This window comes from Nicotiana tabacum, chromosome 6 (genome assembly GCF_000715075.1).
Source record: "Nicotiana tabacum cultivar K326 chromosome 6, ASM71507v2, whole genome shotgun sequence".
NCBI classification, from domain to species: Eukaryota; Viridiplantae; Streptophyta; class Magnoliopsida; order Solanales; family Solanaceae; genus Nicotiana; species Nicotiana tabacum.
The window spans coordinates 115,871,664-115,943,752 of NC_134085.1; the positions used below are offsets into that span (position 1 = coordinate 115,871,664).

The 72,089-nt window shown below is 40.2% G+C and overlaps 1 protein-coding gene across 1 annotated transcript; it reads left to right on the top strand.

Moving 5' to 3' along the window:
- The first annotated feature begins 43,666 nt into the window (after positions 1–43,666).
- Positions 43,667–45,098, top strand: LOC142182007 (uncharacterized). The gene is made up of 2 exons (XM_075255778.1): positions 43,667–44,085; positions 44,837–45,098. The coding sequence occupies exons 1-2, from the start codon at positions 43,667–43,669 to the stop codon at positions 45,096–45,098; spliced, it is 681 nt and encodes a 226-aa protein (XP_075111879.1).
- The last annotated feature ends 26,991 nt before the right edge of the window (positions 45,099–72,089 follow it).

A 72,089-nucleotide genomic window follows, 5' to 3' on the forward strand; every position in this document is an offset into this window, starting at 1 on the left:
TCACAGGTTGTGACAACCCGGCCGGTCATCTTAAGAATTAACGTCCCAATCAATTATTAGCTACTTTCCTTATGTTTATTTCTGCTATTTTGATTTGCCGGGATGTTCGGGTTTGAGTTTCGGAGAGTTTTGGGACACTTAGTCCCTAAATGAGAGCTTAAGTGTTGAAAATTTTACCGTAGTCGGAACAGTATGAAGACGAGATCGGAATGCAAATCTGATGGTTCCGTTAGCTCCGTTGGGTGTTTTCGGGCTTAGCGGCGTGTTCGGATTGTGTTTTGGAGGTCCATAGCTAATTTAGGCTTGAAATGCCGAAAGTCGAATTTTGAAGTTTCCGGTTCGATAGTGAGATTTTGATTCAAGGGCCGGAATGGAGTTCCGGAAATTGAAGTAGCTCCGTAGTGTTGAATGTGATGTGTATGCAAAGTTTCAGGTCATTCGGAGGAGGTTTGATAGACTTTTTGATCGAAAGCGTATTTTTAGAGTTTTGGAGTTCTTAGGCTTGAATTCGCGGTTGATTCATAGTTTCGATGTTGTTTTAGGTGTTTTGAGGATTGGTATAAGTTTGGGCAGTGGTATTTAGACTTGTTGGTGCCTTTGGTTGAGGTCTCAGGGGCCTCGGGATGGTTTCGGAAGAATTTGGAACTTGTTTTATCAGTTTCAGCTGCTGGTTTCCTATCATAACTGCACCTGCGAGTGTGGGACCGCAGGTGCGGCACCGCAGAAGTGGCTATGTGACCGCGGGAGCGATATTTGGCCCAAGCTCTAGGATTCACAGGTGCGGCTGGGTTTTCGCAGATGCGGCCAAGCGACCGCAGATGCAGACCCAGCCCGTTAAATGACTTTTCGCACTTGTGATGCATTCTTCTGCAAGTGCGGGACCGCAATTGCGCTCCCTTGACCACATATGCGGTAATCACTGGGCAGAAATATGAAATTTCGAGGGTTTGGTTCAGAACTTGGAAAAATCAAATTGGAGCTTGGAAGAGGGTGATTTTTGGAGGAAATTTAAGAGGAAATCATTGGGTAATAATTTTTTAACCCTTTCTAGTTATATTCCATCAATCTATACTTAGTTTCATCATTTAATTTCGGATGGGAGATAAAAATTGGGAGAAAGTTCTTAGGCCTACAATTTGAATTTTGATTGGGAAATTGACCTTAGATTTGGATAATTTTGGTATGCATGAACTCGTGAGAGTATGAGGATTCTAAAAATATAAATGTTACCCGATTTCGATACGTGGGTCCGAGGGGAATTTTTGTCATTTTACCTAATTTTGCGTATTAGCTTAGAATTTAATTGTAGAGTCAGTTACTTGAAGTGTTATTTACATTATGCAATTGGATTGAATAGATTTGGGCCATTTGGAGTCGAGTACTCGTGGTAAGAACGTGGTTTCGAGTTGATTTTGAGCCGGTTCGAGGTAAGTGGCTTGCCTAACCTTGTGTGTGCGACCTTCCCTTTAGGATTTGGTATTACTATTAATTGAAATGCCTTGTACGTGAGGTGACGAGTGCGTACTTGTGCTAATTATTGAAAATCCGGTTTTCATTAAGTAATTACTAGTATGTTTCTTTTCTTGTTTATATTACCTGCATTTAAAGCATGTTGTTAGCTTAGGAAAGCATGTCTAAGTGTTTTAATTGCCTTATTTGCTCAAACTGCTTTACCTGAATTCCGTGCAACATGCTATGCTAGAATTACTTGTTTGCCTTGTTATGAAATTGACATTTCTGAATATTTTCTTGATGCTGCTGTGTAATTACATTTGGGACTACGGATGTGGGATTTCGGTAGCTCCCCTTGTCTGTTTATTTGGGACTACGGATGTGGGATTCCATTAGATCCCCATGCACAGTTATATGGAACTACGGGACTACACCCGGTAGATTCCCCCAGTACTGGGTATTTACATTTGGGACTACGGAACGGGATTCTGGTAGATCCCCGCGCACTATGAGTTGGACTATGGGATGAGATCCCGGGAGATCCATTGGATATGTATATTTGGGACTACTGAGTACCGCTGTGGTGTACTCATGCCCTTTCTTCGCATGTTTTCATGTGCAGATCCAGGTACTTTGACTCAGTCCTATCACCCTTGAGGCGATGCGACTGCTCTAGATAATTTGAGGTATATCTGTTACGTCCGTAGACCGAGAAGTCCCTTTCCATTCTTTCTTGTAGTGATAGCCCTTCTATTTTCTTCTGTTGATGTAGACATTCCGGAGCTAGAGCTTTTTTATTATATTCGTAGCTTGTGATTCATGGGTTTCCAGGTTTTGGGAAAAATGTATTGGTTTTAAGAGTTAATATTGTGTATGCCGAGTGACACTTTTAAACGCTATTTTATTACTCCATTCCTATTTTAAATTGTTTTCTTCCGCAAATTTGGTTTATCTTCCGCATTTTAGGCTTACCTAGTCGTAGAGACTAGGTGTCGTCACGATGGTTCACGGAGGGAGAACCTGGGTCGTGACAAGTTGGTATTAGAGCTCTAGGTTCATAAAAGTCATGAATCACAAGCCGGTTTATTAGAGTCTCGCTTATCAGTACGGAGACGTCTGTACTTATCTATGAGAGGCTATGTAATAATTAGGAAAATTTTCACTTCATTTTATTTCCTTGTCGTGCGAGATTTTATGTCATAATTCTAAACTTCTATCTTCTATTCTATCACTGATGGTGAGGACACGCGCTACCCGAGATGATCAGGCACCCGCGTTCCCTACTACAGCCGTCAGAGGCCGGGGCCGGGGTAGAGGCTGAGGACGCGCACGTGGTGCAGCCAGAGCACCTGCACGAGCGGGCACCGAGGTACCACCAGTAGTTTTAGCCGAAGTCCAGGCACCTGATATGCCTACTGCTACTACTACTCTAGCACTTCAGGAGATTGGCACAGTTCATGAGTATGTACACCACTTTGGCTTAGGCATGGTTGCTTCCCATTGCTGCAGCTACGTCTTAGGCCGGGGGAGGAGCACAGACTCCCGCCTCCCGTACTCCTAAGCAGCGAGTGCATGTTGAGCAGGTCCCTGAGATTATTGCTGTACAGCGTGCAGTTCGAGATCATCTCGAGGACAATGATGCATGGCGCGTAGAGTTTGAGCATTTACGCAAAGGTGCTATGACTGTCTTAGAGTATGTTGTCCGTTACACTAGTTTGGCTAGACATGCACCAGCCTTGTTTTCTACTATTCGTGAGAGGGTTCGCTGGTTTATTGAGGGCCTTATTCCCAACATCAGGTCTAGCATGGCTCGTGAGTTGGAGATGGATATTTCTTATCAGCAGGTGGTGAGCATTGCTAGGAGGATTGAGGGTATGGATGCTAGGGAGAGAGAGGAGAGGACGACCAAGATGTCTCGAGAGTCTGGCCATTATTCTGGTGCTCGTGCCTCAGCTGCAGGACGTCATGGTAGTGGTTATATGAATCGCCCTGTTCATTCAGCTCTTCTAGCAACCAATGGTATTCTAGCTCCTCCTAGACCTCGGGAGCCTTATTATGCACCTATGGGTTCTAGCGCGCCTCCTAAGCTGGGTGCTTTTAGAGGTCAGTCCAGTAAACCTGGCCCGAGCCAGTCACAGTTGCCACATCCTCCCAGAGCTTGTTTTGAGTGTGGTGACACATGCCATATGGTAAGGGATTACCCCATACTTGGGAGGGGTGCACCTCCACAGACTTCTCAGCCACAATGTGTCCCGCAGAGTTCTCAGGCTATGATTACAGCTCCAGTTTCTACCCCACCTGCTCAGCCAGCTAGAGGTGGAGGTCAGGGAGGTAGAGGTCTCCCTAGAGGGAGAGGCCAGGCCAGATACTATGCCCTTCCTGCCCGTACCGAGGTTGTTGCCTCCGATTTTGTCATCAAATGTATTATACTGGTTTGTCACAAAGATGCATCGGTTCTATTCGATCCAGACTCCACTTACTCTTATCTATCTTCTTATTTTGCTCCGCATTTGGGTGTACCTCGGGATTCTTTGAGTTCCCCTGTTTATGTTTCTACTCCTGTGGGAGATTCTCTTGTTGTGGACCGAATTTATCAGTCGTGTTTGGTTGCTCTTAGTGGTTTTGAGACCAAAGCGTATTTATTGTTGCTCATCATAGTAGATTTTGATATTATATTAGGCATAGACTGGTTGTTGCCCCATTATGCTATTCTTGACTGTCACACCAAAATTGTGACAGTGGATATGCCAGGTGTACCGCTTGTTGAGTGGAGGGGTACTTTAGATCACACTTCCAGTAGAGTTATTTCTTTTCTTAAAGCTCAGCGTATGGTTGAGAAGGGGTGTAACGCATATTTAGCTCATGTGAGAGATGTCAGTGTTGATACCCCTTCAGTTGATTCAGTCACAGTAGTACGGGATTTTCCCGATGTGTTTCCAGTTGATCGTTCGGGCATGCTGCCTAATAGAGATATTGACTTTGGCATTGATCTGTTGTCGGGCACTCAGCCCATTTCTATTCCTCCGTATTGTATGGCTCCTCCTGAGTTGAAGGATCAGTTATAGGAATTGCTTAATAAGGGTTTTATTTGGCCCAGTGTATCACCTTGGGGGTGCTCCTGTCTTGTTTGTGAAGAAAAGGGATGGTTCTATGTGTATATGTATTGATTATCGCCAGTTGAACAAGGTTACAGTGAAGAACCATTATCCTTTGCCTCGTATTGATGATCTGTTTGACCAGCTTCAGGGCGCACAGGTATTTTTTAAGATTGACTTGCACTCAGGTTACCATCAGTTGAGATTCGGGAGCCAGATATCCCGAAGACTGCTTTCAGGACTTGGTATGGTCATTACGAGTTCCTTGTTATGTCATTTGGGCTTACCAATGCCCCAGCAACCTTTATGCATTTGATGCATATCTTGACTCGTTCGTCACTGTCTTTATTGATGATATTCTGATATATTCCCGGAGTCGGGAAGATTATGAGCAGCACCTAAGGACAGTGCTCCAGACCTTGCGAGAAAATAAGTTATATGCTATGTTCTCGAAATGTGAGTTTTGGTTGGATTCTGTGGCATTCTTAGGCCACGTGGTGTCGAGTGAGGGTATTCAGGTGGATCTAAAGAAAATAGAGGTCGTGCAGAGTAGACCTAGACTATCTTGAGCTACAGAGATCCACAAATTTCTTGGCTTGGCGGGTTATTACCATCGTTTTGTTGAGGGGTTTTCGTCGATTGCTGCCCCTATGACCAAACTGACCCAAAAGGGTGCTCCATTCAAGTGGACAGAATAGTGTGAGGCGATCTTTTAGAAGATCAAGACAGCTTTGACTACATCCCAGTTTTGATATTGCCTACAGGTTTGGGGTTTTACAATGTTTATTGTGATGCCTCGAGGATTGGCCTTGGAGCGGTTTTGATGCAGGACAGTATGGTGATTGCCTACGCGTCCAGACAGTTCAAGGTTCACGAAAAGAATTATCCTGTTCACGACCTTGAGTTGGCTTCCATTGTTCTTGCCTTGAAGGTCTGGCATCATTATTTGTACAGTGTTCCTTGTGAGATTTATACTGATCATCGAAGCTTGCAACACCTGTTCAAGCAAAAGGATCTAAATTTGCACTAGAGAAGGTGGTTAGAGTTGCTAAAGGACTATGATATCACTATTTTGTATCACCGGGCAAGGCCAATGTGGTAGCCGATGCCTTGAGTCGACGGGCAGAGAGTTTGGGGAGTTTGGCTTATTTACCAGCATCGAAGAGGCCTATGGTGATGGATGTTCAGGCCTTAGCCATCCAGTTTGTGAGATTGGATCTTTCAGAGCCTAGTGGGGTTCTAGCTTGCGTGGTTTCTCGGTCTTCCTTATTTGATCGTATCAGGGAGCGTCAGTATGATGACCCTCATTTGCTTGTCCTCAAGGACAAGGTCCAGCACGGTGATGCCAGAGATGTGACTATTGGTGATGACAATGTATTGAGGATGCAGGGTCGGATTTGTGTACCCAATATTGATGGGCTTCGGGAGTTGATTTTGGAAGAGGCCCACAGTTTGCGGTATTCCATTCATCTGGGTGCCGCGAAGATGTATTAAGATTAGAGGCAACATTATTGGTGGAGGTGGATGAAGAAGGATATAGTTGTATTTGTAGCTCGGTGGCTCAACTGTCAGCAGGTGAAGTATGAGCACCAGAGACTGGGTGGGTTGCTTCAGTAGATAGAGATTCCGGAGTGGAAGTGGGAGCGGATCACCATGGACTTTGTAGTTGGGCTCCCACGGACTTTGAGAAAATTTGATGCTATTTGGGTGATTGTGGATCGGCTGACCAAGTCCGCGCATTTCATTCCCATGTGTATTATCTATTCTTCGGAGCGCCTAACGGAGATTTATATCCAGGAGATTGTTCGTCTGCATGGTATTCCAGTGTCCATCATTTCAGATAGAGGTACTTGGTTCACATTGCGATTTTGGAGGGCCGTTCAACATGAGTTAGGTACTCGGGTGGAGCTGAGATAGCATTTCACCCTTAGACGAACGGACAGTCCGAGCGCACTATTCAGATTCTTAAGGATATGCTTCGTGTGTGTGTGATTGAGTTTGGAGGGTCTTGGGATCAGATCTTGCCATTGGCGGAGTTTGCCTACAATAACAACTATCAGTCCAGCATTCAGATGGCACTGTATGAGGCTTTATACGGTAGGCGGTGTAGATCCCCGGTGGGTTGGTTCGAGCCGGGCGAGGCTAGATTGTTGGGCATAAACTTGGTTCAGGATGCTTTGGAGAAGGTCAAGGTGATTCAGGATAGACTCCGTACAACCCAGTCCCGACAGAAGAGTTACGTGGACCGGAAGGTTCGATGTTTCCTATATGGTTGGGGAGCGGGTTCTACTTTGGGTTTCACCTATGAAGGGCATTATGAGATTCATGAAGAAAGGAAAGTTGAGTCCGAGGTTTATTGGTCCTTTTCAGATATTGTGACGTGTTGGGGAGGTTGCTTATGAGCTTGACTTACCTCCCAGCTTGGCAGGAGTTCATCCGGTATTTCATGTTTCGATGCTCCAAAAGTATCACGGCGATCCGTTTCACGTGTTATATTTCAGTTCAATCCAGTGGACAAGGATCTATCCTATGTTGAAGAGCCAGTGGCGATATTGGACATGCAGGTTTGAAAGCTGAGGTCAAAGAATATTGCATCATTAAAGGTTCAGTGGCGGGGTCAGCCGGTCGAGGAGGCGACCTGGGAGACCGACCAGGATATGCACAGCCGTTAACCTCATCTTTTCACTACTTCAGGTATGTCTCTATGCTCGTTCAAGGACGACCGAATGTTTAAGTGTAGGAGGATATGACGACCCGGCTAGTTGTCTTAAAAATTAATGCCTCGATCCACTATTAACTACTTTCCTCGTGTTTATTTCTTCTATTTTGATTTGTCGGGATGTTTGGTTTTGAGTTTCGGAGAGTTTTGGGACACTTAGTCCCTATTTAAGAACTTAAGTGTTGGAAATTTGACCGTAGTTAGAACAGTGTGAAGACGGGCTTGGAATGGAAATCCGATGGTTCCGTTAGCTCCGTTGGGTGATTTCGGGCTTAGGGGCGTGTTTGGATTATGTTTTGGAGGTCCGTAGCTAATTTAGGCTTGAAATGCCAAAAGTCGAATTTTGAAGTTTCCGGTTCGATAGTGATATTTTGATCCGAGGGTCGGAATGAAATTCCAGAAGTTGAAGTAGCTCTGTAGTGTTGAATGTGATGTGTGTGCAAAGTTTCAGGTCATTCGGATGAGGTTTGATAGACTTTTTTATCGAAAGCGTATTTTTTGAGTTTTGGAGTTCTTAGGCTTGAATTCGCAATTGGTTCGTAGTTTTGATGTTGTTTTTAGGTGTTTTAAGGATTGATACAAATTTGGGCAGTGGTATTAGACTTGTTGGTACCTTTGGTTGAGGTCCCGAGGGCCTCGGGATGGTTTCGGAAGGTTGTCGGAAGAATTTGGAACTTGTTTAAGCAGCTTCAGTTGCTGGTTTCCTGTCATAATCGCACCTGCGAGTGTGGGACCGCAGGTACAACGCCGCTTCGTTGACCGCAATGCGGTAATCACTGGGCAGAAATATGAAATTTCGAGGGTTTGTTTCAAAACTTGGAAAAATCAAATTGGAGCTTGGGAGAGGGCGACTTTGGGAGGAAATTGAAGAGGAAATCATTGGGTAACAATTCTTTAACCCTTTCTAGTTATATCCAATCAATCTATACTTAGTTTTATCATTTAATTTCGGATTGGAGATAAAAATTGGGAGAAAGTTCTTAAGCCTAGAATTTTGATTGGGAAATTGACCTTAGATTTGGATAATTTTGGTATGCATGAACTCGTGAGAGTATGAGGATTCTGAAAATATAAATGTTACCCGATTTCGAGACGTGGGCCCGAGGAGCATTTTGGTCATTTTATCTAATTTCACGTATTATCTTAGAGTTTAATTGTAGAGTCAGTTACTTGAAGTGTTATTTACATTATGCATTGGATTGAATAAATTTGGGCCATTTGGAGTCGAGTACTCGTGGCAAGAACGTGGTTTCGAGTTGATTTTGAGCCGGTTCGAGGTAAGTGACTTGCCTAACCTTGTGTGTGCGACCTTCCCCTTAGGATTTGGTATTACTGTTAATTGAAATGTCTTGTATGTGAGGTGACGAGTGTGTACTTGTGCTAATTGTTGAAAATTCGGTTTTCATTAAGTAATTACTAGTATGTTTCTTTTCCTATTTATATTACCTGCATTTAAAGCCTGTTGTTAGCTTAGGAAAGCATGTCTAAGTGTTTTAATTGCCTTATTTGCTCAAACTGCTTTACCTGAATTCCGTGCAGCATGCTAGGCTAGAATTACTTGTTTGCCTTGTTATGAAATTGATATTTCTAAATATTTTCCTGATGCTGCTGTGTAATTACATTTGGGACTACGGATGTGGGATTCCAGTAGCTCCCCTTGTCTGTTTATTTGGGACTACGGATGTGGGATTCCGGTAGATCCCCTTGTACAGGTATATGGAACTACGGGACTGCACCCGGTAGATTCCCCCAGTACTGGGTATTTACATTTGGGACTACGGAACGGGATTCTGGTAGATCCCCGCGCACTATGATTTGGACTACGGGACGGGATCCCAGGAGATCCATTGGATATATATATTTGGGACTACAGGTCGGTATCCTGGGAGATCCCCGATTGTTATTTTGGTGCTGAGCCGTATTTCTTTCTGTGTTTACCTTGCCTTTGTAATAGTTGTTGTTGCTCTTTTATATCTTGTGTTACTTTTACTACTGTACTTATTTATACTGTTCTTTTCTACACTGTCGAACTTTATATTTTATTTAACCTTAATAGCGCCCTGGCCTTCCTCATCACTTCCTGACCGAGGTTAGGCTTGGCACTCACTAAGTACCGTTGTGGTGTACTCATGCCCTTTCTGCGTATGTTTTTCATGTGGAGATCCAGGTACTTTGACTCAGTCCTATCAATCTTTAGGCGAGGCGACTGCTCCAGAGACTTCGAGGTATATCTGTCGCGTCCGCAGACCGAGGAGTCCCTTTCCATTCTATCTTGTAGTGATAACCTTCTATTTTCTTCTGTTGATATAGACATTCCAGAGTTAGAGCATTTTTATTATATTCGTAGCTTGTGATTCATGGGTTTCCGGTTTTTGGGATAAAATGTATTGGTTTTAAGAGTTAATATTGTGTATGTCGTACTTTTAAACATTGTTTTATTATTGTATTCCTGTTTTAAATTGTTTTCTTCTGCAAATTTGGTTTATCTTTCGCATTTTAGGCTTACCTAGTCGTAGAGACTAGGTGCTGTCACGATGGTTCACGGAGGGCGAACCGAGATCGTGACTCAGGTACTGTTTCAGTTTGTAGTAGAGATGCTTCAGTTCTATTTGATCCAGGGTCTACATACTCCTATGTGTCATCTTATTTTGCTACGTATTTGGTTGTGCCTCGTGATTGTCCACACCGGTGGGTAATTCTATTATTGTAGATCGTGTCTATCACTCGTGTGTAGTTATTATTGGGGGTCTTGAGACTCGTGTAGACCTCCTACTTCTCGATATGGTTGCCTTCGATGTTATTTTGGGGATAGATTGGCTGTCACCTTATCATGCTATATTGGAATGTCATGCTAAGACCGTGGCCTTAGACTTGCTAGGGTTGCCTCGATTGGAGTGGAGAGGGACTCCTGGTCATTCTACCATTAGGGTTATTTCTTATATGAAGGCCCGACGTATGGTCGAGAAAGGGTGTTTGGCTTATTTGGCTTATGTTCGTGTCTCTAGTGCGGAGGTTCTTTCCATGGATTCTGTACCAGTTGTTCGGGAGTTCCTAGAGGTTTTTCCTATAGACCTATCGGGGATGCCACCCGACAGGGATATCGACTTTTACATTGATTTGGCTCCAGGCACTCAACCCATTTCTATTCCGCCATACCATATGGCCCCGCAAGAGTTGAAATAATTGAAGGAACAGTTGCAAGATTTGCTTGATAAGGGCTTTATTAGACCTAGTGTCTCACCCTAGGGTGCGCTGGTATTGTTGTAAAGAAGAAGGATGGGTCGATGAGGATGTGCATAGACTATCGTCAGTTGAACAAAGTCACCATCAAGAACAAGTATCCATTACCGAGAATTGATGATTTATTTGATCAGCTTCAGGGTGACAAGGTGTTTTCGAAGATCGATTTGAGGTTTGGTTACCATCAGTTGAGGATTAGGGCATCTGATGTCCCTAAGACAGCTTTTCGGAATCGATATGGGTATTATGAGTTCCTAGTGATGTCATTTGGTTTGATAAATGCCCCAACAATATTTATGGATTTGATTAACCGGGTGTTCAAGCCCTATATGGATTCCTTTGTGATTGTTTTTATTGACGATATCTTGGTCTACTCCCACAGCCGAGAGGAGCATGAGCACCATCTTCGGATCGTTTTTCACACTTTGAGAGACAGCCAGCTATATGCTAAGTTTTTGAAATGTGAGTTTTGGTTGAGTTCAGTTGCTTTCTTGGGTCACGTTTTATCGGCAGATGGTATTCAGGTGGATCCTAAGAAGATTAAGGCAGTCAAGCACTGGCCTAGACCCACATTAGCTACCGAGATCTGAAGTTTCTTGGGATTTATGGGCTATTACCGCCGGTTTATGGAAGGGTTTTCATATATAGCAGCCCCGATGACCAGATTGACCCAAAAGGGTGCCCCGTTCAAATGGTCGGACGAGTGTGAGGCGAGCTTTCAGAAGCTTAAGTCAACTTTGACTACGACGCTGGTGTTGGTGTTTCCCACAGGTTCCGGGCCATATATAGTCTATTGTGACGCATCTCGTATTGGACTTGGTGCGGTATTGATGCAGGGTGGCAAGGTTATTGCATATGACTCGCGGTAGTTGAAGATTCACGAGAAGAATTATCCAGTTTATGACTTGGAGCTAGCAGCCATTGTTCACGCTAGGGGTGTTCATGGTTCGGTTTGGTCGGTTTTTTATTAAAACCAAAACCAAACCAATTTAATCGGTTTTTAAAATTTTAAAACAAAAACGAAACCAAATTAAATACAAACCATCGGTTTGATTGTTGTTGGTTTGGTTTGGTTTTTTGATTCTTATTAAGCTAATGATAAGTCGATAATAGTAAAACAACACTAGACAACAATCTGAAAATAATTTGCTAAATTTATGCTTTTTTATATATTTCTTTCAGAACTGAAAGTTTATTTTACCTATTTATATGAAAAGAATGAACAAAAAACAAAATAAAAGTTTGCTTTCTCAAGCTTTAGCCATTGTTGTCTTGCAATTTGAATTTGCTTTCTTTACTCTTGTGGTGGGTTTTTTTTAACTATTCTGTTAGGCAAAAGTATGTGCGGAGGGTTAGAGAATTAGAGTCTCTTAATGAAAAGAAAATTGGTCGAGTCCTATTGTTTTGGGCTTAGGCAATTTTTTTAGATATAAAAGGATAAACCAAAATTCAAAATAACAATTAAAATGCATAAAATATTTAAAATTATTTACAAAAAGATATTATATTGTATATACATAATTATTAAATTTTGTATATAATTAATCGGTTTGGTTTGGTTTATTTTTTGATTTTTTAAAATAGAACCAAAACCAAACCAAATATTATCGGTTTTTAAAATTTAAAACCAAAACCAATCCAAATCAAGAAAAATATCAGTTTACTTAATCGGTTTGGTTCGGTTTTCTGTTTGGATCGGTTTTCCATCAAACCGTGAACACCCCTAGTTCATGCGCTAAAGATTTGGAGGCATTATCTATATGGCGTGTCGTGTGAGGTGTTTATGGATCATAAAAGTTTGCAGTACTTGTTCAAGCAAATGGAGCTCAATTTGAGGTAGAGAAGGTGGTTGGAGCTATTGAAAGACTATGATATCACCATCTTGTATCATCCCGGGAAGGTCAATGTGGTGGCCGATGCTTTGAGTAGGAAGTCAGCTAGTATGGGCAGTCTTGCGTATATTCCAACCGATGAGAGACCGTTTGCTTTAGATGTTCCGACTTTGGCCAGTCAGTTCGTGAGGTTGAATGTTTCTGAGCCCAGCCGTGTTCTAGCATGTACAGTCTCTCGGTCTTCCTTATTTGAGCGATCAGGGAGCAGCAGTATGATGATCCCCATTTACTAGTCCTCACGGACAAAGTGCGGCACAGTGATGCCAAGCAGGTTACAATTGGAGATGATGGAGTTTTGAGGATGCAGGGTCATGTTTGTGTGCCTAATGTGGATGGACTTCGTGAGTTGATCCTAGAGGAGGCCCATAGTTCTCAGTATTTTATTCATCCGAGCGCCGCTAAAATGTATCAGGACTTGCAGCAGCATTATTAGTAGAGGAGGATAAAGAAGGATATTTTTGCATATGTAACTCGGTGTTTGAATTGTCAACAGTAAAGTACGAGCATCAGAGACCTGGTGGTTTGCTTCAGAATATTGAGATTCCTGAGTGAAAGTGAGAGTGTATCACTATGGATTTCGTTGTTGGACTCCCATGGACTCAGAGGAAGTTCGGCGCAGTATGGGTTATTATGGATAGGCTGACTAAGTTAGCACATTTCATTCCTGTGGCAGTTTCCTATTCTTCAGAGCGTTTGGCAGAGATCTATATCCGTGAGATCGTTCGTCTTCATGGTGTGCCCATGTCTATCATTTCTGATCAAGGTACACAGTTTATCTCGCATTTCTAGCGGGCTGTACAACATGAGTTGGGTACGCAAGTCGAGTTGAGCACGACATTTCATCCTGAGACGGACGAACAGTCCGAGCGTACTATTCAGATCTTGGAGGATATGCTCCGCACCTATGTTATTGACTTTGGAGGTTCTTGGGATCAGTTCTTGCCATTAGCGGAGTTTGCCTACAACAACAGTTATCAGTCGAGCATCTAGATTGCTCCCTATGAGGCGTTGTATACATGATTTGACCGAGCGCGTTTCCGACAACGCTTAGTCCGAGCGCGTTTCCGAAAAGCCTTTATGTGAAAATTTTGAGAAAATAATAAATTTTTGCCTTTAAAAGTGATTTTAGTTGACTTCGGTCAACATTTTGAGTGAACGGACCCAGACCCGTCTTTTTATGGTCTCGGAGGCTCCGTAGTAAAATATGAGACTTGAGCGTATACCCGGAATCGAATTCCGAGGTCCCTAGCCCAAGAAATGAATTTTTGACGAAAATTGTTAAACTGACAATATAATGATTTAAAGAAATTGATTAATGTATGATCTTGTTAGTATCGGGCCCGTATTTTGGTTTTGGAGCCTGGTACAGGTTTAATATGATATTGAAGTCATGTCTGTGAAGTTTGGTAAAAAACGGAGTTTATTTAACGTGATTCGGACCTTTAGTTGAGAAAATAGAAGTGTTGAAACTATCTTGAAAATTTCATGAGTTTTGCTGTGGAAACCGTAGTTCTAGGTGCTATTTTGGCGATTTGATCGTCCGAGCAAGTTCATATGATGTGTTAAGACTTGTGTGTGTGTTTGGTTTGGAACCCCGAGGGCTCGGGTAAGTTTCGGATAGGATACAAAATGTCTAGACTTAGGAAAAGAACTGATGTTGGATAGTTGCAGAGATTGCAGGTCTCAACTCTTAGGAGTACGGTCGTGGAGTGAAATTCACGGACCGCGATAGAAGAACGTGATCGCGGTGGAAACTTCACGAACCGCGAGTTGAAGAACGCGGCCACGGTGGGGGGTTTCATGGACGCGATAGGGTAAGGCTCAGTTTCACGGCCGCCCCCATAATTTTTGCGGACCACGGAGGATGTTTACGGCCACGCCCGAAAATTTGCTGACAGCGTAGTGAGGATCCGGGGGTACTATATAAATGGAACTTTTCATCTATTTTTCACCTTTTGAAAACCCTAAACATAAGAGACGATTTTCCAAACACTTCTTCTTCCCCAAGTCATAAGTAACTGATTCTTAACTCATTTTTTTCACTCTTTTACTTCTTTTTACAAGATTTCATCCTAGAATCTAGGGTTTTCATGGTGGAATTGGGGATTTTTTGGGTAGAACTTAGGAATTTCGAAATTTGGGAATTGATACCTCAAATTGAGGTCAGATTCCAAAACTAATTGTATAACTGGGCTCGGGAGTGAATGGGTAATCGGGTTTTGGTCCAAATTTCTGGTTTTGACCAAGCGGGCCTGGGGTTGGTTTTTGACTTTTTTGTGAAAAATATTGGAAAATCTATAATTATGCATTATAATTGATTTCTTTAGCAATAATTGATGTTACTGAGTTAACTATGACTAGACACGAGTAGTTCGGAGGTATAAACTAAGGGAAAAGAGGTGTTTGAGGCTTGAGTTCGGCCGTGGAATCGAGGTAAGTGTTGTGGCTAACCTTAGCTTGAGGGAATAGGTATCGTGTGATTATTTTCTACGTGTTTTGTTGTTGAATATGATGTATAGGTGAGGTGACGAGCACCTATGCATTGTGGTCAAGTCATAGCATGCAAGTGAAATTTCATTCTTGGAGGATTTGTAGTCTTAAATCTTATTATCCATGATTATTGTTGTTATTTCAAATGTGGGAAGACTTATATCCGATTTCAGCGAGGTTGATAATTTCTGAATATTGATTCAAGGTTGAAATGTCAAATTGTGAAAGTAATCATTGATGAAATACTGATTTCTTTGTGATACTTCTCTCTAGTCGTTGTTGTTAATTCTGTGATTTGTGAGAAGGAGTGAAAAGCACGAAGGGTAATACCGTACATGATTTATTTATATCGTGAGGAAGAGTATTAATGCATGAAGGGTGATGTCGTATCATGATATGAGAGCGATAAAGCACGAAGGGTGATGTCGTGTATATTATATGAGGTTTAATGCGCGAAGGGTGATGTCATGCCGTTCTATTTATATATTGGTGAGGTTGAGAGTAAAAGCACGAAGTGTGATGCCGTGTAGTTTTCCTTTATTGTCTAAATTGCTTAATTTATTTGAGGATTTCTGTTTAAAATTCTGCCTTTCTATTACTCTCTCACTCTTTATATTGTGATTCCCCATTGCATGTCCCTTTTCCATTATTTCTATTTTATTCCTTTGTTTACCGTTGTTGCCATTAGCATGATTATACTGTTCAAGTTTGTGTGGTGCCCCATCCTAGCCTCGTCACTACTTCGTCGAGGTTAGGCTCGGCACTTACCAGTACATGGGATCGGTTGTACTGATACTGCACTCTGCACTTTCTGTGCAGATTTCGGTACCGGACCTCGTTGATCAGGGTAGGGTTGCTGCCTTCAGTCCATCAGGAGACCCAAGGTAGATCTGCCAGTGTTCGCAGAGCCTGGAGTCCCCTCCCATTTATCTTAGTTTTCCTATTTTCTTTCATTTCGAGAACAAATGTATTTTTTTAAACCGATATTTATAGTAACTTTTAGAAGTTCGGGGATTGTGACACCAGATTTTGGATAGTCGTGTAATAGTGTATAGTCTATTATAAATTTTTGCACTTCTTATTTTGTTCTGGTTTGATTATTATTATTTACTGTTTTCAATAGTGATTAGCGTGTTAGATCTTTATCTGTTGGCTTGCTAGCATTCTAAGAGTTAGGCACCATCACGATCCCGAGGGTGGGAAATTCGGGTCGTGATACAAGATTAAGGAGGTCTAGAGTTATGATTTTCCCAAATGTCAGAATCTTTCCCGTTACGTCTCCTACAATTTGCCTAACTATTCTCTATTAATCATGAGCACTCGACTTATCGTAATTTTCTCTCGAGCAACTATAATAATGTACTAGTCATATTCTCTCTAATTACGCTAGCTCGCACTTTTTTACCGCCCATTATGATCACGTCAAAGCTTCGTTATCTCCAATCACACTTTTAAACCTGTCGTATTGATCTCTCATATACCTTAGGAGTGACGTTGTTAAACAACCACCTAAATATATATATTATTTCTCAAACAACACACACTAAATAGGCACCGTCAAATGATGGCCATTCAATCAACTGAAATAAGCACGTAATTGAACAAGTAGATAAATCCAAAGATTAAATTATATTAAAATATAAGAGGAATTCATCCTCCAAGAGGTTCCATTAAAAATCTAGATAATAAATTAGCTAATCATAATAGTATGTAAAACTACAATACTAAAATTCATAACCAACAATAAAAAATAGGAAGAAGAAAGGAAAAACTCGTGGTTGAATCTTCCTTCTTGCTACTAGCGTATTCTTGCCTCCTTGGGTGTTGTCTTACCCTAAAGTAGTGTCTCTCTCTTTAAAAGGGCGTTTTATGATTTATTTATATCAATTAGGATTGATGTGGAGCGTCCTTGATCTCTCCTAATTCGAAAAGGACACGCTAAGTCGCGTACTAGAGTTGGTGCAACGCGCGAGTTCTTGCACTCTCCCAGTTATTTTCTTTTCTTCTTTGTTCTTTCGCACGCCAGGTCCAGCGCCAACCTCCATACTTCGCTATTTTTCGTTCATCTCCTAGGCCATTTCGCGCCTACATTCATGCAATGCACCAATTATGGCATGCTCCCAAGTCTTGTATCTCTACTCTTTTTGTATCAAATCATCCAATTCTTGCCAACTTTCATACAAATTCATTCCTACACACAATAAACATGAAATGAGCATATTATATGTTTATAAACATATAATCTCCCGCAACTCACATAAGAAATAATATGCAAACATACTCAACAATATGCATTTTCATCATTTATCAATTCTCCTTTGTTGGATTGTTATTGCTATAACCTCTCTATTTTTGGGTTGTCATATACCTTCACAAGATAGGAGTAAAATTTGTGTACACTTTCCTTTATTGGATTGTTGCTGTAACCTCTCTATTTTTGGGTTGTCCACATACGTAGGGTCCTTTAAAAGATAAAGTGCTCTTTTATCAAATATATACGTTCTCTATTTTTATTGCTCAAATCTATGATTAAAAATGGAGAAATATATTCTAATCATTTCTCCACTCTCTTTGACGATTGAGCATTTTTGGGTTTTGCGCTGATTTGGATGCTGTAGGCAGTTGTTCTTAACCCACTCGTTACAAGCCTTAAATGATTTGCAGCATTAGCAAGTTGTGAAGTAATAATTAAATTCTAAAAGTTGTAGTGGTTCAACATTTGAAGATTACTAGTATTACTTGACACCTTGAAAGTCTATGTGTTGCATCCCTAACTAGTATTACACTATTACTTGAGCTAATTACAAAATGAAAATTGGAGGTGGCAAAATAATGGTGCTCAAGTTCAATTTCCCGCCTCAAACGTTGATTTACGTCCAACTTTTGTGGGTGTCTATGGATGTCAGTTTGCACACCTACATAATATTATGTGAATATTGTAGTGAAAATGACTATGGCCCATTATGTTTGGTAGTATGTTGAAGTACGTAGTCTATTAAACAATACTCCTTTTATAGTTTAGGTCCTTTAAGTGTTCGAAGAAAATGAGCACTTTTGGTCGTCGTTGAATACTTAAATTTTTTTGACTATTAGATCATTTAACGAGAAGAAAATGCATCATCTTATCGGACCTCTAATTTTTCTTTTACATAATAACTAAGGTAATGTAATGAAACAATAAAAGTAGAAGAACAATATTGCAGAGAAAGACAGAGTAATTCTTATTAAATTTTGGGATGATTTACAATGGGGTAAGACCCCTCTATTTATAGGGGAAAAATGACTTAGTCACAAAGTAAAACTCTCTACGAGATAGACATTCACTCTAATTACAATTCTATTCATAACACTCCCCCTTGAATGTCTACTCAATAGTAATGTGCCTTGTTAAAACCTTAACTAAAATAAAATCCAATGGGAAAAAATTCTAGTAAAGGAGAAAGAGTACACATATCTAACAATACGCCTTTTGGTTGCCTCGTTAAAAACCTTGCAAGGAAAACCCAGTGGGACAAAACCTTATAAGGAAAAAAGAGTGCAACGCATAACCCCCCCCCCCCCCCCGGATGAGAGCATCATTTCACATCCTTGAGCCTTCGCATCCCAATCTTATGTACTAACTTCTTAAAGGTTGACGTCGGTAGAGATTTTGTGAACAAATCAGCCATATTATCACTTGAACGAATTTGTTGCACATTGATATCACCATTCTTTTGAAGATCATGAGTAAAAAATAACTTTGGTGAAATGTGCTTTGTCCTATCTCTTTTTATGAATCCTCCCTTCAATTGGGTTATGCATGCTGCATTATCTTCATACAAAATCGTGGGTAGTTTGTCACACTTCAAACCACATTTGTCTCGAATAAGATGTATTATAGACCTCAACCACACACATTCTCGACTTGCTTCATGAATAGCAATTATCTCAGGATGATTAGATGAAGTAGCCACAATTGATTGCTTAGTCGATCGCCAAGATATGGCAGTGCTACCACAGGTAAACACATAGCCTGTTTGAGATCGAGCCTTGTGTGGGTGAGATAAATACCCAGCATCGGCATAACCAACAAGATCAGGACTGCAATTATTACCATAAAATAAGCCCATATCGGTAGTTCCTTTTAGATACCGTAATATGTGTTTTATTCAATTCCAATATCTCATTGTAGGAGCAAAGCTATATCTTGCTAAGACATTAACTGAAAAAGTTATGTTAGGCCTTGTAGTGTTAGCAAGATACATTAGTGCACCAATTGCACTAAGATATGGTACTTCAGGACCAAGAAGCTCTTCATTCTTTTCTTGAGATCGGAATGGATCCTTATTCACATCAAGTGATCGAACAACCATCGGAATACTTAATGGATGTGCTCCATCCATGTAAAACTGTTTCAATACCTTTTCTATGTAGGTAGATCGATGAACAAAAATTCTGTTTGCCAAATGTTCAATTTGCAAACCAAGATATAATTTTGTCTTTCGAGATCTTTCATCTCGAATTCCTTCTTTAAATAATCAATTGCCTTTTGGAGTTCTATAGGAGTTCCAATAAGGTTTATGACATCAACATATACGGCAAGTACAACAAATTCCGATGTTGTTTTCTTTATAAAAACACATAGACAAATGGAATCACTTATATAACCTTCCTTTAATAAATACTCACTAAGACGATTATACCACATTCGTCCTGATTACTTTAGACCATACAAAGATCTTTGCAATTTGATTGAAAATATTTTCCGGGACTTTGAATTATGTGCGTTAGGCATTTTGAATCCATCGGGAATTTTCGTGTATATCTCATTATCAAGTGAGCCATAAAGGTAGGCGGTAACCACATCCATTAAATGCATGTCAAGCTTTTCATGAACAACAAAACTAATGAGATAACGGAACGTTATAGCATCCATAACGGGTGAATATGTCTCTTCATAATCGACACCAGGCCTTTGTGAAAATTCTTGTGCAACAAGGCGTGCCTTATATCTTTGTACCTCATTTTTCTCATTCCTCTTATGTACAAAGACCCATTTATAGCCAATAGGCTTAACACCATTAGGTGTTTGGACTACAGGCCCAAAAACTTCACGTTTTGCAAGTGAATTCAACTTTGATTGGATTGCTTCTTGCCATTTTGGCCAATCACGTCTTTGTCGACATTCTCCAACAGATTGAGGTTCAAGATCATCACGATCTTGCATAATACAAGATGCAACATTATATGCAAAGACATAATCCACCACTATATCCACTCGATTCAAATTTGTGTCAATATCGATTGGATTTATTAATAGTTCCTTATTTTCTTAAGTCTCTGGCTTAGTGATTTCCTCATGAATATCAGGATTGGTTAAATCGTCGATTTCTTTACAAGACTCTTTCGTAGTGTCATTTTGATCATTTGTTTTCCTTTTTCTAGGATTTCGATCCTTAGAACCTAATGGTCTGCTACATTTTAGGCGTGCTTTTAACTCATTAGCTATGGCACTAGAAGATTGTCCAATAGAGGCATCAATACGGATTAGAACATTCTCTGCAGGGATATGTGATTTTGTTATCCTTTTTAGATCCGTAAATGCATCTGGCATTTGATTTGCTATTCTCTGCAAATGGATAATCTTTTGCAACTCTTTTTCACAAATATAGGCACGTGGATCAAGATGAGATAATGATGGATTTTTCCACAAAATTTTCCGTTTGGTTTCACCAACTTCTCCCTCTAATTTTGGGAAAAGTGTCTCATCGAATCGACAGTCTGCAAATCGTGCAGTAAATAAATCTCCCATTAATGTTTCGAGGTAGCGAATAATGGAGGGCGATTCAAACCCAATATATATTCCTAACTTTCTTTGGGGACCCATTTTGGTGTGATATGGCGGTGCTACAGGCACATATATTGCGCATCCAAAAATTCTTAAATAGGATATATTAGGTTCATGACCCAAAACTAATTGTAACAGGGAATATTTATGATAATTTATTGGTCTAAGACGAACTAGCATTGCTGCATGTAATGGCGTGACCCCAAACAAAAGTGAGCAACCTCGTTTTCATGAGTAATGGTCTTGCTATCAATTGCAGACGTTTAATTAAAGACTCTGCAAGGCCATTTTGGGTATGAACATGAGCTACATGATATTCCATTTTTATCCCAAATGATAAGCAATAATCATTAAATGCTTGTGATTAAAACTCAGCAGCATTATCAAGTCTAATAGACTTAATTGGATTATCGGGGAATTGCGCCCGTAATCGAATTATTTGTGCCATTAATTTTGTAAACGCAAGGTTTCGAGATGACAATAGGCACACATGAAACCATGTAGAAGATGCATCTATTAAGACCATAAAATATCTAAATGACCTACTAGGTAGGCGAATAGGTCCACAAATGTCCCCTTGTATACGTTCCAAAAATGCAGGGGACTCAATCCCCACCTTTGTTGGTGATGGTCTAATAATTAACTTGCCTTGATAACAAGAAGTGAAAGAAATTCATTATTTAAAAGAATCTTTAAATTCTTTAATGGATGCCCATTTGAGTTTTCTATAATTCATCTCATCATAATTGATCCAGGGTGTCCCAATCGATCATGCCAAAGTATAAAAGCATTGGAATCAGTAACCTTTTAGTTTACGGTAGGATGTGCCTCAATTGCACTAATTCTTGTCCAATACATGCCACAAGATAAAGATGAGAATTTTTCAATAACCCTTTTCTGGCGAGAGACATTTTTGGTAATGATGAGATATTCAAGATTATTCTCATCTATTGTCTCAACATGATATCCATTTCGACGGATATCTTTAAAACTCAACAAGTTCCTCTTGGACTTGGAGGACAACATTGCATTCTCTATGATAAGTATTGTTCTCTTAGGCAGAGTTATAGTAGCTCTTCCAGAGCCTTCAATTAATTTACTACTACCAGAAATTGTAGTAACATATGCCTTACACATACTTAAATGAGAGAAATATTTCTTCTCTTTAAATATTGTATGTGTTGTACATGAATAGACTAAATAAATATTTTTACAATTGAACTTTGATCTAATTTTGCTTTGAGAGATATCCATATTTGCTTCCCATTGTTTAACATACAAAAAGAAATATGAAAATAAACATTAGTATTTTCTGAGATAAAGGGAAAGAAATAAAATTAAATCAACGATTCAATAATGACCTTTTAACACAATTTCGAGCAACTTTTGTTATAAAACACATCAATCAATAATATGTCTATCGTTGTCTACATTATCTTCGATTATACTACTGTTGATACCCAATTTTTCCTTCATATATATTTAAATACGTATACATATTTTCAAAATATTTCATACACACTTACAAACATGCACAAATCTTTTTATGATTTTTAAAGGACTTAAAAACCAATATATTTCTGTATTTTATTTATACAAATATTCAATAATTGTTTCTCATATTATTATTTATAAATATTGATTATTTAAATTCATCATTTTATGCCCATGTAAATCCTTAAATATTTTAATTGTATTTTTACAATCACATTTGCATTTTTAGGCTAGAATTATGTATTTTTTGCAACAATAGCCTATATATATGCAAAATTACCCATATAGAAAATAGTTTTTTATATTTTTATAATATTAAGTAAGTATTTTAAAACATTTTTATATACAAATCATATTTTTATCGTTTATAAATTATTTTACTAAATTAATCGAGTATTTAAAATATAGCCCTAGAAAAAACCCAATTTTAAAATTAACCAATCCCAGTTACCCCCTACCCATCCGAACCAAACCCAGACCCAAATATATGGTTAATTTCGACCCGCCCCACCTGATGTTCAATCATGACCGTTGATCTCAGAAGATCAACGGCCCTAAACCAACCACCCTTTTTAATATAACAAACCCCCTAACCCTACCCATTTCTTCCAAACTTACCGCCCTCATATGCTCTCATCTCTCACCCTACCTAACCCTAGAGCCGTCATCTGTTATCTTCCCCGATTCCGACCTAAAATAAAATCAGCTGTGGTGTCCTTTGCATTATCAATCTCTCTTCACCGTTAGTTACTCGTCTACGACTCTATCTAGTTGTTTCTTAAACATGGCAAAGCAAATCTGGCAAGGATCGAGCCAGATCTGGTTCGAGATCTTTCATGGTTTGACTATTCCCGTCTATATTCATTCCGATACTTGTGAGTATGAATACCTTCGTATTTTAGGGTCTCAAATCTCCGATTTAAACCATATTTGGTTCAACTTCCGTTTGTTTTATGAATCTGGCTATCTTTTGGTTGAATTTATACATATCTTCTCCGATTTGAAAAGGTTTCATGTTTGTTTTGGTATTGTCTTTCTTTAATTCTTTAGTACTTCCACCTCAATGTCTTCTAATCTTTTCCTATTTTATTCCTAAATAATTTTAGTTTACCCTAAGATTGAGGTCTTGATTTCAACGGGTTTTTTGGCAAATATTTAGTTTTTAAAACGTTTTTGTCTCTGAAGTACCTGTTAGGGTTTCCTTTTTTATTCTTGTCTACTGTATGCTTCTATATTTCTGCCTAAAAATCTCTTATAGTCTTGATTGTTTAACTGGTTATTTGCTACTTCTGCCCATTTGCCTCGAATTCTGTCGACTAATTGATTAATCAATCTTACTTACTTAAATTAGGGCTTGAAATTGAGATTTCCTTATTATATTTTACCTTCTTGCCTTATGTGTAACTATTAATTGATACTACTAGCCTGATTTCATGCTTTGCTTGTCCAGAACTAACTTCTGATTAATTTCGGAGTTGATTCTTGCCTTATTTAGCCTAGCCCCTTAATTACTGGTTGATTCCATATGTAACTTTCCTTAAATTAAGTAACACTAGTCTGATTTTGTGTCTAATTTGTTCATGACTGCTTCCACTTGATAGATTGTCTGATTATTTCTTATCTTATTAACTTGGTTTTGATTTGCTAAGGGATTCCGTGTGAGACTTCCCTAAATTAAGTACCATCTATGGGATTCTGGCCCCTTAATTGAGCCATGACTGATGGTTAATTGATTTTCATACCTTATGTGTCCTACTCTATTGCATACTATAAACCCCCATTGTTCTAGCTCGAAAAGGGGGCATCAGTTCACAATATGCACACACAGACTTAATTAAAGCACTAAAAATTCTTGCTCTCTCTTTGTTGCAAACTTCTGGCACTTGTTCACTGCACCATCTAGTCGGCTGGAAGCCAAGACTAGGTCTTGGATCCTTTTACCTCCTTCTTTGATTGCAAATTTTCAACTAGTATGCTCCTATTTTACTATCATGCAAACCTCTGCATGCATTTAGTTTATATATTGCATGTCCCCAACATGTCTTTTCTTATGTAGAATCTTCTAGACTAGCCTGTCTATAACTGAACTTATGTGTTTCATGCATCTTGTTCACAGTCAGCCTATGCATTACCTTTGATTATGTTGAATGCTTCCTGTTATTTGAATTGACTTATATGATTCCTTATAGTTAGTAGGCCTTTTCCTTCTGTCCTGATCAAACCTGCATGCCTACTGCTATTTCTTGTTTGCTTCTATGTTGGCTACAGTAACATGCCTACCTCTGTTTAGTGGAATCTATGTGTGCCTTGCTCTCTACTTGTTTGGTTTCTGCTTTAGTAAGCTTCTGTGTATCCATATGAATTAGACTCATGCTCACTTCTCATGTCCAATATGACCCGCAACTTTTGCTCCCCTCTCTTTGTGGTTATTTGTTTTCAACATGCTACATTCCACCTAGTGCTAACTAATAAACCGGGCTAAATCTTGGCAGTAAGAATTTTTGCTTTAGGACTTTGTGATCATGTTTTTCTGCTTGCCATTTGATTGCTGAAACACTGGTTGCAATGTCTCTGTTTGCTTCTAATCAATTTTTTCTTCTCTTAAAAGTACTTCTATTTTCAAACACTACTCCTACTCTTAGAGCACCTAGGGCCTTGCCCCTCTGGTGTAACCATTACTTAGGAGTCCCTGAGGCTCCTCTAAACTTTGGCACACTGGAGTTGGCTTTCCAAGCTTGCTCACAAAGGTTTAATGTAAAGGCTTATCCTGGTGTGAGCATTGCCCAGGGTCCGTGAGGTCCTTGGAAACTTTGACACACCAGGATCCTATTGGGTGCACTATGATATTATGGCATTTGCGAATTGGTTGAAAGCCTGGTCTACTAGGAGTATCTTTTGGGCCTATATTCAGGCCCCCTATAGTTGTAACACTCTCATTTATGTAATTTATTATCAATGTTGGTTTGTAATAATATCCTTGTAAACATATATTGGAGAAGTAGTAAAATGGGAGGGATTCTTATACAATTTTATGGGAATTTAGGTAGAATCATGTCTTAGGTTATTATGACTGTTTACGTGCATTAGAGACCATGTTTCTTAGGGTTATTTACCTGCATTAGACACCATGCCTATAGGTATTGCAATATTTGTTCATTTAGAAACTAAGCTTATGGGTTATTATAATGTTTAGACGCCATGCATATAGGGTTTTAAAAATCAATCTTGTGTGTTTAGACACTACACCTGTAAATTTTTGAAAATAGTATTTACATGCTACCAGAGTTTAAAACAGTTTCTGCATGTCAATAAAGTCTTGATCTAACTACTGCATTTAGATACTACACCTATAGGGTATTTGAAAACCAATTTCTGCAAATCTAAATCAGTCATTACACTTAGACAGCATGTCTATAGGATACAAACCGCCTGTCTAAACTTATTTACTAATTTACTGCACTCCTGATTAATGATTAGATACCATGCTTATAGGACATCAATATTACACGCCTAGGCAAGCCTATAGAGTAACTAAAATCCTGCAACTGTAAAACTATGCTCTGTTATTTGTGACTGCCCCTATTCAATCGGTCTTAAATCAGTAGGCAAACTGATTAATTTTTAACATTTTGGTCTTAACTCAATACTGCATGTTTTCTGCTCACCTAGATATCCTGTTCTAGAGTTTCTTTTATATATCTGAAAACTGTTGTTTGAGACGTGCACTTATTTGCTCTCTTTGTGGAGGTAAAACTTAAGCCTTTAATTGCTCTCTTTTATTCCAGTCTTAATTGTTTTGATTGACGCCTAGATGTTTCTCCTTTAAGTACCTTAGGATGGTCTAGAACTACCTAAATTAGAGGTCCTAAATACCTCCAAGGCCACAAGGAAGGGACGGGTAGTGCACGCATAGGATATCTTTCAAGGTTGCTAGAACGCTTTAGGCTATGACCAAGAGGAATGAATTGGGTAGTAAAGATATGATGACTACGCGCTAATGTCACGTGTAGCCCCTCATTGAGGAGTGATTACCGAGTATTGTGTGGGTATGATCCTGTAGGCTAACCAGCCTAGGACCCCTCTTTCCCAACTCCCGTTGTTTAAATGAATTTACTTTTCTTTATATATGTGCAACTTGTTCAAATCTTTTCCCTTGTTTTCATCACTTGAATCATACATGTGAAAACATGCCTCTATTTGAGAATATGTGTTGAAATTGTTTATTTGTTAAAATGACTAATTCACATAGTTTAAGTTTAGCCGAGACCCACCATTGTGGACCGCGAGGGTGCCTAACACCTTCCCCTCAAGGTTATTTCAAGCCCTTACCCTAATCTCTGGTAATACAAACTAGTTACATGAGTTAATCGCTTTAGGTGTCCTAACGCACCATAATCCGTTAGGTGATGACTCTTCAAATACCCAATTCCTAAAAAAAAACGAGTTATTTCCCCATAAATGTCGAACCCAAACTCCCCGCGAGGGAAAAAGGGGGCGCGACAACTACGTCACTGACATCGTTTTTCGTTTTCACTACATGCACATCTGTGTCTTACACATAATATGCACTATTTGTACCATATATTAAAATTACTTTGTTCATTGATTAAATTCATATAATGAGATAATTGTAATCAATTGTCATATTCATAATATTAGTCGCAACCAATAATATGTTAACACAAACCTAATGTCATAATTCACATAAGTATTTATTATTTTTAAATACATATAATACAGTTTGTGTTGGTAATCAATAATCGTGACAATTATTATATGAAAAATAAAATAAGCATAAATGATTTTTTAGTTAAAACTAAAGCACTTAGAATACTATTTGTAGAATTTAGATATTGTACTACAATAACTGTACTACATACATGTTTAGAGGAAGTAAAAAGCGAAAAAAAAAAAAATGGCCCCAATAGCAGCAAAAAACACAAACTAGTTAGTTTCTGATATAGGTGCAAACATTGTCACATATGTTAACATTCAAACATGACGATCATTAGTATTAATTATTAATTTGCTTATTGAGCCATATTAACATAGTCTAGCATTTCAATACATATTTCTAAAAGTATGCGACAAGGACATATTAAAATTCCTCACTGTAATAGCTCTAGGACTTAGTTGCATAATGTAAGATGAAGATTCTTATGACGAGTAAGGCGAACTCAAAGATTGTTTAAAACAAAGACTAGAATTATATTAACGAACTAACACTGTTTCATAAAACAAATAAAACTAATGACTACTATGAATAGGCAAAAATAAAAGTTAAACTACTCAATCATCTTTAACCACGGATCCATCACCGATCAAGTGGTCTATTTTTCTATCAGGATGCTCAAAAAAATCTGTCACATCTAAGTGAGTGATGTCAAAATCATTGTCAGAGACAAAATTGGCTTCAGGGCCTTTATTCTTTAGAGATGCTTAATAAAGCTCAACCAAATGTCTTGATACACGACAAATATTTGCCCAATGTCCTTTTCTACCGCAACGATAACATTCAGTTTCTGAACCATTTGCCTTTGGCTTCTCATCTTTCCCTTTCCACGTTTGGTGGTTATTTTTCTTTGGGGGTTGATTAACATCAAGAAAATTTCTTCCTTGTCCACGGCCACGACCATGACCACGACCATGAATAGGGCCACGACCTTTTCCACGCTTAGCATAGTGGGAATACACCTCATCCACTACAGGCAATAGTGTAGACCCCAATGGGTCGATTTTCGTGATTTCTCATGAGCAACTCATTATTTCGTTCAGCCACAAGGAGAAGAGAAATCAACTTAGAATACTTCTTGAAACCTTTCTCTCTGTATTGCTGTTGCAAGACCATATTGGAGGCATGAAATGTTGTGAACGTTTTTTCAAGCATATCATAATCAGTGATAGTATTTCCACAGAGTTTCAATTTAGAAGTAATTCTGAACATTGCAGAGTTATATTTAGAAACAGACATAAAGTATTAGATCTTCAGATGAGCCCAATCATATCGTGTTTGCGGAAGAGTGACCAATTTTAAGTTGTCATATCTTTCCTTTAAATCATTCCACAAAACAAGTGGATCTTTGAATGTGAGATATTCTATTTTCAACCCTTCATCAAGGTAATGGCGCAAGAAAATTACAGCATTAGCACAGTTTTGAGTGGATGCTTTATTTCTGTATTTAATGGCGTCTCCAAGACCCATTGCATCTAAATAGATTTCAGCATCCAACACCCATGTCATATAGTTCTTGCCCGAAATTTCAAGGGCAACGAACTTTCTTTTCATAATGTCAGTCATAATTAAAAAAAGGAGAAAAGTTATACCTTAATCTTCTCAAAGAGCTTCTTGAGACGGTAGAGTCTCGTGCTGATAACGTGTAATGAAACAATAAAAGTAGAAGAAAAATATTGCAGAGAAAGAGAGAGTAATTCTTATTAAATTTTGGGATGATTTATAATAGGGCAAGACCTCTCTATTTATAGGGAAAAAATGACTTAACCATAAAGTAAAACTTTCTACGAGATAAACATTCACTCTAATTACAATTCTATTCATAACAGGTAATATTTATTCGAAGTTTTTTCGCCCTTTTTTTCACTTTGCTGCGAACTTGTGTTCACTTACATGAAGTAAATATTTTACATTTGTACCTAACCAAATTTACCTTTATGTACGATTATATGAAAATAATCAACATGATATTAAGGCTTTCAAATTGCTAAACATTAAAACACGCGTCCATTGTCATTTCCTTTGATGTACTCTTTTTTGTTCACATTCAGTAGGCAGTAGCTTTGATACTTTCTCCATTTGAAAATTGATACCAGTAGTAAATTAACGAGGTTTCAATCCATCAACAAAACAAAATAAGTCTCCTTGAGGGTTGGGTTAACTAATAACAAATAGAAGTAGTTCTTCAAATTTGTTAAAGTAACTCTCCACATTGTTACTTATTGGAGTCTATTACTCAATAACCACATTTATTAGTGTGATGTCCCTTTTGGGTCATCACTTATTTTACAAGTCGATTCTGTGTTTCGAGGCTTTAAAAATCTCTTTTTGTCATAACTCGATTTGCGTGCGCAGTCCGGACGTGTATCCAGAAAGCCACTATGTGAAAATCTGTAAAAAATGATAAATTTTATTTTTAAAATAAATTTAAGTTGACTTCGATTAATATTTTAGGTAAACGGACCCGGACCCGTGATTTGACGGTCCCGAAGGGTCCGTAGGAAAATATGGGATTTGGGCGTATGCCCGGAATTGAATTCCGAGGTCCCAAGCCCAAGAAATAAATTTTCGAAGAAAATTGTTTAACTGAAATTTTAAGAGTTTTTAGATATTTGAATGTGTTTGAATAAGATGGTATCAGACCCGTATTTTGGTTCCGGAGCCCGGTACAGGTCTTATATAGCATTTAAGTTGAGCCTGTAAAATTTGGTAAGAAACGGAGGTCATATGACGTGATTCGGAACCTTAGTTGTAAAATTTGAAACTTTGAAAGTTCTTGAAATTTTCTTTGATTTTGATGATAAATTCATAAGTATTGATGTTGTTTTGATGATTTGATCGCACGAGCAAGTCCGTATGATTTTTTGGACTTGCGTGCATGTTTGGTTTAGATCCCCAAGGGCTCGGGTGAGTTTTGGATAGGCCACGGAGTGAAATTTCACTCAGAAAATTGCTGGTGTATTGCAGGCCTGCAGGATTCGTCGCAAATGCGAAGCTGTATCGCAAATGCGAAGATGGCCTGGGCAGGCCTTGATCGAAAATGCGACCAATTCATCGCAAATGAGAAAAAGGCCAGAGTCGAAAATGCGACTTATTCTTCGCAAATGCGAAGATAGCAGGTCTTGAAGGGTTTCGCAATTGCGAACCCCGGTCAGAATTGCAACATCGGAGACCAGTTAGTTAGGACTTAGACGCATTTTTCTGCATTTTTCAAACCTTTTCAAGACCTAAACCCCTTTGGGCGATTTTTAAAAGACAACTACTCTTTCAAATCAATTGTAAGTCATTTCTAACTCGTTTTCTTTAATCTTTAACATCTTTTCACATAATTTCAACTCAAAACCAAGGGTTTTCATGGGGAAAATTGGGTATTTTGGGTAGAACTTGGGTTTTTAAAATTTTGGGGATTTGGATCTCGATTTGAGGTCTGATTTCAAAATAAATTATATATTTGGATTTGTGGGTGAATGGGTAATCGAGTTTTGGTTAGAACCTCAAGTTTTGACCATGTGGCTCGAGGTCGGTTTTTGACCTTTTGGGGAAATCATTGGAAAACTTATTTTCATGCATTAGAATTGATTTATTTAGCATTTATTGATATAGTTAAGTAACTTGTGGCTAGATACAAGCAAATTAGTGGTGGAAACAAGAGGTAAAGCGGTAGTTGAGGCTTAAATTGTGTTCGTGGCATCAAAGTAAGTGTTTGGTCTAACCTTAGCTTGAGGGATTAGGAGTCGTGTCTTATTTTCTATGTGTTAATTATTGAGTATGACGTATAGGCATGGTGACGAGTATCTATACGTTGGTGTCAAGCATGCCTGTGAGTCTTATACTATGATCAATGTGACTCCAATTCGTATTGTTCATGCTTTATATGATGATTTCTTTTGTTGAACAAGGCTTGTGGAAGTATTATTGGTAATTGAACATTTTAGAGCATCGGCTCAAGTTGTGAATTGAGTTGTGAAGTAAATGTGAAAAAGAGAAGAGGTTTATGATATTGTCTCCTTTGCCATGATGTTATTGCTTTTGATATTATCTCCCTTGTCGGGACGTTATTTTTCATGATATTGTTTCCCTTGCCAGGATATTGTTATTATGCTATTGTTCCCTTGCTGCGATTTTATTGAAATATTGTAGATTTTCCTTGCCCAAATTGCTTTGTGATTGTTACTTGCGTGAGAAAGAGTGTAAATCACGAAGGATGATGTCGTGTATGTTTTCTTTGAGAGTGTTAATGCACGAAGGGTGATGCCATGCTGATATTGTGAGGTAAAAGCACGAAGGGTGATGCCGTGCCACACGATGTAACTTTTCGTGCCATGATATGAGACATAATGCACGAAAGATCATTCCGTGCCATGATTATGTGAGGTAAAAGCACGAAGGGTGATGCCATGCCGATTTTATTGATTTTACGGTGAGGGCGAGAGTAAAACCACGAAGGGTGATGCAGTGCACTTGCCTTTTGTTTCTGATTCTTGTTGATAATTGAACTTTGGTGTTCCTTATATTTATCTACTGCTCTTCTGTTATTACTTGATGTTCCCCGCATCATGTTTCCCCCTCCTATCCTTAACTATACATTTCTGCCTTTATTTTACGTTGTATATGATTTAACTGCATAGGTGTAACGACTCGGCCGGTTGTTTTGAGAATTTATGCCCCGATCCCCTATTAACTGCTTTTCCCGTGTTTGTTTCTGCTATTGTGAGTTGCCGGGAGGAATTATTTGGAGTTTCAGAGAGTTTTAGGACACTTAGTCCCTAAATGAGAGCTTAAGTTCTAGAAATTTGGTCGTAGTCGGAATAGTGTGAAGACGGCCTCGGAATGGAATTCTGATAGTTTCGTTAGTTCCGTTGGGTGATTTCGGGTTTATGAGCGTGTTCGGATTGTGTTTTGGAGGTCCGTAGCTAATTTAGGCTTGAAATGCCGAAAGTTGAATTTTTGAAGTTTCCGGTTTGATAGTGAGATTTTGATCCAAGGGTCGGAATGAAATTCTGGAAGTTGGAGTAGCTCCGTAGTGTTGAATGTGACGTGTGTGCAAAATTTCAGGTCATTCAAACGAGGTTTGATAGACTTTTTGATCAAAAGCTTATTTTGAGAGTTTTTAAAGTTTTTAGGCTTGAATCCGATGCTAAATTGGTGTTTTGATGTTGTTTTGAGCATTTCGAAGATTGGAACAAGTTTGAATGATGTTTTAGGATTGGTTGGAATGTTTAGTTGAGCTTCCGGGGGCCTCGGGTGTGTTTCGGATGCTCAACGTGTCATTTTGGAACTTGTTGGAATTGTAGAAAAATTGCAGCAGCCCAGTTCTGGTTTCCTTCTTCGCGTTTGCGAAGAGGAGCTGGGCTGGGGGAGTTTTAATGCTTCGCGTTCGCGAAGCTGGAGGAGTTGTTGCATCGCGTTCGCGGCCTGGGAATCGCGTTCGCGATCAAGGAAGCTGGACCCAAGCGAAGTTGTACATCACGAACGCGAGGGTCCTTCCGCATTCGCGAAGAAGGAATATCAGGGCAGTATTTAAATAGCCCATCCGCGACCTTTCTTCATTTTCCCAACATTTTTAAGCGGGATTGAAGCTTTTGAGGGAGATTTTTGAGGAAACCAAAGGGGAATCACTTGGACGTAATATTTTTGACTTAATAACTCGTTTATATGTGATTAAAGGTCTAATTAGTGGTGAAAATTTAGGAAAAAATCAGTGCAAAATGGGTAATTAGGGCTTGAGATTAAGAGACCTTAAAATGGGTATTTGGGGGGCCAATTGAACTCTGATTTTAGTGTTCTTGATATGTATAGACTCGTCAGAGTATGAGGATTCTGAAAATAGATTTGGCCTATTTGGAGTCGAGTACTCGTGGTAAGAGCATGGTTTCGGGTTGATTTTGAGCTGGTTTGATGTAAGTGGTTTGCCTAACCTTGTGTGGGGGACATTCCCCTTAGGATTTGGTATTGTGGCAATTGGAATGCCTTGCACATAAGGTGACGAGTACGTACTTGTGCTAATTGTTGAAAAACCTGTTGACAAACATGTTTTCACTTAAGTAGCTTTAATTGTGTTTTCCTTTCCCGCTTTCTCTACTTGAAATTTAAATCTGTTGTTAGCTTAGAAAAACATTTTTAATTGACTTAATTGCTTAAACTGTCGTAATTGTATTATGTGAAGCATGTTAGGTTAGAATTACCTGTTTTACTTGGTACGAAATTTAGCTTAATTGAGTATTCCTTGTGTTGTTGCTGTGTGTTTTACTTTGGAACTACGGGACGGCATCCATGGAGATCCCCTACATGTATTTATGATTTGAGCTGAGGTGTGGGATACGAAGAGATCCCTAGCGCATATCGAGGATACCAAGAAATCCTCGGGATACCAAGAGATCCTTAGCATATATTGAGGATACCGAGATATCCCGGGCATATATTGAGGAAACCAAGAGATCCCTAGCATGTATTGAGGGTACTAAGAGATCCTCGGGATATTGAGAGATCCCCAGTTATTATCTTTGTGAAGAGTGGTATTCCTGATGATTGTTTTTGCCTCTGTTTCAGTTGTAGTTATCCTTATTATCCTGTATTAATTCTTACTGTTATCTTTCAACTGTACTGCTTTATCTTATACTGTCGCACCTTATATTCTATTTAATCTCAGTAGGGCCCTGACCTTCCTCGTCACTACCCGACTGAGGTTAGGCTTGGCACTTACTGAGTACTGCTGTGGTATACTCATGCCCTTTCTGTGCATGTTTTTCATGTGCAGATCCAGGTACCTCCACTCAGACTTATCACACTTGAGACGAGGCGCTTGTAGAGACTCCGAGGTATATCTGCCGCGTCCGCAGACCGAAAGTCTCTTTCTACTCTCTCTTTTAAGTATTAGCCCTTCTGTATTTTCTTTTCCTTTGTTAGATATTCTGGAGTTAGATACTTTTAGACATTCAAAGGCTTGTGATCATGAGATTTCGGGTTTTGGGAAATGTATTTAGATTTTGAGAGTTGATATTATGTATGTCAAGTGGCACTTTTAAACACTATTTTATCACTATTTTGTTTTATTAATTTTTCCGTAAAATGGTTTATTTTCCACAATGTTAGGCTTACCTAGTCGTAGAGACTAGGTGCCATCACGATGGTTCACGGAGGGCAAACCGGGGTCGTGACAAGTTGGTATCAGAGCTCTAGGTTCATAGGAGTCATGAATCACAACCTGGTTTATTAGAGTCTCGCTGATCGGTACAGAAACGTCTGTACTTATTTACGAGAGGCTATGTAACTGTTAGGAAAATTCCACTTTATTTGATTTCCTTGTCGTGTGAGATTGTTGATATCACAACTCTAAACTTTTGTCTTCTATTCTCTCACAGATGGTGAGGACACGTGCTACTCGAGATGATCAAGCACCTGTGCCCCCTACTACAGCCGTTAGAGGCCGAGGCCGGGGTAGAGGCCAAGGACACTCACGTGGTGCAGCCAGAGCACTTGCGCGAGCTGCCACCGATGTACCACCAGCAGTTCCAGTCGGAGTCCAGGCACCTGATACGCCTACTGCTACTACTACTCCAGCATTTCAGGAGACTCTGGCATAGTTCATGAGCCTGTACACCACTTTGGCTCAGGCAGGGTTGCTTCCCCTTGCTGCAGCTACATCTTAGGCCGGGGGAGGAGCACAGACTCTCTCCGCCTACACTCCTGAGCAGCGAGTGCTTGTTGAGCAGGTCCCCGAGATTATTCCTCTACAGCCTGCAGTTCGAGATCAGCCCGAGAACAGGGCAGTAGTTTCCTAGGATGAGCAGCTGAGGCTTGATTGGTTCAATAAGTACAAGCCTCCTGTATTCAGTGGCCTAGAATCAGATGATGCTTTGGGATTTCTAGATGAGTTTTACTGTATTCTCCGTACCATGGGTATATCAGGATTGAGCGGGGTTTCATTCACTACTTTCTAGCTTCGAGGAGCCGCCTATGAATGGTGGCGCACCTATAAGTTAGATAGTCTGGATGAAGCTGCTTCACTGACTTGGACTCAGTTTTTAGATCTGTTCCTGAGAGAGTATGTTCCTCAGAGCTTCAGGGACGCTTGGCGCGCAGAGTTTGAGCATTTTCGCCAAGGTGCTATGACTGTCTCAGAGTATGCTGTCTGTTACACTAGTTTGTTTAGACATGCACCAGCCTTAGTTTCTACTGTTCGCGAGAGGGTTCACCGGTTTATTGAAGGGCTTATTCCCAGCATTAGGTCTAGCATGGTCCGTGAGTTGGAGATGGATATTTCTTATCAGCAGGTGGTGAGCATTACTAGGAGGATTGAAGGTATGCATGCTAGGGAGAGAGAGGAAAGGGAGGCTAAGAGGTCTCGTGAGTCGGGCCATTATTCTGGTGCCCGTGCCCTAGCAGCAGGTCGTCATGGTAGGGATTATATGAGTCGCCCCGTTCATTTAGCTCTTCCAGCAGCCAGTGGTATTCTAGCTCCTCCTAGGCCCCAGGAGCCTTATTATGCACCTCTGGTATCTAGAGCGCCTCATGTGTGGGGTGCTTTTAGAGGTAAGTCCAGCAGACCTAGCCCGAGCCAGTCACAGCTGCCACGTCCTCCCAGAGCTTTTTTTGAGTATGGTGACACACACCATGTGGTGAGGGATTGCCCTAGACTTGGGAGGAGTGCACCTCCCCAGACATCTCAGCCACAACGCGCCCCGCAGAGTTCTCAGGCTATGGTTACAACTCTAGTTGCTACCCCACCTGCTCAACCAGCTAGAGGTGGAGGTCTGGGAAGTAGAGGTCTCCCTAGAGGGGGAGGCCAGGCCCGATACTATGCCCTTCCTACCTGTACCGAGGTTGTTGCCTCCGATTCTGTCATCACAGGTATTATACTGGTTTGTCACAGAGATGCATCAACTCTATTCGATCCAGACTCCACTTACTCTTATGTGTCTTCTTATTTTTCTCCGTATTTGGGTGTACCTCGGGATTTTTTGAGTTCCCATGTTTATGTTTCTACTCCCGTAGGAGATTCTCTTATTGTGGACCACGTTTATCGGTCGTGTTTGGTTGCTCTTAGTGGTTTTGAGACCAGAGCCGATTTATTGTTGCTCATCATGGTAGATTTTAATATTATCTTGGGCATGGACTAGTTGTCGCACCATTATGCTATTCTTGATTGTCACGCCAAAACTGTGATGCTGACTATGCCAGGTGTACCGTGTATTGAGTGGAGGGGTACTTTATATCACACTCCCACTAGAGTTATTTCTTTCCTTAAGGCTCAACGAATGGTTGAGAAGGGGTGTGACGCGTATTTAGCTTATGTGAGAGATGTCAGTATTGATAGCCCTTTATTTGATTTAGTCCCAGTAGTACGTGATTTTCCTGATGTGTTTCCAGCTGATCTTCCGGGCATGCCGCCTGATAGAGATATTGATTTTGACATTGATCTGTTGCCGGGAACTCAGCCCATTTCTATTCCTCTATATCGTATGACTCGTCCTGAGTTGAAGAAGTTGAAGGATCAGTTACAAGAATTGCTTGATAAGGGTTTTATTAGGCCTAGTGTATCACCTTGGGGTGCTCCTGCTTTGTTTGTGAAGAAGAAGAAGAAGAAGGATGGTTCTATGCGTATGTGCATTGATTATTGCCAGTTGAACAAAGTTACAATGAAGAATCGTTATCCTTTGCCTCGTATTGATGATATGTTTGACCAGCTTCAGGGCGCACGAGTGTTTTCTAAGATTGACCTATGCTCAGGTTACCATCAGTTGAAGATTCGGGAGCCAGATATCCCGAAGACTGCCTTCAGGACTCGGTATGGTCATTACGAGTTACTTGTTATGTCATTTGGGCTGACCAATGCCCCAACAACCTTTATAAATTTGATGCACAGTGTATTCCAGCCGTATCTTGACTCGTTCGGCATTGTCTTTATTGATGATATTTTGGTGTATTCCCGGAGTCAGGAAGATCATGAGCAGCACTTGAGGACACTGCTCCAGACCCTGAGGGAAAAGAAGTTATATGCAAAGTTCTCAAAATGTGAGTTTTGGTTGGATTCTGTGGCATTCTTAGGCCACGTGGTATCGAGTGAGGGTATTCAGGTGGATTCGAAGAAAGTAGATGCAGTGTAAAGTTGGCCCAGACCATCTTCAGCTACAGAGATCCATAGTTTTCTTGGCTTGGCGGGTTATTATCGTCATTTTGTGGAGGGGTTTTCATCGATTACAGCCCCTATGACCAGACTGACCCAGAAGGGTGCTCCATTCCAGTGGACGGAAGAGTGTGAGGCGAGCTTTCAGAAGTTCAAGCCAACTTTGACTACAACCCCAATTTTGATATTGCTTACAGGTTCGGGTTCTTACACTTTTCTATTGTAATGCCTTAGAATTGGCCTTGGAGCGATTTTGATGTAGGACGGTAGGGTGATTGCCTACGTGTCCAGATAGTTGAAGGTTCACGAGAAGAATTATCCTATCCACGACCTTGAGTTAGCTTCCATTGTTCACGCCCTGAAGATCAGGTGTCATTATTTGTATGGGGTTCCTTGTAGATTTATACTGATCATCGGAGCTTGCAGCACCTGTTCAAGCAAAAGAATCTAAATTTGTGCCAGAGGAGATGGTTAGAGTTGCTGAATGACTATGATACCACTATTTTGTATCATCCGGGCAAAGCCAATATGGTGGCCGATGCCTTGAGTTGCCGGGCAGAGAGTTTGGGGAGTTTGGCTTATTTACCAGCATCAGAGAGGCCTATGGCAATGCATGTTCAGGCCTTAGCCAGCCAGTTTGTGAGATTGGATCTTTCGGAGCCTAGTCGGGTTCTAGCTTGCGTGGTTTCTCGGTCTTCCTTATTTGATAGTATGAGGGAGCCTTAGTATGATGACCCTCATTTGCTTGTCCTCAAGGACAAGGTTCAGCATGGTGATTCCAGAGATGTGACCATTGGTGATGATGGGGTATTGAGGATGCAGGGTCGGATTTGTGTACCTAATGTTGATGGGCTTCGGGAGTTGATTCTAGAGCAGGCCCATAGTTTGCGGTATTCCATTCATCCGGGTGCCGCGAAGATGTATTAGTATTTGAGACAGCACTATTGGTGGAGGTAGATGGAGAAAGATATAGTTAGATTTGTAGCTCGGTGCCTCAACTATCAGCAGGTGAAGTATGAGCACTAGAGACCGGGTGGGTTGCTTCAGCAGATAGAGATTCCAGAATGGAAGTGGGAGAAGATCATCATGGACTTTGTAGTTGGGCTCCCACAGACATTGAGAAAGTTCGATGCTATTTGGGTGATTGTGCATCGGTTGACCAAGTCTGCACACTTCATTCATGTGTGTACTACTTATTCTTCGGAGCGGTTGGCGGAGATTTATATCCGGCAGATTGTTCGTCTGCATGGTATTCCAGTTTCCATCATTTTAGATAGAGGTATTCAGTTCACATCACGATTCTGGAGGGCTGTTCAACATGAGTTGGGTACTCGGGTGGAGTTGAGTACAACATTTCACCCTCAGACGAACGTCCGAACGCACTATTCAGATTTTTGAGGATATACTCCGTGCGTGTGTGATTGAGTTTGAAGGATCTTGGGATCAGTTCTTGCCATTGGCGGAGTTTGCCTACAACAACAGCTATCAGTCCAACATTCAGATGGCACCGTATGAAGCTTTATATGGTAGGTAGGTGTAGATCCCCGGTAGGTTGGTTTGAGCCGGGTGAGGCTAGATTATTGGTCACAGACTTGGTTCAGGATGCTTTGGAGAAGGTCAAGGTGATTTAGGATAGACTCCATACAGCCCAGTCCAAACAGAAGCGTTACGCGGACCGGAAGGTTCGTGATGTTTCCTATATGGTTGGAGAGTGGGTTCTGCTTCGAGTTTCGCCTATGAAGGGCGTTATGAGATTTGGGAAGAAGGGGAAGTTGAGTCTGAGGCTTATTGTCCCTTTTGAGATATTGAGGCGTGTTGGGAAGGTTGCTTATGAGCTTGCCTTACCTCCCAGCCTGGCAGGAGTTCATTCGGTATTTCATGTTTCGATGTTCCGGACGTACCACGGTGATCCGTCACACGTGGTGGATTTCAGTTCAGTCCAGTTGGACAAGGATCTATCTTATGTTGAGGAGCCAATGGCAATATTGGATAGGCAGGTTAGAAAGCTGAGGTCAAAGAACATTGCATCAGTGAAGGTTCAGTGGCTGGGTCAATCGGTCGAGGAGGCAACCTGGGAGACCTAGCAGGATATACGCAATCATTACCCTCATCTTTTCACTACTTTAGGTATGTCTCTATGCTCGTTCGAGGACAAACGAATGTTTATGTGTGAGAGGATATAATGACCCGGCCAGTCGTTTTCAGAATTTATGTCCCGATCCCCTATTAATTGTTTTCCTTGTGTTTGTTTCTGCTATTGTGAGTTGCCAGGAGGAATTATTTGGAGTTTCGTAGAGTTTTGGTACACTTAGTCCCTAAATGAGAGCTTAAGTTCTGAAAATTTGACTGTAATCGAAACAGTGTGAAGATGGCCTCGGAATAAAATTCTGATGGTTTCGTTAGCTCCGTTGGGTGATTTTGGGTTTAGGAGCGTGTTCGGATTGTGTTTTGGAGGTCCGTAGCTAATTTAGGCTTGAAATGTCGAAAGTTGAATTTTTTAAGTTTCCAGTTCGATAGTGAGATTTTGATCCGTGGGTCGGAATGGAATTCCGGAAGTTGGGGTAGCTCTGTAGTGTTGAATCTGGCGTGTGTGCAAAATTTCAGGTCATTCGGACGAGGTTTGATAGATTTTTGATCGAAAGCGTATTTTGAGAGTTTTTGAAGTTCTTAGGCTTGAATCCGATGCTAAATTGGTATTTTGATGTTGTTTTGAGTGTTCTGAAGATTGAAACAAGTTTGAATGATGTTTTAGGATTGGTTGGCATGTTTGGTTGAGGTCCCGGGGCCGGGTATGTTTCGGATGCTGAACGGGTCATTTTGGAACTTGTTGGAAGTGCAGAAAAATTGCAGCAACCCAGTTCTGGTTTCCTTCTTTGCGTTCGCGAGAAGGGTCTCGCGTTCACGAGAGGAGCTAGGCTATGGGAGTTTTAATGCTTCGCGTTCGCAAAGTTTCTCCCGCGTTCGCGAAGCTGGAGGAGATGTTGCATCGCGTTCGTGGCCTGGGAATCGCGTTCGCGGTGAAGGAAACTGGACCCAAGCAAAGTTGTACTTCGCGAATGCGAGGGTCCTTCTGCATTCGTGAAGAAGGAATACCTGGGCAGTATTTAAATAGCCCATCCGCGACCCTTCTTCATTTTCCCACCATTTTTTAACGGGATTGAAGCTTTTGAGGGAGATTTTTGAGGAAACTAATGGGGAATCACTTGGAGGTAACACTTTTGACTTCATAACTCGTTTATATGTGATTAAAGATCTAATTAGTGGTGAAAAATTAGGGGAAAATCAGTGCAAAATGTGTAATTAGGGCTTGAGATTAAGAGACCTTAAAATGGTTATTTTAGGGGCCAATTAAACTCCGATTTTAGTGTTCTTGATATGTATAGACTCATGAGAGTATGAGGATTCTGAAAATATAAATTTTATCCGATTCCAAGATGTGGGACCGAGGGGCGTTTTAGTCATTTTTTCTAATTTTGCATATTAGCTTAGAATTTTTATTGTGGAATCAGTTACTTGAAGTGTTATTTACATTATGCAATTAAATTGAATAGATTTGGGTCACTTGGAGTTGAGTACTCGTGGCAAGCAGTGTGGTTTCAAGTTGATTTTGAGCTGGATCGAGGTAAGTGGCTTGCCTAACCTTGTGTGGGGGCCATTCCCCTTAGGATTTGGTATTGTAGTAATTGAAATGCCTTGTACGTGAGGTAACGAGTGCGTACTTGTGTTAATTTTAGAAAAACCTGTTGACAAACCTATTTTCACTTAAGTAGCTTTAATTGTGTTTTCCTTTCCTGCTTACTCTACTTGAAATTTAAATCTGATGTTAGCTTAGAAAAACATGTTTAATTGACTTAATTGCTTAAACTGCCGTAATTGTATTATGTGAAGCATGTTAGGTTAGAATTACCTATTTTACTTGGTACGAAATTTAGCTTAATTGAGTATTTCTTGTGTTGTTGCTGTGTGTTTTACTTTGGGACTACGGGACGATATCCCGGGAGATCTTCTGCACGTATTTATGATTTGAGCTGAGGTGCGGGATACGGAGAGATCCCTAGCACATATTGAGGATACCAAGAGATCCTCGGGAGATCTCTGGCATATATTGAGGATACTAAGAGATCCTCGGGATACCAAGAGATCCCTGGCATGTATTGAGGATGCTAAGAGATCTTCGGGATACTGCGAGATCCCTGGTTATTTTCTTTGTGAAGAGTCATATTCCTGGTGATTGTTTTTGCCTCTATTTCAGTTGTAGTTATCCTTATTATCCTGTATTAATTCTAATTGTTATCTTTCAATTGTACTACTTTATCTTATACTGTCGCACCTTATATTCCATTTAATCTCAGTAGGGCCCTGACCTTCCTCGTCACTACTCGACCGGGGTTAGTCTGGGCACTTACTAAGTACCGATGTGGTGTACTAATGCCCTTTTTGTGCATGTTTTTCATGTGCAGATCCAGGTACCTCCACTCAGACTTATCACACTTGAGATGAGGCGCTTGTAGAGACTCCGAGGTATATCTGCCGCATCCGCAGACCAAAGAGTCACTTTCTACTCTCCCTTTTAAGTACTAGCCCTTCTGTATTTTCTTTTTCTTTGTTAGATATTCTGGAGTTAGATACTTGTAGACATTCAAAGGCTTGTGATCATGAGATTCCGGGTTTTGGAAAATGTATTTAGATTTCGAGAGTTGATATTGTGTATGCCGAGCGGCACTTTTAAACACTATTTTATTTCACTATTTCATTTTATTATTTTCGTAAATTGGTTTATTTTCTGCATTGTTAGGCTTACCTAGCCGTAGAGACTAGGTGCCATCACGATGGTTCACGGAGGGCGAACCGGGGTCGTGACAACAAGTTTATTTGGTAGTCTGGTCCTAGCCTCGTCACTACTTTTCCGAGGCTAGGCTAGGCACTTACTAGCACATGGGTCGGTTGTGATGATACTACACTCTGCACTGTGTGCAGATCCCGGTTCTGCAACTTTTGGACCACAGTGAGGGTGTTTTTTTCAGTCCATTCAGGCGACCTAAGGTAGTCCTACAAGCGCCCGCAGGCTCTAGCGTCTCCTTCTATCCTTCTATACTATTTCTTCTATGTATTTCTAAAACAGCTTGTATCTATCTTTTAGACCTTTATTTGTAGTACTCTTAGACAGTCTGTGAAATTGTGACACCAGATCTGGGTAGCTTTTTAGTTTATGAAATTGTATCGGTATTAATATTAAACTGTTATATTTCATTTCTTCCGCTTACTTAATTTCGCTGTTTATATGAGGTTGGTTCACTATTGTTAAAGGCTTAAAATATATGAAAACCCATGCTCAATTGAATACATTAATATATTAGTGACAACCCATGCTCAATTGAATACTTTGGTGCATTAGTGGCCAAGTGCCCCTTTTGTCTCCCAAGGTCAATAGTTTGAACCCCCATCCCCATATATTATTTTTTTAATTTTCTCTATTTTTTCCTTTCTAAAGTCCCTTTTGACTAAAAACATCTAACAGATCCCTAAAAGCCTAACATCCCAACCCCACGTCCCTTTTCCTATCTTTTTCTTTCCTTTTTCTCTTCGTCAAACTTTCAAATCTCTAAATAAATTATAGATACAGCTACTCGATTTCTCTCTCTCACTCTCTCTCTCTCTCTCTCTTTCCATCTCTCTTCGCCCTCGGTGGATTCTTCAAGAATCAAGAGCGCAATTTCTTCTCATCGGCCTCTGCTTTCAGTTTCTCATGTATGCAACTACATTGTCTCTCTTATTGCTCTATATTTCAATTTACTCGCTGAACTTTCTTCTTCTCTTGCAATTTTTCGAATTCTCTTTTTCCTTTTTGTTCAATGTTTGAACCTCTTGCCGAGATTTTGTCTTGTTATTGGTAATTATGATTGTTTCTTTCTAAGATGGGGCTGTTAAATGCTATTTTTTGGGTGAATTTGGGAGAGTTAGAGCTTTAAAGTCTTGAATATTGACATACATTGACAATATTGATTTGTCCACATATTTTGTTTGAGAAAATACTTGATCGAGTTTAGTTAAGCAGCGGCTATGTGAACTTAATTTCTAACCGATTATTAGTGTTTTGGGCTGAGATAACATAAGATTAAACTTCTGCTCAGAACTAAAGTTTGAACTTCAGTGAAGAATTCTCTAATACTTGGTTATGTTACTTTATTTGTGAAGTAATAATTTTTTTAGTGTGGTTGATTTAAAGTTAACTATTCTATTTGAATTAAGATAGATTGAATGGAAGTATGAATATTTAACTTTGTAGGAACGATAATCCTTAACATTGAAATGGATAGATTTCTCACCAAGCCGAAAAATGGTGAACCAAGTTCTAGTGCTAGTCGGTCATCCATGAGTTCACAAATAGCTCCGAAGTTTAAAGGGTGACAAATACTTCCCTGTTTTCAAATGTAAATAAAGTGCTTAATTTGAAATATCTTGAACCGGGTCCCAAAGAAAGAATGCTAATTTTAGATTATGGTCCTAATATTCGAGATGAAGTGAGGAGATATTATATAAAAAGAGGTCCTTGTCAACCAATTGATCATTTGTTCCCTAAAACTAATATTGGGAATAAAATGTGTCAATTTAGTCCCACTTGGTTTAGGAGAAAATATTCTCAATGGTCGGAGTATAGCATAAAAGGAGATGCTGCATTTTGTATGTGGTGTTATTTGTTCAAGAATGAACTTGAAAGCCGTGGAAATGCAGGGGATGCATTTACAAAAGATGGTTTTAGGGATTGGAACAAGGGTGTGGAAAGATTTAAAGCACAAGTTGGTAGTGTAAATATTATCCATCATAAATGCTTTAATAAGATGCTAGATTTGAAAAATCAACGCCAATCGATTCAATCTTGTTTTGATAAGAAAAGTGAAAAATTAAAAAGTGATTATTGGATGCGCTTAAATGCCTCAATTAATGTGGCAAGGTTTCTTTTAAGATCAGGATTTTCATTTCGTGGACATGATGAAAGTGAAGAATCTGAATATAAAAGGTGGCTTTCTTGAACTTTTGGAATGGCACGGAGATCGACATCCAGATGTAGGAAGAGTAGTATTACATCATGCTCTACAAAATATTATAATGATTTGTCCAACAAATCAAAAAGAGATTGTAAAGGCTTGTGCTAAAGAAACAACTAAAGCTATAATTGAAAATTTGGATGGTGATTATTTTTCAATTTTAATTGATGAATCAAAAGACGTCTTACATAAGGAGCAAATAGCCTTAATTTTATGATATGTTAACAACAGTAGAATGGTTATAGAGCGATTCCTGGGTATTGTCCATGTGAGTGATACTTCTTCCTCATCATAACAAAAAGTAATTTATTCTTTACTTTCGGATCATTCCTTAAGTACATCTAAGATACGTGGACAGAGTTATGATGAAGCTAGTAATATGCAAGGAAAAATAAACGGTCTCAAGTCTTTGATTTTACAAGATACTTCCTCCGCATATTGTATTCACTATTTTGCTCATCAATTGCAACTAGCACTTGTAGCTCTTTCTAAAAAGCATTCGCATGTGGATAATTTTTTTATGTTGTGCCTGATGTTTTGAATATTATTGGATCTTCATTTAAGTGCATGGAGTCACTTCAACAACATTAAGCAGATAAGTTAGAAGAGTTTCTTAAATTTGGAGAAGTCTATATGGGATAAGGTTTGAATCAAGAATGTGGCCTCCAACGACTGAGTGAAACTCGTTGGGGGTCTCATTTTAAACCTTGGATAATTTGATAGTTTATTTCCTTCAATTGTTAATGTGCTTAAAGATATGAAGCGTGAGTGTCCATATCATCTCGATAGATTTACAGCGGGAAATCTTTTAAGCAAAATTCAAGAATTTAGAGTTGGTTTTATGTTGCACTTGATGTTTAAGGTATTACTATTAACAAATGAATTGAACAAAGCTTTACAAAAGAAAGATCAAGATATTGTTAATGCTATGGGAATGCTTGACCTTGCAAAGAAAAGATTACAAATAATGAGAGAAACTGAATAGAACTCTTTGTTGGATGAGATGTGCTCATTTTGTAGTAAGCATGATATTCTAATTCCCAAAATGGATAAGGACTATACTATAGGAAAGTCGAAGCGTAAGAGTTCCGAAGTTTAATATTTACATCACTTTTCTGTGAAAGTATTTGATGCGGTTATTGATTTGGAACTTCAAGAGCTGGTTGCTCGTTTTGATATTGTGACTACTGACTTACTACTTGGTATGGTCAGTTTGAGTTCGATTGATTCATTTGCTAATTTTGACAAGGACAAGATAATAAAGTTGGCAGAGTATTATCCAGGTGAGTTTGGTGATAACAAGCTTCGAGAACTCGGTTTCCAACTTAATTGTTTCATTGTCTATGATCAAAAGTGTGATAGCAGATTTCTCAACTTGAAGGAAATTATGGATTTTGCAAGAGCGATGATAGAGACAATATTGGATCTTACTTGGCCACTTATTTATTTACTTGTGAAGCTGACTTTGCTTATACATGTTGCTACCGCAAGCATGTCACTCCCCAAACTCGGGGAGAACGACCGGCGCTCAACCGAGTGAACCTGGCGGAGCAAGTTTATTAGATTCTTTCTACCCAAACTCACTCATGAATAAAGAGAAGACATATTTTCATTAATTAGATAATAGGGAGATCATGTATATAATACCAAGTCATTTTTATTAGCTACTTCATTAGTTAAAGTCTTAAAATACACACACCTTCATAGTTTGAAGTGGAATAAATTATTCATACACAACATAACTCGTTTGACTTTTCCAGCACCCATATATATATAGCCCACACTATGTTTATGGAGCCTATAAAAGATACAAAAGAGTATTATGATAGTGATAGCAACAAGGCTCCGGCTATACCTCAAAACGTGGTAATAATATGAACAAAAGATACAATACATGGCCACGGGATGACATGGGGCTCACCAAGTCTGCTAGGAAGAGGGTGAATCACTATCGCTGATCAACACCGCCTGCATCTATTTAAAAATGCAGCACCCCCCGCAAAAGGGACGTTAGTACTGTTGAATAGTACTAGTATGTATAACTAAAAACTATCTCCATAGAATAAATAATAATACAAGGGGGAAACAATCATGAAATCAATAGAAGGCTCAAATAATACCAAAATTTCAAGTTAGGAATCACATAAGTTTTCAAGTAAATTTCCATATTTTTAGGTTGGGAGATCTTTAGTACCGATATACCATTATTCACAATACCATCGTACTTTTACACGAAGTCCGATCACGACTCGGTCAGCTAGGTCATCTCATTTGAGACATCCATCACAATTAAAATTCCAATTTTAATTTCCAGCACAGTTACTACCATGTGTGTGGCATGGCATTCAATCACAGCCTGATCGGCTAGGTCCTCTCACCCGAGACATTACCTTTTTCTATCAATCATCTCACATCATACCTCTTTCACATCTTTTCGATTCATTGGCACTAGTGGCCACAATTATAATGTCATCCTTGACCCTTTGCCGTATTTCATATTTCGTGCTCACCTTATTCATTTTCAAATATCATCATCATTGTCAATAACAAAGCCTTTCGATTCAAGACATTAAGTACACATGTGAGCAATTAGGAGTCTTAGGCATATAGGTATTTTTACGTAATTTGGCATAACAACCTTCATTCAAACTTAACTTGAAGTCGTAATATTTATAACACACAGTCCATACTTTGAACATATTCTCAAGTGATAACATAGCATGATAAAAGCATTTTGGAATACATATTATACATATATCTTTCACCATAAGTTTATTCGGAATAGCCAACTTTATAATGATCAATTTTGGACTTATACCACTTACGTGAATACCGTGGGAATCAATTCTAAGAAGAGGAGGTTTAGCCAACATACCTCAATTGGGCTTACTCAACTCTAAAATATTCCGGAATTTCTTAGCAACTTCAATCTATTTTAGAAATATAACAAATTGAACCAAAATTAGGAAGATGATCATGGTCTAGCTCATTTGAGTATTTTATCAACTACTAAGTGTGCATTAGGGATTCAAGGTCCTTTTATGGAAGATTTTATCATCCTACAACTTTACTATTTTTAGATCTTCCTACACCCTTTGTTGACACATGCATGCAAGATGAACAACTCCCATACCCATGAATTAACTTGTTAACTACCCATTTTTAGTTAAATTTCGGAATTAAAGGCGATGGTGTCGAATTTTACCTTTAGGATGAAGACCTAGTGAGTTTTACTTTATAATCTTCCAATGTTTGAGAAAGAATTGGTAGACAATTGGTTGAAGATCACTCTCCCATTCTAGGCACTCTCTCTCACTCTCAAAATATCAGATTTTAGCTCAAAAATGGTCCATTGCGTCTATTTTATCGAAGTAGGGTCGGGTTATAAAAACCCAAAAATGAAGCCCCAGAACAGGATCTGCGGTCGCATATCTACGGTCCGCGAAATGGACCTCCGGAACTAGGCTGGTCTGCCCGACTCTACGGTCGTTATGTGGCCCGCAGACAAGTTCTGCGGTCGCATAATGCACCCCAGAACCTCTATCTAAAATATTTTAAGGTTGGATATGTTATCAGAGTGCGGCCCGTGAAATGGTTTTGCGTCCGCATAATGGGTCGCAAAAATAACATCAAAAATGGCCCAAAAGACTGCCTCATTCTACGGCCATTCTGCGGCCCGCAGAGTGATTATGCGGCCGCATAATGAGCCACAGAAACGCCCAATTTTGCCAAACATTTTCTTTCAACTTCCCAGCGCATTGTTCAACCCAAAAAGTCTGTACCACGGCGAGCTTTAACACATAAGCCTATCTCGGCACCACAAAATTCTAGGTTTTTAAGTAAAATTTTACGGGGCCTTATAAAGCATGAAAAGAGTATTCTCATCAATGAAGTACATCAAAAATGATCTACGTAATAGGATGGATGATGATTTTTTAAATGATTGTTTAGTTTGCTATATAGAGCTTAAGCTATTTAAAATTGTAAGTAATGATGCTATTATCGATCATTTCAAAGTATGAAAACTCGTCGAGGACAATTGTAAAGTGAATGATATTTTTGTGAATGCAGTATTAATCTAGTTTGCTTGTCAACTTGTTGTCACCATAAAATTTTATATAATCGAACCAAATATCTATCATAAAGATAATAGTGCATCCATGGTCTTAAAATCCTGGATATGCCTCTATGTGTATTTAATAAGTTAAGCTCATATTAGCTCTTTTCAGGTTAATAAGGTGAAATTAAAAATATTGAAGCACATTCTTACCTACATCGAACTCTATGTGTTAAGCATATAGCTCTTTCTTTTGAGCCAGGATCACACTTCACACTAACCTAATCTCGTATAAAATCATAAATGAAGAAAGTGGAATTATTAGTGTCAAACTCTGAAAATATGAATTTCATTTTTGGTGACTTGTTGTTTGTATTTGTAGGTGTAAATAAGGTTGGGTGTAAGGAGGGTTGGCTATTAGGCTGAAAATTGAATTGTGTGTTAGGCCTAGTTGGCTGGCTTCTTGGGATGTAAAAACAGGTTGTCAAAGTAATATGCATTACATACGAGGTATTTATAAGAGTTGGTAATGTATTTGGCTTCATACAAGTACTTTTCTGTTAGTGATCGTGCTAGAGGTAGTTATGGGCTAAGAAAAAGATAGAGGAGTCGACTAATAGTGTATAGTAGTGAAAATTGGGTATAATAGAGAGGCGAGAGCTGGGGGATAAAGAGAGGAACATAGGGATTAAGGTGTATAATTGGTTATCAGAATGAGAGTAGAGAGAATCCGAGGATTGAAGGAAGCTGAAGGGTCATTCCTCGTGTTTGGAGTACCAGCACTGGAGACTATGGACGATGGCGTCATCGAAGACATCACCAACCCCATAGTCCTTTTTAATTAAGACTCTTCTCCTTCCACTGAAGGGTCTCCCAGAGCTAAAGCTGCTAAAGATCGACCTGAAACTACTAATTCTTGTCTTCTTTCATCTAATTAACAAAAATTCGTCTTGTTTTCTTAATGAGTTTCTGAGCTCCCGTGTTAATACGTGCCTGATTTGGTTCCACCGACTCCATTCTCTTATTAGATTATCCAATATAAAACTAAAGCTGAGATTGCCTCATTCTTTTGCTATGTTTCTAGCATCGTACCACCAAGCAGCCAGAAACCTAGCTTTGATACCAAATATAGAGGAGCTACTGAATTTTTAAGGAAAAGCTAAAATCGAAAAGTTAATGAAAATTAGGTAAGAGAAAATACTAGATATTCGTTCTTCGATATGGATTTTCTACAGATTTGATATAAATACAGTTGTTTGACCAAAAAAATATTGAAACATTTTTTATTAAATCAATTAAAGAAGATGAAGAGGTAAATCTTAGTCAAACATAATAAACTCCAGATCTATAATCAAATCAGAAAATGATACGTGAGATGAAATAAAAGCAACAAATTATTGAAGTTCTTCATTTCTCCTTTCATCAATTGGTGGAGATGACTGTTGTACATAATCAACAGAAGATTCTTCTGCTTTCTTTTCACTAGGAAGATCATAGAGGAGAGAGAAGAGAGAGAAGCTCCCTCGTCTAGGAAGATTCCCTCCCTATATATATAGTCATGGAGTTCTTGCTATGTTTTCGAGCCATAGCCCCTTCATATCGCGTTCGTTTTCGTCGTTCTGTGAATACGTGATTTGGAGTAAGTCATGGCGTCTTTCCTTATCCCGTTTTTTGGACGTGGTCCTGATTGAGTCAACCACAGCGGTCAGATTTTGACCAATACAGTTAGTCCCTCCGTCTACCGGGGTCGTCCCTTGTCGGGCCCGGTAGACGGATGATGATTTTCGCTTATCTAAGAGAAATCTGACTGTCTACCCCTTGGGTATGATTTTTAAAATCAAGTAGTGTAACAGCACCCTTTCGATATCTATGCACCATTGCGGCCGTTTCGAAACCGAATCATCGTTTAACTTGAAACGTTATTCGTGGTTGTCGCCATTATGACACACGTTCCTAGGGGATTGAACCATTTCGTGCCTCATCAGCTTCGATTGGCGACACTTGGGTTTCATTCTTGGGGAATTTATGTCTCTTATAAATAGAAGGAATGCACCATTCAAGTGACACACTTCCTTACCTTTACTTGAACGAACTTTGCAAATCTTCTTTTCTCTTGATACTTTGAATTTTTGATTTTCTCCGGTTAGCCAAGAACTTTCATCTTTTCTTTTCTTTACCCCTTTCCTTTATCTAACTGATACAAATGGCTAGTGATTCTTCTCGCGCTGACCTTCCTGCCGCAATTTCGGCACCAGAAGGTGATGTTCTGGCCACTGGAGGAATAGAAGTGGCAGAAGATTAGGAGGTCTCGTCGGTGGCCGAGACCTTGCCTCGCCCTGGGAAAGCATGGAATGATTTCCACAGTCCTGCCGGGGAAGAACCGGAACCTGCTTCCTCCATCATAAATGAGGAGGGGATTGCAGACTTGAGGGATAGGTGGGGAATTCCTCACTACGTCGAAATACTACCGGCGGCGAGGAACGACACAATCCATTTTGACCGCCCAGGGTATTGTGCGTTCTACGCCTACCCCTTTATTATTGGGTACATGTTTTCTCTCCCTCTCATGGTGGTAGATTTTTGCCGCTTTTGCTGCTCAAATTTACGGAGCTTTCCAGTCGTGAGATCACTTTGGGGCACATGCTCAATATATTCTCCCCTCAACTCATTCGTGGCACGATGATTCACATGCGCCACTGAGGGTCGAAGAGCTTGGTGGTAAAGAAGGATGACAGAGTTAACCATCGCTTATACGAGAACTATTTTTGTGTGCGGACCGAGCATCTTGTGGCGAATCCTACGGGGTTCCTTGAGAAATGGAACTTTGCACGTAAGTCCCTATACTTTGGGTCGGAATGATACCCGACTGCTTTCCTTTGAGTATTACTTAAACTGTTTATGTTTTTACAACCACGAAACTATCTCTACACCCGTTGATGGTATCCGCGATTGGGTGAATGCCATCCTTCCTCATACGGTGGGGGTCCACACATGGTCGTCCTTCTATGAGAAATATGGACACAAGCCCCTTACTGGTGAGTAATATCATTTTCATTTGTTGTTCTTCTTCCTTCCTTTTTTTTTGTTTCTTATATGATGTTCGCGATGTTAGGGAGAGTACGGAGAGCGAGGGCTCCTCCACTAGCCTTTCGTCAGCCTACATCGTCTACTCGCCCTGCCTTAGCGTCTACTGTCCAACTTTCATCGAGGGCCACCTCAATTGAATCTACGGCTGTGGCTGTACGCACGGAGGCTACCCCTCAAACTAGGACTCCGACCCCAGTCACTTACCCAGCGGAGGAATCTTCCCATGCCGCAGAAGGGGAGGGGCCGTCAAAGAGGCGACATGTGGAGTCTGAAGCAGCTCTTGTGACTGTGATACATTTAGAGGAAGACCTTCCCTTGACGGGGTTTGAGGTTGGAGTTGATGCCACTCCACCTGTAGAGATAGAGCCAGCCATTGTGTCTGCCCCATCGACGAAGGTCCCGGCCGCTATGATTGATCGGTAGCCTGCCGAGATTGGGGGTCAGACTCTTGAGACCGTTGTTGCTGCTTTGGACAGGCCTTCATCTTCAGTGTCGGGTCGTGCTTCCTCATCGGCCGCAGAGAGGGGAAAGGTTGTCGTGGTCGACGACTATGAATCTGAGTCTGACCTTGATCCCGATGATGTTCGGATGTTTAAAGAGGGTTTTACCTGCTCGGTGGTTCATGTGGGAGGCCTATCCCGTATTTTTGAGATCTCATCGGATATGAATCTCCTGGGGGACACGGAGGACTCAGTGCTGCAGTTCGACATCTTATGTTCTGCCGTCGAGAACATAGCTCTTTGGGACGTTCCCGATATTGACTTGATGCATAAAGTGTCCACTATGGGCCTGAGAGTACGTTGCACTTTCTTTTCATGTTCCTTTCATTTTTCTCGGTAATATGGTCTTAACCCATTTTTTCGTTTTCTACACATACATGGTGGAAATTGAGAGCGCTCGTAGGGCTAGCATTCGGGCCAAGATTTTCTTAAAGATGTTGGAGAAGTATCGGCGCTATCGCAACAAGTGTCGTGAGATACACGAGCGGCTGAAGGCAAACCCTAGTGTTCGATCTCTTGGCAAGGAATTGGAGAAGAGGGATCAGGAATTGATGCAGGCTATTCGCAATAAGAGCGTACTCGAGGAGAAACTTCGTGCAAAGGGCGAAGAGATTGAGTTGGGCAAAGGGGTTGCCGCAGAGAGTGAATATCTTCAGAGGAAGCTGCGATTGATGCAATCTTAGATGGATCAGAATCTTATCAAGGTCGAGGCGATGATTGCGGAGTGGATGGGAAAATTGGCTGAGTTGGAGAGAAAGGTTGTTGGGTTGGAGAACATTGAGACCGCCTGGTCATTAGCATTGGTGAGGGCGGCGGCTCTAGAGAACACTATCCTCGAGGAGTGTATTGGTGAGATCGACTGGGATGCGTCGTTCTTAGGAGACCGAGTCGCTGCCCTTGAGGCCGAAAAGGAGCAACTGTTGGCTCAAGTTGAATCTTCCTCTGCCGTTGTTCCCCGTCATTTAACTTTGGGTTCATGCTGAAGCCCAGCGGGACATATATAAGAGTTTGTGGGAGGCGGGCAATGTTACCGAGGCCGCATATGAAGGAGCATGGGCGAAGGCACGAGAGGCTCTCATTGTCGCGCCCCCTTTTTCCTTACGAAGAATCGAATTCATGACATTTTGGTATGGGACAACTCTTTCCTATTGGAAAAGGGGTTTGCAATTTTGAAGAGTCACCACCTAATGATTTTAAGGTGCGTTAGGGCACCTATAGGGTTCATTCGTAACTACGTTTGGTAAGCAGAGATAGAATAAGGGCTTGAAATTATCTTAAGGGGAAGGTGTTAGGCACCTCTCAGGATCCACTAGTGTGGTTCCCGACCAAACAATTTTTGTGGATTTGTACAATTAGCAAATAAGAAAGTATGCCTCAAATAGTAGGGGATTTAAGTTTAAGAACATAGATGTTTGAAAAAGCAATTAATGAGAAGCAAGATTTTGAAAGGAATTACAAACTAAGCACGTTTATGAATGTAAAGGGGTGTCCTAGGTTTGTCTGTAATATGGATCACATCAATGCAATACCCGGTATGACACTCCTAAAAAGGGGCTACATATGGTATTAGCGCACCGGTCATCATATCCATATCTACCCTTTCCCATCCCGTGAAGGTAATTAAAGCGAGGGTTGGTCTCGACCCCTATTGAATGTTGTTACCCGTCCTTCCTGTTAGTCCCGGAGGAATTTGGAACTCCTATCTTATAAGAAAGAGGTTCTAGGCAGACCCTCAGGTTTAAAGGCAAAATACTAAGGCGACATACAATAACAAGTAGGATTTAAATTAAGGGGTGCATGGAAGACAAAGGAAAGGCTCAAGTATACCTCCACAGGTAATACACATAGACAACATGAATCATACACAGATAAGGATTGAATTCAGAATTCTAAAGCATGGTATCTAAATGATTTCAGCAAAATTAGATTTATTACATGACTCAGAAAAGAAGTCTGAATCAGGCTTGCCTACTGATTTTAACATGCTGATAGTTCAAAGGCAGTTCTGATTTTATTTAAGTTATTACCTAAGGCTTGCTTAAGCGTGATATGCAGAAATTATTTAGAATTATTAAAACAGTTTGGAAATGGTTTTTACCTAAGAGCATGATGTTCTAGTTGATACGAATGCAGAGATTATTACCAATTTTATTTAGAAAACATCACAATGTGAGATCATTTTATTACCTTTTCATGAATCAGTAATTAACTAGGCGTCTTAATGCAAATAGGATCCTTGAACATGATATCTAATATACACATGCAAATGGCAGGATTGTTAAAAAAATGGAATCTCTAAAGCATGATTTCTAAATGCGCACAAGAGTTGCAGAATTATTGAAATAGGCATTCTGAAAGTACAAGAGTAACAGCTTTTACGCCAATATTATTATTGTCCTAGGAGACGGATTTCTAAGTGATAGACATAAAACATGGATTAGTGATGGATGAGATGCTGAAGCAAGAAATGTAGGGCCTAAGAGCATGATTTCTAATGCATGTATGAGTCCTAAGAATGGTTTCTATTGCACAATTAGGAATATAACCCTAATAACATGTTTTCTACCCTTAACAACTATAGCATGCATATTTACCCCATCCCTTTCACTAGCCAACCCTAATACTTGTTTACAAATTATTACAGACCATGTGAATGAATTACACAAGTAGAAGTGAAAAATAAGAAGTTACACTATAGGAAGCCTGATTAGGACTTCCTCCCTGAGTTATGTAATCAATCACCCCAAATGCCAAGATGGTTCCATAGTCTTTCCCATATCCGGGTGTGTCAGAGTTCCCTAAGGACCTCAAGGTATCCCGGGCGGTGCTCACACCCAAATTTCATAACCAAGACAGAGTAAGTGTAGTGTAGAAAGGCCAGCTTTTATGTGTCCAAGTTCATAGGGAATTCAAGGGTCCCAAGGCAGGGCTCACACAAAATGGACAGAACCTAGTAGTCTAGGAGTAGAGTGGGAGTGCTTGACATTGATTTAAAAGAAGGTTGAATTGGAAAATAGTTTTGAAACAGCATATTTGAAATAAGTTTGCGAAACAGCAGAACAGTTTTGAAAAGGAGAAGGGAATAGGAGCAACAATAACTTAGAACAAGCCAGCACACACACAAAACAAGTTCAAAGAATAGTACAGTTTCAGAAGTTACAAACAGGGAAGTAGGGGTTGGGGACACAGAGGGCCCAAATCAGAAACACATAAACATGGCTGAGAAGAGATGCATATAGACCAGCAAGTGCAAAGAACAAGTAGGGACTGATTGGCCTTTAGAACACAAACAATTACTTCAGAGAGTTAACAAGGTAATCATGCTTAGAATTGTAATAAGACACAGGGACATGGTATGGGAGTGGTCATGCAGGGGGTCTATTACACATAATTAGTCATGACTTAGTGTTAATCAAGTACACTGGGGGGCATACTAGTTGAGAGACATAAATAGGAACTCAAGTAGACATGTAGATTACATTTGAACAAGAGAGGGCAGAACTTAAGCATGCTGAGTAAAGCAGCAAACAAGAAGTGCAATTAAACAACATGAGCCATTAGGTCAGTGCAGAAAGAGACATGGATTGACAAACAATGGAGCACATAGAGTTGAGTTTCAGAAGTGCAGAAAAGTAAAGCAAGTAGAGTTCCACAGTCTAGCTTTGGCTTTCAGTCGGCTAAACAGGCAGTAACACAAGTAGTAGAGAAAGAAAGAGAGTTTGAGCGTGTATGTGTGTGTTCTGAACTAATTGTTCGTGTTTTATGCTAAAGAGAGGGTAGAGTATTTATAGTTTGAGAACATGCAGGAAAATAAGGTAATAAGTACTGACTTAGAATAATTATAGAAATAATACGAATCAAAATCAATTAAAGACCCGGACTCCCTTCAATTAGGGAGTCATAGTTCAAATGGGTACAAGTTGTATCAAGTAGGAAAAGAACTGATTTTATCATAATAGGAGTAGTAAAAGCATGTAGCATGTAATAAGGACTAAGTACGGAATATTTTCAAGTAAGGATTGTATACTAACAGCATATTGTGCACATAAATAAGGTAGAGCACAATTTCAATTCTGAAAGTCAGTTCAAAGAATCACGGATGAGATGGAAAATCACAAGGAATCAGCACTAACTAAGGAAAGTATCACAAAAAAAAATAAGGAAGCAATTTCGAAAAATCAGTACAAAAGTACAAGGAAAATACACAAAATCACAGATGTAGGTTTAAGGAGATTACGCAAAATCAACATAAATTATGTGAACAATCAATAAAACAAATAGTCAGACCTATTAAACGATAAATAACATGTGTTTGGACAAAATCAAAGAAACCTTAAGAACAAATTAGAGCAGGAAGCACAAGAGCATATAGGACACACATGAAACCTAGAATGTTCATGATAGTCATGCAAACACATCACAAACAGACTCAAACTTCGAATCGAACCCAGAAGTGTTAGGATTTTCTTGACAAAAATGAATCGAGCAAAAAGGAAAGACTCAGGTGATGTTTAAACATGCTAAAAATCAAAGTAATTGCTAAAATCAGAAAGACATCGTTTTTGCAAAAAGGGTTTTGGAGACCCTAGTCTAGAAAATGAAGAAATCATTTGAAATCAGAGAAATATTTTGAGGAAAACAGGTGAAAACCTTAAAAAAAACCATAGATCCATCATAGATCTAAAAAGATCAAAGGATTTATAGCTAGGTTTTTTAGAAAATAGCAGAGACGAGGAAAAAATTGGTTAAAAACTCATGGATACACCTAGATCTACGACAGATCTAAAAAAAATGAAATATCTCAAGAGTTAGGGTTTAAGAGAACCCAGAGAAGATGAGAAAACCTTAGAACGTTACTGGTTTTAGCCGAAAAAGTCATGGATCCTACTCGAACAGCCATGAATGGCCGGTAATGGCATGAAAGACCATAGATAAAAGTTGAACCAGATCTGGAATAGATCTCTTCGAGATCCTTCCATGAAATCACAAAAACGAGCAACCAGGATACGTAGGAGACAAGTATACGTCTCAAACATCCATGGGAATCCATGGATTGACTGAGGATCGAAAGGATTAGGGCTGGTTTGGGTGGGGGCGGCTAGGGTTAGGTTTAGGTCTTAGAGAGAATTGGGGAGGAAAGGTATTCAAAGGCGACTCAAATGAAAAATGGGGTAGGGTTTTGGGGGGTCGTTGGGTTAAAAAAGGTAAGAAACAATGTGGATCATTGATCTATGAGATCAACGGTCAAGATTAGAGAGGGTAGGTGGGATTCCGGGTTTGGGCATGGGTAAAAAGGGTGTGGGTCGGGTTTTAATTGAAATTGGGCTGGGAATTGGGGTCTTGACTTGGGCTACAATTGAAAGTCAATTTGGCTATATTTTAAATAGACACTTTTTCCCTATTTGATTTATAAGAATAGTAAATAGTTTCTGAAAAATAATTTAAAGCACTAAAAGGATTTATAATATATAATTAACAATTTAAAAATACAGGATCCAATTTTATGCATATAAAACATAATTAAATCTTAAAAGGGCTAATATTGCAATTATGTGCAATTTAGCTTTAAAAATACTAAATGTAATTATAAAAAATATATAAAAATTACCTTAGCCATATTTTGGCATAAATATAGAAATACAATAGATGAATTAACAAAACAATTATTTTGAAAATAATTATTGGGGATTTTATGGATAAAAAGGGAGAAAATAAATCAATTTAAACCTTTAAAATTATGGAAAAATTGATAAAACCCTTGGACATGCTTATATATGCATATATATGTTTTTATGAAAGTATCTTGCATATTAAAAAATATATAGGGAAAAATTGGGTATCAACAGCTACCCCTCTTTACCCGGGAAGGATGAAAGAGTTGTCGGGTAAAGATATGATGGCCAATTTTGACCGAGCGAAATGGTTTGGGAAGATTTAGGCTGCACCCTAGCTTTTGAGTTGCTTACATATCCCTGGTTTTACAGGAATCATGTCGTATGTATTTCAGGATTCACCTGCAGAGTATGCCGATGAAGACATTTCAAGAACAGACGCAATATCTAGGGCCAGGGAGTGAACGGGCGATTTACGGGAATGGTTAGGAGAACTGGCTGAGGGAACTGGAGCGGGATCGCTCCTACTGGGATAGCCGTTGCTCGACGGTTTACCTACAATTAGAAACAATACAAGCGTATATTGTGCATAAATTTAAACATAATGCAAATTCCCGTTGGACCATGAATGTTGTCTTCGGACAATGGGAATGATGTCCTTAGACCATAATGTCCTGGGCCATGAAGCGTATGATAAAGGATTCGCATGCCATGAAATGATGTTCTCGGGCTATGAGGATGGTGCCTCCGAACCATGATGCCTTTGAATGATGATATGCAAAAGATTGAGAGGGATCCTCAGGCCATGACATGGTGTTCTCGGGCTATGAAGATGGTGCCTCCGAATTATGACGCCTTTGGATGAGTTGGCGATATTTCAGCCCATGAAGGATGCAGTAATATGATGCAGACAAGACAGAGTTTAGTCTTGCGAATTGAAGGGCAGAGCTTAGCCCGTAAGAGAAGCGAGATAAATAGTGCTTGAGATAGCGCTTAGTTTCGAAGAAAATTGGAGGCAGAGCTTAGCCTCGGAAGGCAGAATGATAGCCTTATGCAAAGATGCGAATGCAAATGGAGGTAGAGCTTAACCTCGGAAGGCAGAATGGTAGCCTTATAAAAATCGAAAGGCAGAATAGTAGCCTTATGCAGGTCGGAAGGCAGAATGGTAGCCTTATCCAAATTGGAAGGCAGAATGGTAGCCTTATGCAAATTGGAAGGCAAAATGGTAGCCTTATGCAATGCAGATACAGATGGAGACATAGTTTAGTCTCAGAAGGCAGAATAATAGCCTTGTGCAAGATTGGAAGGCAGAATAGTAGCCTTATGCAATGCAATGCAGATGCAGATGGAGACAGCGTTTAGTATCGAAAGGCAGAATGGTAGCCTTATGCAGGAATGAAGATGGAGATAGCGTTTCATCTCGGAAGGAAAAATGGTAGCCTTATGCAATAAATAAGATAACAACTGACGGTATAGTTTTCTTAGATGATAGCAGATTGCGGCGTTGTGATTACTGGGAGCATTGTGACATATGGGACATCACTGGTTTGTGTTGATAGCAAGTGTTGGCAAGTGCAATGATTCTGAGAATCGTATTCTTGAATAATGTTTGTTCCATGGGCGTACAGTATGTTAATGATTTCGTAGTCCTAGTGCCTGCATCCAAAGAAAAATCATAAGTTTTGTAAGGGGGAAGGTTAGTTTGTATCCCCACTAGCTTTGCTTGACTCGTTCGGCTTTGATCTGGTGATATCGTTTGTATCATTAGGGTAGCATTGCTAAACAAAGCAGTTTCAATAATAAACATGCATGATTTTGTAAAAGTATGACATAAGTGTATAATTAAAAATAGCTTTTAGATGAACCGACGATTGTGACGTAGTTCAGGACATTGCAACATCTCCTTCTACGGAATTTTGAGGGTCCTCCTCAAAATTCTATCCCAGTTTGATGTTTCTGACTACTGCTCGTGCGGCGATCGGCTGAAATTACTTCAGAATTTTGAGGGTCCTCCTTAAAATTCTGGCCCAGTTTCCAATTGCGCGGGGGGGGGAAATGAAATTTTATTGAATTGTGATCGAACCCATAGGGCTACCTACGTATCCCCTCTTAAATGGGAATCAGGTCAAGCGTAGTTCAATTTACATCATATAAGGAAAGCATAAAGATTACACATAGAAACGTTTGACTGCATCTCCATTAATCAGCTTTAGCCAGACTTCTCCGTCCATTTCTGCAAGTATGAGGGCTCCTCCTGTCAATGCCCGGTGAACCATGTATGGACCCTGCCAGTTGGGAGAGAACTTCCCTTTGGCTTCATCTTAATGCGGAAAAATTTTCTTTAACACCAGCTGCCCCGGTGTGAACTGTCTTGGCTTGACTATTTTGTTGAAGGCTCTGGACATTCTGTTCTGATAGAGTCGACATTGGCAAACTGCGTTCATTTTCTTTCCATCTATAAGGGCTAGTTGCTCATAACAACTTTTCAACCACTCTGCGTCGTCAAGCTCACCTTTTTGTATGATCCTTAGGGAAGGAATTTCTACCTCAACGGGAATGACAGCCTCTGTACCGTAAACCAGCATTTAGGGAGTTGCCCCAGTTGATGTGCGGACTGTGGTGTGATACCCCAGTAGAGCAACTGATAACTTCTCATGCCATTGTTTATGCTTCTCTATCATTTTCCTCAATATCTTCTTGATATTCTTGTTGGTGGCTTCTACAACTCCATTTATCTAAGGTTTGTAGGCTGTGGAATTCTTGTGTTTGATCTTGAAAGTTTCGCACATAGCTTTCATCAAGTCGTTGTTGAGGTTGGAGCCATTATCAGTAATGATTGACTCTGGAATTCTGAATCGACAAACAATGTGGTCGCGGACAAAGTCTGCCATGACTTTATTAGTCACTACTTTGTAAGATGCTACTTCGACCCATTTGGTGAAATAGTCGATGGATACTAGGATAAACCTGTGTCCGTTGGAAGCAGCAGACTCGATTGGTCCAATAACGTCCATTCCTCAGGCCGCGAACGACCACTATGAGCTTGTTGTGTTAAACTCACTTGGAGGTACCTTTATCATGTCTGCATGTACCTGACAGCGGTGGCATTTTCGGACATACTGGATGCAGTCCGTTTCCATAGTCATCCAAAAGTAACCAGTCCAGAGTATCTTCTTTGCTAAGACAAAACCATTCATATGTGGACCACAAGTCCCAACATGAATTTCCTCTAGTAGCTTGGATGCTTCCTTTGCATCGACACATCGTAATAATCCCAAATCAGGAGTCCTCCTATACAGGATTCCTCCGTTGTGAAAGAAGTTGTTGGACAATCTCCAAAGTGTGCATTTCTGAGTAGGATTTGCAAGCTCTAGGTACTCTCCTTTTGCCAAATATTCCTTGATATCATGAACCCAAGACTTTCTGTCTGCTTCTTCTTCAACATGGGCACAGTAAGCTGGCTGATTATGGATTTTCACCGGAATGGGATCAATGAAATTCTTGTCTGGATGCTGTATCATAGGTGATAGGGTAGCCAATGCATCGGCGAACTCATTTTGGATTCTGGGAACATGTTAGAATTCTGTCTGCGTGAACCTCTTTCTCAATTCTTGTATGTGATGTAAATAAGGGAGTATCTTGGAGTTCTTGGTCGTCCATTCTCCCCGTACCTGATGTATAAGTAAGTCTGAATCTCCAATCACTAGCAGCTCTTGAACGTTCATGTCAATGGTCATTTTGAGTCCTAAGATGCGGGCTTCGTACTCGGCCATATTGTTAGTGCAGGGGAACCTGAGTTTGGCAGACACCGGATAATGTTGATCGGTTTCTGATATTAGGACTGCTCCTATGCCAACTTCTTTGAAGTTTGTTGCTCCATCAAAGAACATTCTCCAACCGTCATAGGATTCCGCAATGGCTTCTCCTATAAATGATAACTCTTCATTAGGAAAATACATTTTCAGGGGTTCGTATCCTCCATCCATGGCGTTTTCAGCAAGGTGGTCAGCCAGTGCCTGTCCCTTGACCACTTTATGAGTTATGTAAACAATGTCGAACTCACTCAACAGGATTTGCCACTTGGCTAGCTTGCCGGTGGGCATGGGCTTCTGAAAAATGTACTTCAAGGGATCCATTCTCGATATGAGATATGTAGTATAGGTGCAGAAGTAATGTCTCAGCTTCTGAGCTACCCAAGTCAAAGCACAACATGTGCGTTCCAATAGAGAATATCGGGCCTCGTATGGGGTGAACTTCTTACTGAGAAAATAAATGGCTTGTTCCTTCCTCTCTGTTTCATCATGCTGCCCCAGAACGCAGCCAAAAGCTCCATCTAACACTGTAATGTAGAGTAGTAAGGGTTTACCGGGCTCGGGCGGGACTAAGATTGGTGGTGTTGACAGGTACTCCTTGATTTTGTCGAAGGCCTTTTGGCAGTCATCAGTCCATTTGGTGGCGGCGTCCTTCTTCAACATCTTAAAGATTGGCTCACAGATAACCGTAGACTATGCTATGAATCGGCTGATGTAGTTAAGCCTTCACAAGAAACTCATCACATCCTTCTTATTCTTTGGCGGTGGCAGTTCCTAAATAGCTTTGACTTTCGGTGGATCCAGTTCTATTCCCCAGCGACTCACAATAAACCCAAGCAATTTCCCAGCAAGAACCCCAAATATGCACTTTGCGGGGTTTAGTTTCAGGTTGTATCTCCGCAGTCTATTAAAGAACTTCCTCAGATCTTCCATGTGTTAGTGGCCTTCTTGGATTTGATAATAACATCATCCACATATACCTCTATCTCCTTGTGTATCATAGAAGATGGTAGTCATGGCCCTCATGTAGGTGGCCCCTGCATTCTTTAGGCCGAATGGAATCATCTTGTAACAGTACACTCCCTACAGCATAATGAAAGACGTTTTCTCAGTATCTTTCTCATCCATACAAATTTGATGATAACCAGCGAAGTAATCTACGAATGATTGTAGCTCATTCTTGGCACAATTGTCAATCAGGATGTGTATATTTGGCAAAGGGAAGTCATTTTTTGGACTGGACTGGTTGAGATCCCGATAGTCGACACAGACTCTGACCTTCCCATCCTTCTTTGGTACTGGCACAATGTTGGCTAACATGTCGGGTATTCTACTACCCTGAGAACCTTAGCTTTGATCTTCTTGTTGACTTCTTTCTTGATTTTCAAACTCATATCAGGCTTGAACTTTCTGAGCTTTTGCTTTACCGGTAGACACATTGGATCGGTTGGCAGTTTGTGAGCCACAATGGACGTACTTAGGCCAGTCATGTCATCATATAACCAGGCGAATATATCCTCATACTCTTTTGGAAATTCTGTATATTCTTTATTTTCTGATGGCGATAGGTGAACGTTGATTCGTGTTTCCTTGACGTTTTCTGCATCTCCCAGGTTGACAATTTTGGTCTCGTCTAGGTTGGACTTAGGTCTGTTCTCAAAATTCTCAACTTCTTTGACAATCTCGTCAGGTATGTCATCTTCCTCTGAATATATATCCATTTGTTGCATTGTTTCATTACATGTCACAGTCATTGGTTCATCAAGATAAGTAATAATAATGATGTATAGGCAAAGTAAGGAGAGATAGAAATAAATATTAATTCATAAGAAAAATCAAACATGCTTTTGAGAGATTGAATAACTATTTTGAACACCGAAGATCTTATTTTGGGAATTGAAAAGTGCGAAAAGAAAATAATTTAGTAAATAAAACAGTGAATAATGCTTGTTTTAGCCTTGCTACCCCGAGGCTCGTCGGGCTTTAGTTGTCCTGATGGTCCAATTCTTGAGATGTGCCCCTCTTCTCACAGCCTGTATGGAAGGGCCTTCCTCCCCCTCCTCCTTGAGAATAACGCAATAGTCCATATCACTGTCCTCTAGAAATAGGTTCTTCACTGCTGCAAGTGCTTCTTCTTCATCCGACCCATAAATAATGTCGGCCTGTTGGAAGGCCTGTTCCAGATGCGGTATTGGTTGCTCTAGAGGGTAGTAAGGACCATGCCATGGTGGCGACCAGTTATTGAATTCTTCCCAGGTGTATTCATATCCCAAACCGAAGGTTGTGCCATAATTCTTGAGTTTTACGGGTTTAGAGATTCCTTGGAGGTTCTTGCCGAGCCTTCTGCCAGGTTCGTACCCACTCCAACTCAGTATACTCTCGATTTTGCTATCCCACCATTTATCTTTATCGATAGAATTGACTCGCTCAATGTGGTGGTAAGTTTTTCCACCCAGCTTCCTTCTTCCCTCGATTGCCGGAATGGTCTGGCGACTGTATATAAGGTTGCTACCGTTGTCGTGAATGATTACTTCCTGGTGATTCCCTTCGAACTTTACTGCTTGATGCAACGTTGATGCTACGGCCCCAGCAGCATGAATCCATGGCCGTCCCAGCAGCAAGTTGTAAGATGCTGGTATATCTATCACCTGGAAATCAACTTCAAACTAGGTCGGTCCCATCTTCAGGCATAGGCTAATCTCACCAATGGTGAACCTCTAAGAACCATTAAAGGCTTTCACATTGATTGCTCCATCCTTTATCTCATGCAGCCCTTTACCCAACTTCTTGAGTGTTACCAGTGAATAAATGTTAAGACTGGAACCTCCATCGATCAGGATTCTGGTGATGAAATAATCTTCGTATTGCACAGTGATATGCAGTGCTTTGTTGTGACCCAACCCTTCAGGTGGCAGCTCAGCCTCATGAAAGGTGATCTTGTGACTTTCCAGAACTTGTCCTACCATATTAGCCACTTTCCCACTAGTGATGTTACTTGGTACGTAAGCTTCATTTAGCACTTTTACCAAAGCATTCTTGTGCGTCCCAGAATTTTACAGCAAAGAGAGAATGGATATTTGTGCTAGCATCTTGTTTAACTGGTCGATGATCGAATATTCCTTGGCCTGTATTTTCCTCCAAAGGTCGTCCAGATCTGTATCAATGAGGGGCGGCCTATTGGAGGCCTGCTTGCTTGATTCAGCCAGATGTTCAGGGGTATAGACTCTACCAGTTCTTGTCATACCCTGTGTTGCGATAGTTTCTTCAATCCTGACCTTGCCCTTCCTTCTCGCCTTGGTTGTATAGTTCCAAGGTACCGCATTTGTATAGAATGATGGCATGGTAGATATCACCACTGGGATTGGCGCGGCTATCATCACTTCGAATGGAACATGTTCCTTGGGTGGCAAGACTGCAGCCTCAAATGGTACGGGTGCATTTGTCGGAGACGCGAATTCAACCTCAATTGATACCGATGTCTTTGCGGATGGTGTTGCTTCAAACTCAAGAGGTATAGACATATTCACCTCAGCGTCCTCAGAAGGTTGGATCTGGACTGTGATTGGATTGAGAGTAATTGTTGGTTTCTTTGGGTCATCACCTTCTACGATCAACCCGATTAACCCCTCAGGATCCCAGTCATCTTCTACTTCAATCATGTGGATACCTCCTCCCTTATGGTCTGACAGAGGGTTGTTACGGACGTTTGGAGCGGGCTCCTTTGCCACAATGATCTTGTTATCAATCAAAGACTGTATCTTGTCTTTCAAGGAGCGACACTCATCGATGGTGTGCCCTTTCATGCCGGAGTGGTATGCACAGAACTTGTTTGGGTTAACCCACTGAGAAGGATTCTCAGGGGTTGCAGCAGGGATGGGGGTGACATAACCAACAACTTTGAGTCTCTCATACAACTGGTCGATGGGTTCAGCGATGGTTGTATATTATTTTGGAGGTCTGCCATCAAAACTAGGTCGAGGTCTAGGGAAATTTTGGCGTGTAGAGGGTGATTGATAATGGGAGGGTTGAGCATTATAAGTTTGGTAGACATGAGCAGGTTGGGAGTATCTGGGCGAAGTAGGTTGGTATGTAGGAGGTGGAGATGATTGATAAGTTGGTGGCGGAGCTTGGTATGAGGGTGAGGGTGCTTGGTAATTTGGTATTGGCTAGTATGTGAGTGGAGGTGTTGGGTAAGTTTGGTATTTGAGGGGAGATTTGGTCCTCTGTGCAACCATCACGGCCACTACGTCCCTTTTCTTGGACACACCATCGGACTGTAAAGCCTTATTCGTAGCTTGTAAGGCTTCGAAGTTTGTAACCATACCACTTTTAATACCTTCTTCAATTCTTTCACCCAGTTTGATAATGTCGGAGAACTTGTGATTCTCAATCATTATCAACCATTCATAGTACTGCGGGTCCTGAGCCCAGACAAAGAACTTGTTCATTTGTTCCTCTTCTAAGGCGGGTCTGACCTTAGCAGCTTCGGACCTCCAGCGAGTAGCATACTCGTGAAATGTCTCCATGGGCTTCTTTTTCAAATTCTGGATATAGAACATGTTCGGTGCATTCTCTGTATTAATCCTGAATCTATCCATAAAGTCAGATGCCATGTCTACCCAGCTTGACCACTTCTAGGGATATTGGCTGAAGTACCAGGATAATGCATCTCCTTTCAAACTCCTCATGAATAGCTTCATGCGGATCCTATCATCCTTCCCTACTCCAACCAGCTTGTCGCAATATGTCCTCAGATGGACCCTTGTATCACTCGTACCATCAAACATTTCGAACTTAGGAGGTTTGTACCCCTCAGGCAGTTTGACATCAGGCTGTATGCAAAGGTCCTCATAGTTTAGCCCCTCGATTCCTTTGCTTCCCTCAACGCCCTGAATTCGGCTGGTCAATTTCTTAAGTTCCTCCGCCAAGTTCCTCATAAAAAGATCCTTTTCATCGGACTCAGGTGTGCATGAGATAGGTTGGGTGGAGTGTGGCATGGTCTCCACGTAGATAGGAGTGTTATGGTGGCCTGCTGTATGGGTGTGGAAATGGTCGTTTGTGGAGTTCTAAGGTTCTAGGATGAGTAGTGGAGTGTTGTTTGGGTATGACAGATATTACATTGGTTTTTTGGTGGAGAAATGTGATGGTGAGGAGCGGGATGATTCTGTTGTTTTGGGATATTTTGAGGAGGTGCAGGGTTTTGAGTGTTGGGGAAGTTGATATCTGGGGTGTTGAGGGAAAATGACAGGCTTTCCAGATTCCAAACCTGATCGAGCTCTTCTTGGAATTTCAACAATTTCTGTTCAAGTTGTGACATTCTCGTTGGGAACCTGAATACCCTAGCTATCAGTGGCCTCTTCCCGTTCAGCAGTGTTCTCCTTCCCGATGTTGTTTAAATCTTCTGTCTTGCCTTTGTTCTTGCCTTTAATGGGACTAAGAGGAGGGGTGGGTGGAGGGCCCCTGGATCTTGTGAAATAAGATGATGATGCCAGAGTGCACGAACTAACCTTTGGGGAGGGGAATAATAAAAACAAAAATAAAAACAAAAGATAACCAAGTCAGTGAGGATTATAAAAAGTATTGCAATATTTAAATACATAGTGCTTGAATGTAAAGCGTGTCCTAATTTGGGAACCTCTTTGTGCCCGAGGTAGGCCTAGCGACAAATTGATTTGGAGAATTTAGAATGCTAATAAATGCTTTATTTTATTAATAGAAATAGACGAATCCCAAAACGACACTAAATAAACAAGAAATAAAAGTCAGTAATAGCCATTGGCCTTATTACATCCATAAAGCAAAAAAGGTAAACTCCTATCTACTTGGTCCCAGAAGGACCTTCCCCAGACTCGGCATCTTTGGCTCCTTCGAACAGCTTCCTCAATTTACAAAGTCCCAGCAACAGGTATGCTCTGGCTAGATGTCCGCCTTCTGTCCCTTCAGCCTTTTGACAGTCTTCAATCCTTTTGAGAAATTTCCCTTCCAGTTCTACTATGCCTCACTCCAAGTATCCTAGTTTTTGTTGGCACTAATACCCATGTCTTTCCATTCCTCAATCAGCTTCTGGTTGGACTCTTGTATCTCACGGTGTTTGCTCTCGCACTCAAGAATCCTTTTCCGTAGCTGGTTGTATTTGACTTGTGCCTCAGCCTTTTCACCTATAATTCTGTGACCTCGAGCGAACCCTGACTGGCCCAGACCATCCCAATTGTCTTCCAACCAACCTGAATAGAAAGGAGTACAACCGGCATGATATATGTCTTTCTTGATGGTGTCTTTCCCCATTACGATCTTGCAGTGCCACATGTGTTGGGCTTGGCACTTGTAGGGGCTATCATCATTTTGGAAGTCAGCTCGGAAATGGCTCATCTTGTCGACCCTGGGTATGACTTGCTTCCTACCTGCTTGCCTCATAACTCGAAGAGGGATGTAAGGGTATGTTCCTCCTAGACCAATCAGTATCAGGAAAGATGCATCTCTGGATCGGGCGATGAACTCCTCTGTCGAAAACCACTCGAACATCCACTGAACCTATTCTTCAATCAGGTTATCAAAGAGCTCAACCCATCCTTTGGCATTCTCAGGCTGAGCGAACATATCGAGGATGTAATCCATTCGCTTTGGATGGTGGAAAGCGATGTGGTCATCCCAGACCCTTCGCTGAATTCCCTTTTGGAGATGTTCCATAAGCCAAAGCTGAAGTAGTAGATTGCAGCCTTTGAAGTGTCTCGCTCCTCATTGACACTTCTCTAAGGCTCGGTATATGTCTGCGATGATCATGGGTACAATGCTGAATGTCTGTCCACCAATCCCCTCTATTAGGGTCTTGGTTACCATAGCCAACCTAGTATGGATTCTCCTTTTCTTCATTGAAAACACGATCAGACCCAGGAAGCAAAACATGAAGACGAAAACCCTACGATGGATGTGTCCCAAGGACGTGATGGCAAACTCGTCAGGGTAGGTATAATAGAATTTGTTGTGACTGTACCTTTCATACATGTAGTTAAAAGGGATGTACGATTCCTTCAGGCATACCAATTCTGCGTTCTTCTTCAGACCCATCATTTTAAGGAAACCCTTGCCTGTGCGGTTCTCAAGCATTAGCAAACCTGGAGTTTCCCATACTAGACCAGCTAGTCCTCCTATCTCCTCTAGCAAAGGTGTCATTTCGATGTCCCCAAAGCGGAACACGGCCCTTTCACAATCCCAAAATAAGGTAGCAGCTTCTATTATCATGTTGTTAGGCTGAATCTCCAGGAGGGATGGTAGATTGCCCAGATATTTTCTGACGAGAGTTTTGTCATTAGAATGTAAATCTTTCCACCAGCTTAGCAATCTTGGGTGGATGTTGGTGACCATGCCGAATTTGGGGACTTCGAGTCTCATATTTCTGCAAGACAAACAAGGTTAGGCCCTTACCCCCACCAGACTCGACTATTTATCATCAACAATTAGCATGAAGCATTTAGTTCTCCAAATAAATGCACAGAACATGATGATGTCCATTTGGGTTTCTCCAGTGGACTTTTTGGACAAGGCTATCTTAAAGGATCATTATGTGGACGACATAACTGACCCGGCTAGGTTTGACCATGATGCATGCACAATTTAAATAGAGTGAGGTTTCTATGGGGATTTAGACTGGAACCTTTGAGCGGAAAACTCAAGGTGGAAGGTACGGAACTGTCAACTACACCGCTGATCGACTAGTTTTACAACAAATACACCTTTCCGAATTTAGGGGTAATGATATAGGAAGAGCGCAACCACTTATCAAGCGTTGCTATAGTATTTGTTTGGCACGAGTGGAGTATGATGTTGAGCATGATTATGTAATAATTAAAAGCATGTTGACATATATTTGCACGTTAAGAAAGCGATAAATACAACAATTTTATAATTTAAAGCAGCAGTAAAGGAAGGAAACAAGAAAGATATGTCAGTTTGACTTTTGAAAAAGAAATTAAACGCTTAAAGGAATTTAAACAAGTAATTTCACATAGGGAGGGTACAAATTCACAAAAACGGCATGAAATGGTAAAAGCCTAAACATCCCCAGCAGAGTCATCGTGTTGTCGCGCCCCCTTATTTCTTCCGAGGAATTGGGTTCATGACATTTTGGTATGGGATAACTCTTTCCTTTTGAGAAAGGGGTTTGCAATTTTAAAGAGTCGCCACCTAACGATTTTAAGGTGCGTTAGGGCACCTATAGGGTTCATTCGTAACTACGTTTGGTAACTAGAGATAGGGTAAGGGCTTGAAATTATCCTAAGAGGAAGGTGTTAGGCACCCCTCAGGATCCACTAGTGTGGTTCCCGGCCAAACAATTTTTGTGGATTTGTACAAGTAGCAGATAAACAAGTATGGCTCAATAGTAGGGGATTTATGTTTAAGAACACAGATGTTTGAAAAAGCAATTAATGAGAAGCAAGATTTTGAAAAGAATTACAAACTAAGCATGTTTATGAATGTAAAGGAGTATCCTAGGTTTGTTTGTAATATGGATCACATCAATGCAATACCCGGTATGACACTCCTCAAAGAGGGGCTACACGTGGTATTAGTGCACCGGTCACATATCCATATCTACCCTTTCCCACCACGTGAAGGTAATTAAAGCAAGGGTTGGTCTCAACCCCTATTGCATGTTGTTACCCGCCCCTTCCTATTAGTCCCGGAGGAATTTGGGACTCATATACTATAAGAAGGAGGTTCTAGGCAGACCCTCAGGTTTAAAGGCAAAATACTAAGGCGACATACAATAACAAGTAGGACTTAAATTAAGGGGTGCATGGAAGACAAACGAAAGGCTCAAGTATACCTCCACAGGTAATGCACATAGATAGCATGACTCATACATATATAAGATCTGAATTCAGAATTCTAAAGCATGGTATCTAAGTGATTTCAGCAGAATTAGATATATTACATGACTCAGAAAAGAAGTCTGAATCAGACTTGCCTACTAATTTTAACATGTTGACAGTTAAACAAAGGCAGTTCTGGTTTTATTTAAGTTATTACCTAAGGCTTGCTTAAGCTTAATATGCAGAAATTATTTAGAATTATTAAAACAGCTTGGAAATGGTTTTTACCTAAGAGCATGTTGTTCTAGTTGATACGAATGCAGAGATTATTACCAATTTTATTTAGAAAACATCACAATGTGAGATCATTTTATTACCTTTTCATGAATCGGTAATTAACTAGGCATCTTAATGCAAATAGGATCCTAGAACATGATATCTAATATACACATGCAAATGGCAGGATTGTTAAAAAAACAGAATCCTTAAGGCATGATTTCTAAATGCGCACAAGAGTTGCAGAATTATTGAAATGGGCATTCTGAAAGTACAAAAGTAACATCTTTTACGCCAATGTTGTTATTGTCCTAGGAGCAGGATTTCTAAGTGATAGACATAAAACATGGATTAGTGATGGATGAGATGCTGAAGCAAGAAACATGGGGCCTAAGAACATGATTTCTAATGCATGTATGAGTCCTAAGCATGGTTTCTATTGCACAATTAGGATATAACCCTAATAACATGTTTTCTACCCTTAACAACTATAGCATGCATATTTACCCCATCCCATTCACTAGCCAGCCCCAATACTTGTTTATAAATTATTACAGACCATGTGAATGAATTACACAAGTAGAAGTGAAAAATAAAAAGTTACACTATAGGAAGCCTGATTAGGACTTCCTCCCTGAGTTGTGTAATCAATCACCCCAAATGCCAAGATGGTTCCATAGTCTTTCCCATATCCGAGTGTATCAGAGTTCCCTAATGACCTCAAGGGATCCCGGGCAGTGCTCACACCTAAATTTCATAACCAAAATAGAGTAAGTGCAGTGTGAAAAGGCTAGCTTTTATGTGTCCAAGTTCAGAGGGAGCTCAAGGGTCTCAAGGCAGAGCTCACACAAAAGGGGCAGAACCTAGTAGTCTAGGAGTAGAGTGGGAGTGCTTGACATAGATTTAAAAGAAGGTTGAATTGGAAAACAGTTTTGAAATAGCATGTTTGAAATAAGTTTGCAAAACAGCAGAACAGTTTTGAAAAAAAGAAGGGAATAGGAGCAACAATAACTTAGAACAAGCCAGCACACACACAAAATAAGTTCAAAGAAAAGTACAGTTTCAGAAGTTACAAACAGGGAAGTGGGGGTTGGGAACACATAGGGCCCAAATCAGAAACACATAAACATGTCTGAGAAGAGATGTATACAGACCAGCAAGTGCAAAGAACAAGTAGGGACTGATTGGCCTTTAGAACACAAACAATTACTTCAGAGAGTTAACAAGGGAATCATGCTTAGAATTGTAATATGATATAGGGACAATGTATGGGAGTAGTCATGCAGGGGTCTATTACACATAATTAGTCATGACTTAGTATTAATCAAATACACTGGGGGACATACTAGTTGAGAGACATAAATAGGAACTCAAGTAGACATGCTGATTACATTTGAACAAGAGAGGGCAGAACTTAAGCATGCTGACTAAAGCAGTGAACAAGAAGTGTAATTAAACAACATGAGCCATTAGGTCAGTGCAGAAAGAAACAAGGATTGACAAACAATGGAGCACATAAAGTTGAGTTTCAAAATTGAACTAGGAACATACCAGTTAAGGAAGCAAAGTGCAGAAAAGTAAAGCAAGTAGAGTTTCACAGTCTAGCTTTGGCTTTCAGCCGGCTAGACAAGTAGTAGCACAAGTATTAGAGAAAGAAAAGAGAGTTTGAGTGTGTATGTGTGTGTTCTAAACTAATTGTTAGTGTCTTATGCTAAAGAGAGGGTAGAGTATTTATAGTTTGAGAACAGGCAGGAAAATAAGGTAATAAGTACTGACTTAGCATAATTATAGAAATAATACGATTCAAAATCAACTAAAGACC

What these genes read in the sequence shown, in the direction of transcription:
- LOC142182007 (XM_075255778.1), top strand. Translation starts at nt 43,667, where the DNA reads ATGTGTCAATTTAGTCCCACTTGGTTTAGGAGAAAATATTCTCAATGG. An exon ending in GAAGAATCTGAATATAAAAG is followed by an intron (nt 44,086 to 44,836) that starts GTGGCTTTCTTG and finishes ATAATTTGATAG; the next exon opens with TTTATTTCCTTCAATTGTTA.